This window comes from Phragmites australis, chromosome 8 (genome assembly GCF_958298935.1).
Source record: "Phragmites australis chromosome 8, lpPhrAust1.1, whole genome shotgun sequence".
Lineage (NCBI taxonomy): Eukaryota > Viridiplantae > Streptophyta > Magnoliopsida > Poales > Poaceae > Phragmites > Phragmites australis.
Genome location: NC_084928.1, coordinates 19,110,547 through 19,182,635, shown reverse-complemented (window position 1 = coordinate 19,182,635; position 72,089 = coordinate 19,110,547). Strand labels below are relative to the sequence as shown.

Sequence of the window (72,089 nt, the reverse complement as noted above, 5' to 3'; positions counted from 1 at the left end):
TTTGTTTTGCTTTTCCATTATATGACTATTGTGTTGCCCATTATTCCTTTCAATCTAGAGAAGCAAGCACTTTGGTATAAGAAGATCTTTGATATTATTAAGCAAAACAATATTTTACACTCATGAAGTACCCCATTCGTCCATCAGACCCCTTGGATTTTTTTTGTCCATTCAACCCCTAATTTTCTAATACCTAATCAATTCATCCTATGAGACTAGTCTTCAGAATGGTTTTGCCACCATGGCAGTCCACCTCAGACTTTGACATGTGATGGCAGTCTACGTCGTATTAGGTGGCTGCTAGTTTTGAGAAAGGTATTTTGCACTCGGTCCATATGTGTCATAAAAAAGCTTAATAAAGAAGAAAAACAGCGCACGCGATGTAACTTGGACTGCCATCAATCAAACACAAGGTTATGTGGCTGCAACAATAGCAAAATTACTCTCAAAACAAGCTTTAAAAGGTGAGATAATTGTTATTAGAATTTAAGAGTTAAATGAAAAAATTCAGAGAGTTAAGTAGATATGTGCAATATTTCAAGAGAGTAAAAGAAGGCTTTTTCTCATTTATAGTTACAAATCTATATAGTGCGAAATTACTTTGAATTATTAATTTAATTGTATAATTTTTATACATTAGATATTCTTATTATTTAATTAAATATTAGTCAAAGTATACAGAGTTTGATTTTATAAAAAAATATGCCTACTATTTTTAAATAGAGCAAGTACATGAAGACTACTTACAACTATTGAAGACCAACTTCCGTAATTATTCCACATACAAGGGATTCAGAATTAAACCGAGATGGCACAGACGTAGATTTGCAAGGACGTGGCCCTTGCAATTCAAAATAGCAGTGAACACAATAAACTAGATTAATTTTCAGTGGATAAGAAAGTTAATAAATTTACCAACTTATGTAGATGAAAATAAAGGAAAACAGACTTTTTTTATTGCCATGGCAAGATTAAACGTTGTTGCGAGTTATCATTGCAATACTACACGTACTTCGCAGATTACTTCTAGCTCTATGATAGTGTTTTGCCGTGTATGTTTGCAATCCCCCATCTACGCATACATACACATATATGTGAAAAAGAAAAGAAACAAAAAGAAAAAAAAAAGAGAAAGAGGAGAGGCCCGGCCGGCCTCTCTCTTTTTTTGGGCCGGCCCGGCTCTCTTCCCCTCTCTCCCGTGCGGCCCAATCAAATTGGCCCGGCTCGGGCGCCCCCTCTCCTTATCTCCACGCCCCGCTGCCCTAGGGCGCCCGGCCGGGCGTTGTGCCTCTTCTCCCCCCCCCCCCTTGAGCCGCCTCCCTCTCCCAAGCGCACCGCCGCCTCGCTCTCTCCGCACTGCCCCTCCCCTCGCGCCCCTCTCCTTCCCGCTTCTCTCTCCTCCCCATTTCTCCTCTCTCCTCTTCCCGCTTCCCTCTCTGTCTCCGGGCCCTCGCGTGCTCACCTCGGCTGCGCCGCACCCGAGCCGCGCCGCCGCTCTTTCTGCACGCCATCTTATCTCTTCCCCCCAACTGCCCGATCCGGATTCTCCGCGTGGGGAGCCCCTAGCTGCCGCTATATATTCTGGCTGGGGTGCCCGTGGAGAGGGGGATCGGATCTGCGAGCGAGAGAGAGAGAGAGAGAGAAAGAGAGAGGAAGAAGCTAGAGAGAAAGGAGAGAAGGAGAAATCCACTGTTTGCAGTTGTTTTTTTTTTTTGCCTCGTCAGAGAACCCATGGCCATCGCCGAGGGTGCCTGCTATGGTGGGTTCTCGATCTTTTCTTTTCTCCCCCCTTCCTCCTCTCTAGTGATGTGATGGTTTGCCGGATTTTGTGCATGTGCCATGCATTGAGCTGTGTGATAGCCCGTGCTTTGTCACCGTCGCGATGGTGGTGGTTCGTTGGTGGTGCCCGGCCGGCCTTGTGCCACATCCGTGGGGATGGTGGTGCTGTGTGATCTAATGGAGTCCAGCTATTTTGTTGATTCCGGCTGGCTTCCGTGCCATTGCCGCGAGGTGGTTCGTTGGTGGTGCCCAATCGGCCTTGTGCTGCATCCGTGGGGGATGGTGGTGCTGTGTGATCTAATGGAGTCCGGCTATTTTTTTTATTCCGGCTGGCCTCCGTGCCATTGCCGCGAGGTGGTTCGTTGGTGGTGCCCGACCGGCCTTGTGCTGCATCCGTGGGGGATGGTGGTGATGTGTGATCTGATGGAGTCCGGTTGTTTTGTTGATTCCGGTTGGCCTCTGAGCAGTTTCCACGAGATGGTTTTGGTGGTTCCGTGGGTTCTAATCCCCAGCCGGGTCTTGATACTAGTGATCTGGGTGCTGCTGGTTGGGTGTCAGTGCCGCCACGTTGCTGGAAGGGGGTCTGAGCGCCGCCATCCTTGGGTCCCCCCCCCCCCCCGAGTTGGGTTGATTTGCCGTTTTACTTGGCCGAACTACTTGTCTATTCATGTTGTGGCCATGAGGTGGGCAAATGCCACTTTGGCCAGCCTTCGTGCTATGGTCGTCGAGTTGGATCCCGGCCGGCGCTCACGCCGTGGCCGTGGAGCGCGTGCCGCTACTGTGCAGGCCGCCGCTGGTTCCTTCTGGTTGGGTTCTTCTCCGGCTGTGCACCCCTGTCGCTGTGTTATGCTGCTGAGTTGTGCCTATGCATCTTTTGTTTTAACTAGCTTATGTATTGTGCGTTAAAAGCTAGGTGGGCTGTGCTACCAGTTGGTGAATTACATCACCGATTGGGAGAGCCGTATCGCGATTGCTGAGATGCGTATGTGTTATCTGAATCGCTTGTTCTGATATTTGGGAGAGCATTTGATGTATTGCTCCCTGATCACCTGACGAGAGATGGTACTGATATGATGAGATGATAGCTTATACTTGATAATCTCAGTTCCCTTTTATGAGCTAATAATATAGCTGCAGGGTTTAAACTCTTATGCGTATCAATGGCTTGGCTAGTAAATTGTTGGATGGATGTTTATGAGTTTGAGTATCCTGCTGGTAGATGGTTGGCTTCTGCATTGCTGCCTTGTGGTTGTTAATGGTTACATTTCAGCTACTTGATATCGTATCCATGTGCTACCCTGTTATACTCTTAAGCATGGCCGGTCATCAGTATTTCTGTCCTCCTGATGAGATGGTGGTGGTGTCACTTGGTTAGTTGTGGCCCTGCTGTTATGGCAGTATCATATGGGATCTGTGATGTGAACTTTTGTTAAACTGAGCCCCCCCCCCCCCCTTTTATCATTTTTTAGTTGTCTGATGATTATGATATTAGAAGGCCAATGATGATCAATGAACTCGTTGTTTAAGAGTTTGGCATTATGTCGTGGCCAATGAAGTATAGCGAGGCCCGACAGCACCTTTGCAGTTTGTTATTACCCTTCGCCTTTGTGGTGCTAGTCTTCAGGGCTATGTTACTGTGGGATAGTGATAGAGGTCGTAGTCAAGAGTCTTAGATGCACTGGTTAGTTCGCTGGGCTCCCGTTAGGTTGTAGCTGACGGACTACCGTGTAGCTAGATTATCTCTCCCTCTATCCTCGTATAGCACCTGAGGCTACGGCCGATGATGAGGGGCTGCTATGTCTGAGGCCTGTGTGGCTGATGATAACCCGGGATGTATAAACAGTCCATAAAGCTTACACTAGATTGTTTGTCCTGTCTTTTACTTTTATTGTTTAACACTCACTTTGCTTTGTCTGTGATGCGTGTGACTACAACTTTGTAGAGTCAGAGACAATTTGATAACGATCAGTGCAGTGCAGTTTAATCGGAAGTTGTCCGGGAAGTCGGACGTAATTGACCGGGGGCCCTGCGAGGCCACGGGAACCAGTACGAAGCAATTACCAAAGAAATAGTCAGATAGCGTGTTTGTTTGTACATGTGTATGAGCAAATTGTAAACTATGAAACTGTACTTTATGATTTCGACATTGAATGAATGGAGTTACAGGTTTCAGTTATAGTTTGTCTCTTTTCATATACTTTGAGTAAAATGACATGTCCGCGATACATATACGATTATACAATAAACAGCAGTTCGAACATGAAAGCCCTTGTTTCGAATGAGCGAAACACTAGCATTGCAACTTATGGTATATACCTGTTTGCGTCGGAGCCTGTATTTGATATCTTTAGTCTTGCATATATCTATTTGGGCAACTCTAGTTAAAACATGGAGCAAAACATGAGAGCTAAACATGATACAACTACTTACTATGCCAGAATGGGGCGTATTTGGTTCATGGGCACACTTTATTTGTAGCAAGCACTTGGTTTGCTACTTCACTTTTCTTACACGGCGGAACTTTACGCTAGTACTTCATCTGTCATAGACATACATTTTTGTCAACTTTTGCTTGTGGCGAACGATGGAATTTTTGGTTAAGTGTGTTCCTGTCTTCTTGTGTCTTCTTGGTATATGGTTAAGTGCTTAAAATTCAATTACTAGCTTGAATTATGTCTTTATTGGCTCATCTAGTAACCAGTACCACTATGTGCAAAGCTACAAATTTGCATACTTTCAGTAACTTTTGATGCTGAAATTGAATACAGATGTCAAATTGTTTTATCAAGCCCATCATTCTGTATCGAGAATTTTCATTCTTGTTATATTGTTTTTTCAGCCAAAATAGATGGGAGAAGCATGTCCTCTGTATTCACGACATGAGGATGCCAGGGGATTTGTGAATTTGAAATGAAATAAAACATGGCGTGGAGCGCCTCCCATATCCAATGTTGTGGATATTGGTTGTGTATACCTATAGGAGCAAGAAGTCATAGTAATATATAGTCAGCTTCAAGTCAAATGTTAGTTGATTCTGTAGTAATTTTGAATAATAATGTTCATAAATATAAGGCATATATCATATTCTCGTACAAAATTAGTGTGTTATCCTTATGTACCCTTGTATACACTCGTTCTGGTCAGAAATATAAGGTCATGTAGTCCTCCCACTTCTACAAATATAAGCAGATCAACAATTTCAAGATTTTTATTTTACCTCCTCTTTATCCCTCCTACTTAAATGTGTCTAATCAACAACGCAAGCATGCCAACTACTTAATTACGATAATGATTGATGGTAACAACGTTATTGTACCACTCACCTTTATTCTCTTGTACGAGTCCAAAATGACTGATATTTGGAATCAGATGGAGTATATAAATTTTCCTTTATATTGCTTAAGTATGCATGAAATATATATTGTAATTAGATATAATAATTAGAGGTAGTCTAATAATTTCAAATGTCTCGATAGTCCGTGGAAGAAACAGTATGTCCCATATCTTTCGACAAAGGGAGTAGTATTTTGCTATTCGTCAACGTGCAATTGACGGACAAAGAACAGATAAAACATGGCCCATATAAGACTAATAGCTTTGTTTACATCTGTTCTCTTGTTCTAGTTTACTAGAACGAATATTCAGTTTTACAACAATTTTTTTCCTGTTGCTTAGCTCCAGCATTCCACAGTTGGTTTTTTTTTTTTTTTACGGGATTGCTAAAATTTACCTGGGTGTTTTAGGCCTCTTTATGGGCCCTCTTTTTTAAGGATAGTACCTCCCAAAGATAATCTGGATGCCTAAAAAATATTCCCGAGCAACAGAATCAATCACAATACATTATTATCCCAGCCCAGGCATCAAATGGCAATCAATCAATCGCCCCAAAAATTAGAATGCATCCGCTCAAAGCACTGAATGACATGTTAGCAGGAACTATTTCTTTGAAATGCAGTGACCATTGCAGGCAGAACTAGATCTTCTGCCCTGCTAACATGCATTTGCATACCACTGATACCAGCAGCAACAAAGGTGCTTCACTAGCAACCAGGATTCACAAATTCGTAAAATGTAATTCATGACTTGTGACAATGTGAAATAGCGGATACTATCTTGTCCGCGTTCGTAAGAACAAATTTCCAATGTATCATAAATCGAGGCCTAAGAACAACAATAATCTACTGTTTATGCTGGAGCTCCCACCGTTCACAATATAACGCCTTAGAGTGCAGCTTTCGGCACTAAAGAGGAATTTTTCGTAGGGCTGCCAGCTGCTTGGCCCAGATGAAGTCAATCAGCCTTTCTCTCCTGTGCTCCAACCTCCTGCAGGTAGTGTTCTGCATCCAAAGCAGCCATGCAACCTGCAACATCCAAGTGGTTTTATAGAATTAGAGAATTATTTAGAATCAACATATATTATATGTTATGGGAATAAACTAACTCCCAAGAAACATTGTCAACACGGACTGCCGGGCTGCAATTTTAAACTGACAACCACTTGACCCCAGAAGTCCGAAAACACTTTTAGAGATGCGTAACAGAATGGAGAGAGGATCCAGATATCAAACTAAGTTGAGCATAGCGTAAAATTACAAATAATCAAAACTGATAACACATATTTCGTAACATAAGCATTGCAATGTTTTAGTGCATCAGCTATTAGTTACAAAAGTACAGAGGCAACCTCCGAACTATAGTCCCTCATAGTTGATGCACAGTTGCGCAACTGCCAATGTATGATAATTGCCCTTGGTGCAAGCACTGTTTGCTCTCTAATTTTCCAACTAGATTTTGATTCAAAATCAAGTCATCAGTAATGCTGAACAATCCTGCTTGCATGTGATTACTAATGAACTAGTCATAGGTCTCTAAAATCAAAATGGCTGGCCAATCATTTGGCAAACCTGTTATTGTAAGTTAGGGGCTGCCCAAAATCAGTGTTACCGGGACACGGGTGCGGGTGTCGGAGTCCGACTCAGATGCAGGTGTTCGATTCGGCAAACTCTAGAAAATAGTATTCGGGGATTTGTCTAATTTATATTAATATGATATTAAACATACATTGTGTAGTTAGACAAACTACACTAAAGCTGCTGAAAAATAGAAAAGAAAAGGAGAAAAACAAATCAGCCCAACGCCCCCAACTGCAGCCCACATAGAAGCCCACTAGCCCACTAGGGCTTCTTACCCCCTCCCGATCCTCCTCCTCTCCTCACTTCCCCGCCGCATCCGCCAGGCACCAATTCCCTGCCACCTCTGCCATTTCCCCGCCTCCACCTCCTCTCTCGCACCGCCGCCGCCGCCTCTTCTCTGCTCCCCTACCGCTGCCTCCTCTTCTCCCCCGTCACTGCCTCCTCCTTCCCCGCCGCTCCTCTCCTCCCCCGACGTGGCCGAAGGTGTCGGATCCGCATCGTAATTTTTTCGGATTCACGAGTCTAGGTAACACTGCCCAAAATCATTGCTACCGTGTAACTAAATTCTTCGATTCCTCTAATCTTTGAATTTATTTTCAATTATCATAGAGCAAGAATTTAAATACTTGAACAAGGCGCAAGAGTATGCTCTTAGCTCCTGTATGGAGAGCCTTAGCCCTCCTATAGATCAGTAGGTGGGCTTTCAGTAAAATTTGGGGACGCCACGAGGCTCTGAAAAACTGAAAACTTGGGGACGGATTGTATCTTACGCTTATTTTATAAATTTCAAGTAACCTGCCCCCTCCCCCAACCAACACCCCCACCACCTCTCAAAGAAAAGCTATGCACTAAAACGTATGGTAAAAGAAAAGTTACTAGTAAATTGCATGCACCACCCGGCTGGAATCCTTTAGTCAACTTCAGAAACCTTTTGCACAAAGTAATACTAGAGCAGTCCAAAGGTACCAACTTACATAAATCGCCGAAATGTTGTAACCTCTTAAAATCACAGTAATCACTTATCACAAACTGCAACCAATCTTCTAATTCAACATAGGCACGTGAGCAAACCCAGTAAACCAATTCGGTACCTGCTAAAACACTACACTTGCTTATTATTGAAAGCAACAATTAGTTATTCTTTTCCATTTTTCAGTGAAGATCTTTTACCAAAGTACCAATACCATACATTTTACCAATTCCCAAGGGGGGATCTAGGCCCGATGCTTGGCGGGGCTGAATCACCAGGTTGCTCAAATTATGCCATTGAATACATATGCATTATATGTCAGTTTGGGCCAAATTATCTCATGCAATTGCAGGTAGCAACCCAGCTCAGCAATGGTCCCTAGCTATCTTTGTTCTATATGTGGATGATATGCCCTAAAGGTAATCATAGTGATGATAGTATCACGTCTATGTTTATGTACTTTTGAATAATATGTTATTTAATTTTTACATTGATTAGTAGGTATGTGACTTATTCGTGAAGCTTTTTATTTATATTATGATGTTATTCTAAATGATCATTGATCTATACCGTTACATGTATTGATTAATGATCACATTTCACATATCATTGGTATGGAGATATTAAATCAATAACGTGGACACATGTTAGAACATGGTGTTGGATTGACCTACTCCGAGATACTGTTAGATTGTTATATGATGTGCTATCAGTTGTAATCTCGGATAGTGTACCTACATGATCCTTAGACCTAAGATCGTCAATTATTCCCAGAATATGTAGTAGCACACTTAAGGGTTGTCAAACGCTACTCCGCAGCTGGATAGTTATAAAAGTACTTTTCGAGTATGCTATTAAACATGTCATGAGATATGAGTGATCAAAATAAAATTTGACCCTCCTAGATAATAAGAGAGAAATCTTTGAGCCCCTCGATGTGGTTGGATTAGAAAGGGTATGGTCATGCTAGTGTGATTAAGGAGTTAATCACGAGTTTGGTAATCCACTACAAGATCAAGTGAACGGTCGAGCTATCACATGGATGGCACGCATCTCGCCTTGAGCTTGATTGGTATCGTGAGGCAAAATGATTGACATATGTGTATATCAAGGTTTAGGCAATATAACATTTGTGTCCGAGGGTCAATATGTCCTACTAGATACCGTTATTGACTTGTGGCTTAGAAAGGGGTTCCAGATCGTGTCTGTTTACACATGAACCTAATGGGCCACACATTTAACAGGTTGGAACACTAATTTGGATTGGTTCTGCACGTGGGCTACACGGATACTGATTTGTAAGGGATTAGAGTCCTAATGAGCCTCCAACATGGCAGCCCATTAGCGAGTTCAATATAAGTCGAGGTGTTGGGGTTGTGGCGGGTGAACTCCACCACCCCGAAACCTTGGCCGCCACCTCCACCTGACCTTCCACAAAACCATAGCCAGGCGCGCGGTGCTAGCACACCAACGCACAGCATTCTACCCTTAACCCTATGGATATCATGGAGGCGCCGTTGTTGTTGCTGCAGTATTGATCGGCGATGAGGACACGAGGAGATGTTCGGTTCGTGACGAGATAGACTACTTCTCCTACACCGACGCACGCGATCAACAACGAGGATGCGGGAATTTCAGTTCGTGACGAGATCGATTACTTTCTCTACACCGACACGCATGACGTTGGATTGGATTGCTCCAACTCTTCTTCCGCTGCTTTGCTCGTCTAATGGAGTAAGAATAACGATCCATGATCCTCTGCTCGCATGATTTCCTAGTTGAACGCGGTAAGAAATTTTGATTTATGCTAGCATAGCCTACCTGTTACCCAACACTATAATCGCGGGATTCATTCTAACACCCAACCGATCCTCAATCCAATGTTGCTCCCCTGAAATTGCGATTCAAATTTCAAATCTAAGTTGTATGTGCTTCACCTCTCTATCTAATCATAGCTAAAGTGTATTGTGGGCACCAATTGTTGGCCAGAAATTGATTCATTCCTCATGGTTCACTTCTACAATAGATGTGGCCTGTACTTCTTACGTTATTTGAACACCGAAGACACTTGATGCTATTGTTTGTGTAAACCACACAAATATTACATACTGTACTCTCTAATTGCTGTCATATTTGTTACCTCAACCATTTACACCTTTCTGGACATGTATCACTTGGTAGAAAATTGTGGCACGCAACAAAAAGAGGATCACATCTCCCTCGATTGGGTATTTCTTTAGCTAGATTAGATTGTTATCATGTACTTTTGTTATCACTCAGTTTAGTTGTGAACTAACTATAGTTGAATCTCTAATATATAAAACACGAGTTGGTTCCCATATCACCTCTTCCTCTACTCTTCTCGCATCTAATAAAAACCCCTAAAATTCGAATAATTTATCCACTTTTATCATCCACCCTCGTCTTTCAACCTTTCTGCCTCGTTACTGACAACAAATATGGGACATATTTTACTAATGAAAATAAATGAAGAAATTAGGAGGGAAGTTAGATGATAATCTCCCCTTTATTTTTTGGATTCCATCTAAAATCAAAGAGGAAATTGCCACCATACCATTATGTTGGAGCTAGTTTACCAAAATACCATCCAAAAATACGTTGTTGCCATAATACCACTACTGTTCATTACTGTTACCCAAAATAGCACTCCCGTCCAACTCCGAAAGTTTTTTTCGCCGGGCTCTCTTTTTTTCCACGCTGCAACCGGGGTCTTCGTTGCCAGTCACCGGGGCCTCATCGGGACGGCGATCATGCACTGTCTCCTCTCCCTCGGCTTCACCGACATCGTCATCCGCACCCATACCGAGTTCGACCTCACCTGCCAAGCCGACGTTGAGGCCTTCTTCGCCGTCGAGCGCCCCCGCTACGTGGTCCTAACCACCACCAAGGTCGGCAGCATCCACGCCAACTCCACCTTCCCCGTCGACTTCATTGCCGCCAACTTCCAGATCTAGACCAACGTTGTCGACATGGCGCTCAGGTGCGGCTCCGGTGGCCGGCCGCTGCTTGCCCCCCGCCATCGCACACAGGACGGCGTTGACGGCCAGGTGGTCGACCCTGGGCCATTGCACGGCGGAGGCGAGGCACGACACCATCCTGTTCCCATTCCCGCCACCGGCGATGGCAGCGAAACTGTTGTCGTCCACCGTCGGTGACGCGATAAAGAACTCGAGGCCGAGGGACATGGCGCGCGAGCACCACTCCAGGGAGCGGAGGAAGCATGTCCTCACAGCGGCCGACCCGTTCTGGGAGCGCCCTCTCCCTCTGCGTCGCCGCCCCGTCGTCATAGCCGTCGCGGGACCTGGCATCGTGGTAGAGGTCTAGGGTACCCTCGTACTCCAGCAGGAGGTGGGTAGAGACGGAGAGGTCGAAGGTGGGGAGCCAGCAGATGGGGTCGAGCCGCCGCCAGCGCCGGGAGAGCGCGGACGTGGACAGCACGGCGCACGAGTCGCTGACGTGCTCGAGGATCAAGAGCTCGTCGGGGAGGGTGTTGAGCAGGTCGGTGTCGCTGGGAGGGCGGCACCGTTTGGGATGGGAATCGTCGTTAGCTTCAACTAGCTCATAATGCTATTTTGGAGTAACAGGGATGAACAGTGGTGGTATTTTAGCAATGATACAATTTTGGATGGTATTTTGACAAACTGACTTCAACATAATGGTAGTGGCAATTTCCCCAAAATCAAACTAGGGCATCACTCCAACGCGTATTCATTCGGCTATGCTCCTATAGCATATCCAGGTATCCATATCTTAAGTTTATGCTTGATATTGCAGTGTCTAATGTTTATGTTTTCGTTGGAACTTACGGCACTTACTTAGTGATGCAAGGATGCACCATCAGCAAAAGGAGATATAAGAAAAACAGAAGTGTAAGACTATAAGAATGCTTCCAATGGTTACCTGATCCTGCTGCGGTAATGGCCTGCCGGTACTTCTTGTCCTGGACATCCCCGGCGGCAAAGACCCCCTTCACACTGGTGTGCGTGGTGCCGGGCTTGGTCACCACATACCCATCGGAGTCGAGCTCGAGCTGCCCGCCGAGAAATTTGGTCGCTGGCTCGTGCCCGATGGCAAAGAAGAGCCCAGCCACCTGGAGCTCAGAGACCTCGCCGCTGACGATGTTTTTGACCTTGACGCCGGCCAATGGGCCCCCGTTCGCGCCGCCGTAGGCCTCGACGACCTCGGAGTCCCAGACGACCTGGATCTTGGGGTTGGAGAGCGCCCGTGCCTGCATGATCTTGGACGCTCTGAAGGCGTTGCGGCGGTGGATGATGTAGACTTGAGAGCCGTACTTGGTAAGGAAGTTGGCCTCCTCCATGGCGGAGTCCCCGCCGCCGACGACGGCAATGGGCTTGTTCCGGAAGATGGGCGCGGCCCCGTCGCAGACGGCGCAGGCCGAGATGCCGCGGTTCCAGAACGCATCGGAACCGGCGAAGTGCAGCCTGCGCGCGACGGCACCGGTGGCCACGACGACGGCGTCGGTGTGGACGACGGTGTCGTCGGAGGCGACGCGGAAGGGGTGGACGGAGAAGTCGACGGAGGTGACGGTCTCGGAGAGGATCTTGGTCCCGAACCTCACCGACTGCGCGCGGCAGCGGTCCATGAGCTCGGTGCCAATGATACCCTCGGGGAATCCCGGGAAGTTCTCAACGTCGGTGGTGGTGGTGAGCTGCCCCCCGGCCGCGATGTCATTGGCGAGCCATCCCTCGAAGAGCACGGGCTTGAGCTCGGCGCGCGCCGCGTAGACGGCGGCCGTGTGCGCGGCGGGGCCGCTCCCGATGATGCAGACGCGCGTGCGCAGCGGGCCCGCCGCGGCCACCATCTCCTCCATCCCGTTGGCCGACGCGGTCGCGGAAGCCGTCGCGGCGGCGGCCGTCGTGGTGGTGGTGGCGAGCGCGCGGGACTTGCGGAGCAGCGCGAAGAGCTTGGAGCAGAGGCTCATCAAGGACGGCGTCGGGGCGGGGGCGGGCGCGGCGGACGCGGACGCGGAGTTGGGGGACGGGCGTGCTCTTGCCGGACGCGGGCCGGACCGAGGAAGTAGAGGCTGGGCTCGAACGGGCCGGCGCGGGTTGGTGTGGTGTGAGTGGCCGCCTCGGTGGTGGCTGCGCGAGATTTTATGCGCGGGTGTGTACGTGTGGTCGCGGTCGACTTCTCCAAGGCCGAGACGGAGAGCAAATGTTGTACACGGTTGCGCTACGGTCTACTGGTGTGATGTTGAATTGAGACGACGTGGAATTTCTACTTTTCAGCGCTTCTAGAAAACATTTTTTGCAAATGGACCTTTTAGGAAAAGATTTTCAAAAATGAACCATTTTCACGGCGCCACCATCTGGGGTGCCATTGGCCCATGGCACGATGCCACGATCTCTAACGTCATGTACTGTCACATTAGGGTCTACGTTGGGTGATTGTGGCCTAGCACGGAGCCATGCTCATTGGTGCCATAGTTAAATTGTATGACGCCATGATCTTTGGAGTCGTGCTTTCGTAGAAGTCAGCCTGCTTCTTCCCTGGGCTTCTCCCTCGCTCATGCAGACATGGGCAACAGAAAGTCAACAGAAATCATGTTTCCCCGTCGCCCACTGCTCGTGTGCCTCATACCACCGCCGCCCCTGTGGCCCCATGCCGCCGACGCCCAATGCCTGTGTGCCTATCACCCCTGTGCCCTCGTACCGCCGTCGCCCTGGGTGTCCCCTAGCTGTAGTGTCCCATCCTCCATGAGGTAAGGTGAGCTCTTGATCTGCTACTCTTAATTTTTGAATTGATTTTGCTAAGCCCGTTGGCACATTTTGCTGAATATTTGCACTAACAAAGGTAAAATCATATCTGCTGTCTTCGAACAAAAGTTGGCGCATCGCGGTCCTTACGGAGGACCTTGTAGGACTCAGTCGTTGGATGATTGGATAGAAGCATTAGCCAATCATCTTAGTCCCCACTCTTGTGAACATAAGGATACATGTAGGATTATTTCTTTCATTGAAAGACTGGACCACAAATGGAAACTGTAGTAGCAACAGTTGTGGTTGGTTCTTTTTTTTATGGGAGTTTGAGTTGGTTGTAATTGATTCAGTGTATTGGAATCGTCGTATACAAGTAGAGGTGTCACATAATCCTGTGCTGGTTCCAGTAAGAAGTTATCCCTCTCATGTTCCTACGATTGTGTGTGTGGCCATGTAGTTTCAGGTCTGGACAATTGTTCCTCTGTGTACAAAAATGTTGTTCTTTGTTTCTCTTCCTGTAATTTAATGTCCATGTAATTTCATGCTTGACCTTTGAGTGATTGGTGATCATAAGTTCCATCTGTCGCTCCCGCTGATGCTGTCCAGTGCTTTTTTTTGTGAATGAATGGCGTTTACATTTTATTTGTCAAGGGTTGTATTAGGAATTTCAGGATTAAAGATGTTGCACAGGCTGATGAAATGTATCGCTATTTATTTGCTTGTCAGTGATGGTTAACACCCTGCAGTATGACAACATTGCTTCTTCTTCATCATTTACCAGGACTTTGTCTCATACGATCAAGATCAAATGTATCGACATGATGTCAAGTCTTGATTTCTTCGTCATTACCAGTCTGAAGTCTGTCGTACTAATTGCCAGATATCAAGACTATTATTCTTACTTAGTGGTCACTTTTGGTGTAAGAAGATATCTTGCACGAATAAGTATGATAAGATCTTACTTATAGGAGTGACTTAAGTTTGGAGAAGAAGTGAAGAGAGCGGAACACCAAATATGTTGATAGTAAAAAGGATCAGTAGGCCAAAGGTCTATATTTATAGGGCTATCCAAGGTACATATATATATGTATGCCCTTACAAAGATACAATTATCACAACACGTCATGAGCCTAGAGACGGTTGAATCATACAACACATGTCTAGTCAGGATATTCCATGACATAGCTTCAATCCATATATGAGTCTCTCACTAATAACCGTAAGCGACGATGTCAGGGCCTGATGAAAGCAGCAAGGCTTGGAGGTGTAGATAACGTCAGAGCCAAAGGCCGTTGAGATGCTGGAAAAGACACCATGTTTCGGAGTCTATGCGGAAGCCGGAGTAAACCCTTCAGCTTCTCTGATGATGAGTCTTCTTGCCACTTGAACTGTCATTGCGGGGGTCGTGCGTGGAGGCAAGATATTTTCTTTATCTCAACATAAGTAATGGATGTCGTGGGTAATAGCAGTGCGTCTAATAGTGTCATGCGCAGTCTCGTTTAGGGTCTTGTACCCATGATTCTTGCATGCGCTGAAAGGAGCTTGGTTCATAAATGCGACGAGATAGGTGCGTAGAAAACTAGGGTGCCACCGTAGGATGACACCACATGGACAAGGATTAGCCGGGGTGTGGCCATAGGCCCTTCAGTTAATAGCGGTGCGTCTGACGGGATTATGCACAATTTTGATTGGGGGTCTGGCGCCCCTACCCCTTGCATGCTCCAAAAAGGGGTTTGGTTTATGAATTTGATGGGGCGTGTGCGCAAAAAACTCGGGTGCTACTATAAGATGATGCCACATGGACGAGATCAGCCGGGGCGTGGCCACGAGCCCCCCGGGGAAGTAATTGGATCCGCTGCAAAATGATGCCCATAGCGATTTTGTTTCCTTCCCTAGGGGTGTGCAACGATTCAACCTGGCTATAAAAATTGGGGTTCACCCAACTGATACTTCCTTGGCCTTTTTCACACGCTGTGGTTATGTTGGCAGCGGGAGCAGCGAGCCCTCTCTTCTATTCGAAGCTGGTACAGACTCCACTCTAAATTTGTTCCAAATTTCCGATTCAAGGATCCATCTAGAGCCCGGTGGTGATCGCTGAGGTTAGAGCTGTCGAGAGGGCTGAGGGAGGCTGTTCGCGACCCCCTCGGCCTTCAGCCGTGACGAGGCTCTAGAGGCGAGGCCACCCGGAGTCCCCTGGTGGTAGCCGGAGGTGAAGCCAATGATCGGGTCGAGAGAGGCAGTCCAGGACCCCCTGGGCCTTTAGCCGCGACAAGGCTCTGGAGGTAAGGTCACCAAGAGTCCCGCGGTGCTTGCCGGACGTGAAGCCGATGAGTGGGCCGTAGATGAGGTGGTCCGCGACTTGCTTGGCCTTTAGCCACAACGAGGCTCTGAAGGCAAGGCCATCTGGAGTCCCGCAGCGATTGCCAGAGGTGAAGCCTATGATACGGCCAAGGGAGGTGGTCTGTGACCCCTTGGCCTTTAGCCGTAGCGAGGCTTTGGAGGCCAGGCCACGCGGGGTCCTATGGCAATTGCCGAAGGTGGAGCCGATGATCGGGAAGAGGGAGATGGTCCACAACCCGCTTGGCCTTTAGCCACAGCGAGGCTTCGGAGGCACGGCCTCTTGGAATCCTGTGGTGGTTACTGGAGGTGGAGCCAACGATCGAGCCGAGGGAGGTAGTCCACGACCCACTTGGCCTTTAGCTACGGTGAGGCTCCAGAGGTAAGGCCATCTGGAGTTTCGCGGTTGTTGTTGGAGGTGAAGCTGACGATGGGGTCGAGGGAGGTGGTCCACCACTCCCTTGGCCTTTAGCTGCGGTGAGGCTCCGGAGTTAAGGCGACCCGAAGTCCCGCGACGGTTACCAGAGGTGGAGCCGACAATCAGTCCGAGGGAGGTGGTCGATGACTTGCTTGGCCTTTAGCTGTGGCAAGGCTCCGGAGGTAAGGCCATCCGGAGTCCCACGATGGTTGCCGCAGGTGAAGCCGATGATGGTGCTGAGGGAGGCGGTCCATGACCCCCTTGACCTTTAGTCGCGGCGAGGCTTCGGAGGCAAGGCCATTCGGATTCCCATGACGGTTGCTGGAGGTGAAGCCGACGATGGGGCCAAGGAGGTGGTCCGTGACCAACTAGGCCTCTGGTCGTGACAAGGCTCTGGAGGCAAGGCCACCTGAAGTCCCACAACAGTTGCCAGAGATGAAGCCATTGATTGGGCCAAGGGAGGAGGTCCGTGACCCCCTTAGCCTTTAGGCGTGGTAAGGCTCTGGAGGCTAGGCCACATGGAGTCCCGCGACAGTTACTGCAGATAGAGCCGATGATGGGGGCCAAGGGACGCGGTCCGTGACCTCCTTGGCCTTTAGCCACAGCAAGGCTCTGGAGGCAAGGCCATCTAGAGCCTCGCAGTGGTTGCTGAAGGTGTAGCCGACGATGGGGCCGAAGGAGGCGATCCACGACCCCTTGGCCACTAGTCACAGTGAGGCTCCGGAGGTAAGGCTACCCAGAGTCCCATAACGCTTGCCAGAGGTGGAGCCAAAGATGGGACCGAGGGAGGCGGTCCGCGACCAGCTTGGCATTTAGTTGCAGCGAGGCTCCAGAGGCAAGGCCACCTGGAGTTCCACAGTGCTTGCTGGAGGTAAAGCCAATGATAGGGTAGAGGGAGGTGGTCCGTGACCCCCTAGGCCTTTAGCCATGGCGAGGCTTAGAGGCAAGGCCATCCGAAGACCCATGGCGCTTACCAGAGGAGAAGTTGACGACGGAGCTGAGGGAGGCGGTCTGCGACCGGCTTGGCCTTTAGCCGCGGCGAGGCTCCAGAGGAAAGTTCAACTGGAGTCCTGCAACAATTTCCGAAAGTGAAGCCAACGATGGGGCTGAGGGAGGTGGTCTGTGACTCCCTTAGCCTTTAGCTGCGGTGAGGCTCCGGAGGCAAGGCCAACCAGAGTCCCATGACGGTTGCCAGAGGTGAAGCCAATGATGGGGCAAAAGGAGGCGATCTATGACCCACTGGGCCTCTAGCCGCGACGAGGCTCTTGAGGCAAGGAGTCCCACATTGGTTGCCGAAGGTGAAGCTGACGATGGGGTCGAGGGAGGCGGTCTGCGAACCCCTTGGTCTTTAGCCACGGTGAGGCTCTAGAGGCAAGGCCATCTAGAGTCCCGCGGCGGTTACCGGAGGTGAAGCCGATGGTGGGGTCGGGGAGGCAGTTCGTGATCCCTTAGGCCTCTGGTCGTGGCGAGGCTCCAGAGGAAAGGCCACCCGGAGTCCCGTGGTGGTTGTCAGAGATGGAGCCAATGATCAGGGCGAGTGAGGCAGTCTGCGACCCCCTTGGCCATTAGCTGCGGTGAGGCTCTAGAGGCAAGGACACCCGGAGTCCCAGGATGCTTGCCAGAGGTGGAGTCGACGATGGGTCGAGGAAGGCAGTCCATGACCCGCTTGGTCTTTAGCCGCAACGAGACTTTGAAGGCAAGGCCACCCAGAGTACCAGGACGCTTGCCAGAGGTGGAGTCGATGATGGGCCGAGGGAGGCGGTCCGTGACCCACTTGGTCTTTAGTCGCAGCGAGGCTCCGAAGGCAAGGCCACCCAGAGTCCCAGGACGCTTGCCAGAGGTGGATTCGATGGTGGGGGCCGAGGGAGGCGGTTCGTGACCTGCTTGGTCTTTAGCCGCGGCGAGGCTCTGAAGGCAAGGCCACCCAGTGTCTCGCTGCAGTTGTCAGAGGTGCAGTCGATGATGGTACCGAGGGAGACGGTCCGTGACCCCCTCGGCTTCTAGTCGTGGTGAGGCTCCATAGGCAAGGCCATCCAGACTCCCACGTCTTCAGGTGTAGAGATATATTTAAATTCTACTGTCTACTATTTTAATAGAGGTGTAACCCAAGCTAGGTCTCGTACCTTACCATTTTTCGGTAACTAGCTAATTGGCAGTATAAGTTGCGACTAGGTCAAACGACTATTCTTTAGCACATGCCGGACTCAGTCATGGCTTAGGTTCTAGTACCTATTGTTGGGCCGAGATATAACCTTAGACTTAAGTTTTTGTACCTCCAGCATCAAGCTTACACCATCGACTTGCTGGTGGGGTCTTGCCTACCGCATGTTGGATGGTATTTTCAGGCAAGGGTGCAACTTTTAAGCTAAGTTTCATATTTTATTATTGAACAGTGATAAAGATCAAGTAAAGCTATCTAATGCTAGGCAGAGGCGCGACCTAGGTTTTATAGTACCCTGCTGCTGCCTATTAGTTATCTATTGCAAAGACTTCCTAATAGCTAGGCTAGCTATTTCCAGGGTGTGCTGACTTTTTCTATATAAATATAAACTAGCTAGATAAGCTATTGCTAGGTGGTTGTAGATGGGCGTACCTTTGAAAAAATAGAGCCTTTGCCACAAGGTCGGGGGCCAGGGAGCCTTCGCAGCTTAAAGGCGCTAGAAGGGTTGGCTCCCCTGGTCGAGGTTGTCTGCTGAAAGGTCTAGCCTACACAGGAGTCCAAAGTATTTGGAGTCCCATTGCCGGAGCTCGTTACTCATTTGGTATAGCCAACCTCTCAAACGTTGAACCCATCTCGGGAGGCCAGTGGGGGATCCCACCCATCCGGAGGCCCATGTGGGGCTTCTTGTGCATCTTAGTCCCCATCATTAGGGAATTACACCGTTGGTGGTGGAGTCGGAGGTGACCCTACGGGCCGAGTGAGGCTTGGTAAGATCCGGCCTCTTGCCTGATGGCCCGCTACAGCCTCACGACCACCGGGTTGCCTGTTGCTAGCTTTTCCTCCCGTCGGGCGTCCCGTCCTCCTCCCGAGGTATTCCTCCTGTGAGGTTACGAAGGTCCGATAGTGACTGGTATTGTGGTCACATCCAGCTCCGTGCAAGATGCAATGGTATTCTTTTGGTAGTATCAGAGCCTGTGGTCAGCGCCCTCGGTGCTGACGGGATCGGCACGTATCGTAGCTTGTGGTCCCCTAGAAACTTCCTTCCACCCACCAGGGCGAGGAGGTTGCCGGGTGACCAAGCTCTCAGAGGACATTGGCTCGATGGAGGTGGCGGAGATGTCACCGTCAGAAGCATCTAGGGGCTGGTCCCAGGCATGGGTACCCTTAGGCTCAAGCGCCTAGAACAATTGGAGGGCGTCCTCTCTTGCAGTGGCCTCGGCAGCAACCTCCTAGGGTGTGGCGATGTCCTCACCGCGCCACTGCTAGAAAGCTTCTGCTTCGGTTCGGGCGTCCGTGCCAACCCAGGCTATCGGGTCGATGTTAGTTGGAGGGCTGCCACTCTGCCTAGCTGTGAAACAGGCGGGGGCGCATAGGGTGCCCAGTCACAGCTACCATGCGTAGCTGCATGTGTGTGGCGATGGAAATGGCTGCTTGCACCAGTGCCTTGGTGGTCTTTGATGGTGTCCTACCTCCCCTTGTACTTCTATGTTCAGATCCCCATGGACGGCACGCTGTTGGCGCAATAAAGATATATTGCATGAACAAGTACGACGATGGCTCTCTCAGGCTCTCTCATAGGAGTGGATCAAGCTTAGAGAAGAAGTGGAGAGGGAGAAACACCAAATATGTTGATGGTAAAAAGATCAGTCCCTTGGCCTAATGTCCACGGGTCTGTATTTATAGGGCTATCTAGGGTATAGATATATAGGTATACCTTTACAACACGTCATGAGCCTAGAGCTGGTTGAATCACACATCATACGTCTAGGAGGGATACCTTTGCCCCAAACTTAGAATATATTATCTATTATGGTGATACAGTGATGCAAGTGGCCCTAAAGGCGTGGTATTCTATCAGTCGCCTATTGCGGCGCCGCACTACTAAGATATCAGGATGGCCTCCACTTGCATCGAATTAAATGTATGCCACCTCCTTGCAGGTGGCGGACGACTAGTGGGCCCGCTCTGGTTGATCTTTTTCAAGGTCTGAAAGCTCCTTCCTATAAGCTCTGGGGAGCCCACCCAGACTTTAGGAGACGGGGGCCTTCGGGAGGTTGGGGCTCCAGGAGGCCAGGGCTCTAGGAGGCTGTGGCTCCCGGAGACTAAGGCTCTAGGAGGTTAGGGATCCGAGAGGCTGTGGCTTCGGGAGGCCAACAAGACTGAGGCGTCGGGGGTCTTTAGAGACGATGCCCAATCTTCCCCGAAGGATGGCTTCTTCTCTTGTCTTGAGGGACAGTAGCCGGAGGAGCCTACGGTCTCCAAAAGCTAAACTTCCTCCTTTGGATCTGGAGTCTAAGGGCTCCAAAAGAGCTTGGTGGTAACCTTTTTAGCAATATCTGTGAGCTGGAGTATTTCTCCCAACAGACACCAAGCTAGCATATATAACTCTTTTTATAGGAATTGTTGCATCCAAAATTATCTAGTTGGAGAGGTAATACACCCTATGGGCACCTAGAATCACCAAGAATTAATCCTCTTACCGGTGAGCTTCTAGAAGTGACGCGACTCCATCTCCTGTCACCAGCGAGCCGTGTTGTCATAACACGTAGGATGTGCGCCGGAGGACATGGCGCCATACTTAATCGACACGGGGCCAGGTCTTTTGGCCAGACAGCGCTGCTGCGCGGTGCTCCGGGTGCTCTCGCTAGACAGAACAAGCAAGAACGTTCCCAACAGAAATGTCGGAAGGCTTTGCACAAGGTACACGATATGTGAATTGCACGGAGTAGGAAAGAACACCAAGTTCGAATGGGGTTGCACTTTCCAGCGGCAACAGGTTGCGAGTTTGATCCTCTGGTGCATTTGTAAGGACATCGAAATCACTGCAGTGACAACATACACATACTATCCGGCTACAAACAAAATATATGTATGGCATTACCACTGCAACTGTATTTACATCAGTTTATTCCACGACTCCCGTGATAGAGTACCCAAAAACTCGAAAAACACAGTTCGTCAGTTTCATCATGCTGCCACAAGCCAATTTGTTTTTTTTTATTTCATGATATTATCCTTTTTCTTTTCGTCTCCTAGGAGTACATAAAACCTCAAAATTACAGCAATGACAAACTGATTGTGACAACTCCCAAAAGGAACAAAGACATAAGCTCAACTTTGCCAACTAAGATCTTAGCATGTAAATCATCTCATGCTACACTTTCAGTTATATGGTAGCGTCATATGGGGTGGATGGCTTGACCTACAAAAAGAAATAAACCCAAGTGTAAGTGCTTCCAAATTTCCCTTTGGATATGGTCTGTCAAGAACTTTAAGAATTTTAATATGATCGGAATAGTAAATGATGACATATAGGCAAACTAGCAAAAGAGCGTACAGCGAGATATCGCGCTAGCAAACTTATGTGGCACTATCCAGATGATGGCTCAAAACAACTGAACCTTTGAATAAAATGAAAATATAGGGGCAAAATACAGAACATCATGTGCATACCTTGCCTAGCTCCACTCCCCACTGATCAAATGAGTTATTCCCCATATGAAACCCGGTGCTCATAGATGGCTAAAAGCTGAAAATATAGACATCATTAATAGAATTGAGAAAAAAAAATCAAAAGTGATGCAAGAATATGAAGTACACCAAAGAATCTTGCAAAGGACAAAGAATGAAAAGTTATGTATACATAGGGACATAATTGCTGATCCTAATCATACACAATAATTTAAGTATAAACTATGCATGCTATACGGTTGCACGAAGGCAAATAACAGATCCTGTCAAATCTCATATGCAGATAGTGAAGGAAGCAACAAACTTAGTGATGGTTGGTTGCCCTGAAAAATCTGTTAAAAAGGAGAGGCGAGAATGCCCAATCAGAAAAACTACATCTATATCTGTAAGCATAATGGCTAACTATCATCACCTTATGATGGATAAGATTTTCCGGAACTTCCTCGCTGTGCAATTGTTCAGGGGTCTGAAAAGGAGCAATCAATTTCAGTAAGAAAAACAAACACTTTGTGAAAACGTGCGTATGCCGAAAATATATCTAGCCGTTCAGTATTTACCTTTCCATAAGCAAGTGCATCAGGCCGTGGGCAAAGAAATTGGACATCAGTTCATCATGATTACTCACAGTTTCCCCTATAAAAGATGTATAATGTAAGAGTTTGAAAAGGCATTTGAAGAATCACGATGTCAACAAGAGCATCAAAAGTTATTCCAACAGATGTGTCAGGCAATACCTTTCAAGTAAAAAGGCTGCTGACTTCTTCCTATGCCAAAAAAATCGCAAGGGATCACCCGTCCCGGATGTTGCGGTACAACCATGGTCAGCAAATATACATATTCACAATAAATGCAAAGACTAATCCTCTATTCTCCACTTCGTGCTAGGAATTCTCACGTTGCTGACCATCACTCCACAGCTGGGTAGCACCCTAGCTCATGCATCTCCTTCAGCAAGTCCTTTGCCTTGTCGGGTTGGCCAATCAAACCCAGCCCACCAATCAAGAATGTGTAAGTGATCACATCAGGAGAAATGTCCTTCTCCCGCATTTCGTCGAAAAGCTTGTATGCCTTGTCCACGTCCAGTCCATCATACACAAATATAAGACACAGTAAATGATATAACCTAGATCACAAATCTCAGACTTTTTTAGTTCATCAATCCATACAAAAATTGATTACTCTACACTGCGAGATAACTCCAGATATAACAACAATGAACCAACTGAATTAACTCACAACCTGCACACATACTAAGTTACAACCAAAAACAGATAAGAATCCGTCCATCGTTGATGTGCTTATGCTGATACCCACAACCAAAAACTAGCCCAATATGGATAAGTCCTATGGCAAACACCTCTTTAAGCCTCTTCCACATCGGATAATTGGATAATCTTATGTTGATACCCACAAGGCCACAACCAAAAACCTAGGTCTGTCGCACTGGCCCAGATACACTACTACAGAACGATACTGTACAGGCGGGTGGAAACGCCTTTTCACAGGCGTTTGGCGCACCCGCCTGTGACAGAAGGCCAACGATTTCCACAGGCGCAAAAGTGACCGCCTGTGGAAATGGATTTCCACAGGCGGTTGTCTTAACGAACCGCCTGTGGAAATCGATTTCAACCGGGCGGTTCCTAATGTCAACCGCCTGTGGAAATCGATTTCCACAGGCGGTTCGTTAAGACAACCGCCTGTGGAAATCCATTTCCACAAGCGGGGTCCATATTAGCTGCCGCCTGTGATATAAAGATTTTCACAGGCGGTTCCGTATGAGAACCGCCTGTGGTATGTATTTATTTCAAAAAAAATAAATAGAATATATTTCATTCCATCCAGATTTCACACAGTTTCAATAACAATATGAATAACATCATATATTTCAACATTTTACACAAGTACAGCAATATTTACAAAACAATATTTACAACATCACAAGCCTATATAGCTAAGAGTCGCTGTCCCACAACAAAGTCTCGGATGGCTAGCTAATTCGCCTCCGCGATCAAAGAATCTACCGTTCTTGTGGATGACTTCGTGCATAATAAACCAGCACATGTCACGTTGGACGTTTTGGATTTCTTTATCGGTGAGAACTTGGTTGGCACATTGGATCATCCTTGCCTGGTTTGAAAACACACTAAAAGAGTTAAAACACTACTGACAACGGAAACATAACCAAATAAGAATGTGCAGGCGCAATGATGACTTACGTCCTCAGGGTTTGTTGTGTACCTCCCCTTTATCCTAAGAAATTCGCAAACATAGTATCCACAAAGAACGGTATTGAAACCTTGCTTGTGGCACTTAAAAAAACGCAATGTATTCGTTAGTTCAATAAAACTATTCGTCATTAATAGTGGAATACAAGAATTAGAAGTTGTGTTAGTACCGGAAAATATGTACGGACTGTCATTGCATCCGGCCTGTCCGTATCGTGTATCCCACCTTTCATTACGTACCACTTGTAGACCCTATTCGAATACCAACAAGTAATTATCAATTCATAAATAATGTATAAGAATTTTAAGTATGGGAGATTTCCTTTACCTCTGTATAACATCAATGAAATCTTGGTAGGATTTTTGTTGGAAATCGGCAGAGTCAAGGACCACGAGTCTGCTCGACTTCGGCATCAGCATTATACAAATATAGTGATCGCTACATGAATACTTCTGTTAGATTCTTGATCGATCAACCAAGTTGAACACTTATGTTAGATTCATAACGTATCACACTTACTTAAAGTTGTAGGGAGCGAAGATGCAGTCCTTGTCCTGCATTTCAAGCATAGCCCTTCCTACGTAGGTTGACATTTTGAGCCTTTTTGTTTTGGTTGCTTCTTTTATGACCCGTGCTTTATCCTTTTTACTCTTCCCCTTAATCCTAGGGTCATCAGTCCTTACATTCACGATCATGTTTGGCTGGGAAATTCGTTGCGGATCAAGGAATCCGACAGGCCTCTTTAACTTATCTGCATCGTTAAATTGCATCCTACAGAACAAATCAATAGTCATTAGCTTCTATAACATATATTGGTACATATATGAACGTAGAGGTAGATTGTTGGCACTTACAGGCACCACACGCTTATGAGATTGACATCAAGTTTGTCAAGGCGGAACACAACGTGCATGTCCTTGAAATCCAACATGAGGTAGCTGTCTCCGCTTAGATAAATGTTAGCGGGGACAGAAGCAGTGATTATAGAGAGGCACGCGCGACATGCCCTCATGTACCATTCGTGGAATTTTCTCATTTCCCACGGACCTTCCTGGAGTTGAAATGATGGCAGAAATGGCTTGCCATGCTCATATTTTTCGGGAACATCCAGGGTAGGCACGAAATCTATCTGTGAGGTACTTAATGCTTTGACGATCTCTTTCGTGAGATTGCCCTTCGCTGGAGATTCCTGAGCGGATGATGCCTTTGATTTTGATGAGGACAGAAGCCACCTCTTCATCGGATCAGGTAGATCAATCTTCTCATATGGGGTAATCATTGTAGGAACTCTTTGATGCTTAGGTGATGGATGTGCCGGAGGCGGAGACGCCGGAGTCAGAGACGCTGGAGGCGGAGGTGCCTGAGTTGTAGACGGTGAAGCACGATGCGATGTTGCCTGCGGTGGAGATACCGGGCGTGGGGGCGACGGTGCTTGAGGCGGAGAGGGTTGGCGCGGGGGCTGAGGTGCCTGAGGTGGAGTGGGTTGGCTCTGGGGCTGAGGTGCCTGAGGCGGAGTGGGTTGGCTCTGGGGCAGAAGTGCCTGAGGCAGAGATGCTGGGTGCTGGGACAGGCGTGACGCTGGCGATTGTGACTTCTGACATGTGAATATGATATCCCGTCTGGGCCACAGAATGAAGTTTCCAACAGTCTCATCGAGAATCTCAATACCCTCAAGTGTGTTGATTTTCAAGCTTGTACTTCATGAAAACCGGTTGCACCGAGTCCACTTATACCTTGGCGTAACCGGCCGGAATATCTTGACTGTGAAACACACGGCCTGGAATGGCCTGGCCAGTGGCAGCCTCGACAGTGAAGTCTCCCTTGCCAACCGGAACATGAAGAATGCAAGGGGTAGCCTCTGTGATTTCATCCACAGGATATTTCTGGCTATCAAAATGTGTGGACCTGACGCTGCTCCGAAATCCTGGGCTGGTTGGTTGCTCTATCAGCATTAATGCCGCCCTTTCCTTCTCCTTTTCATTCCACATCTTCATAAATTCGACCTTAACCTATTCTTGTATCTGTTCCTCTAGGGTCTTCTTATATCTATTACGGGTCTTGTACTGGCCCGCAGTGTCTGGGAACCCATGCTTCCAGCCCACTTTTGATCCGATGTCTCGAGTGCGGGTAAGCAGGTCATTCTCCCTGTCGGGCTCTAGAGACCCTTCCTTAGCAAGCCCTTGGATGGTCTGGGTCACCTCCACGGTCTCGAGGCTATTGAAGGCTAAGTCCCCAGACTCGGTTCGTTGTGACCGAGCGTAGATCCAGTTCCTGCTTCGCTCGTCACAATTTTCTAAAGGGTTGGGTTTCCCAGCTCGAGGAGCCTCTTCTTCTTGCCTCCTCCACTCAGGAATTTTGGGGGCGTACCCAGATGAGTTCAGGTGATGGTGGTCCTTGTTCTTCTTCGCAAGGTGCTTGAACGATTCACCTAGTTTGATGGTATCAGGTGTGGTCTTCTGCCTAACAAACTCTGTCCATTACTCTGGCGTAATCTTTCCGTATTTATTAAAGGGTACCACATTCTTCTTCACGAATTCCTTATTGAGCTCACTCTTCCAGCCCCGGAAGCTTTTTCCCATAGTTTTCAATGCATTCTGTTTGGCTGCTTCCTCTGTTCCCGAGGGGAATTGGATGGTTCTCTGCAATGTTGCCTACAGGAACTCCTTCGTCTCATCCGACACCAACCGCCAATCAGTTATAGTGATTAGGACGTACTCCTTGACAAGGAATCCACAACTGTTGCGGAATTTGGCGCAGGCCTCACGAGGTGCAACAGGCTCCCCTTCAACACCGACCTGTGGTATTGTATAAATGCCGAACGACAACTTGTTTCTGCTACGCTCGCCCCTTCTTCGTTTCAACGTCGGCCCAGAGGGACCTGAAGTTTCGGGCACAGATGTAGCGGTGGGTTGTGGCGCAGAATGTTGTGGCGCAGATGATCGACACGAAGAACTTTGCACCCTCACCCTCTAGAGAGAAAAAAAGGAGAGTTGACATGAACAGAAGATATTCCTCCATTTAAGAAGTATAAAATGCATTGACTCAACTAAATACATCTTCGGTGGGATCGTACTCGTTGTCACTTTCCCGACGTCGGATCTCCCGATCGCACGGAACAGGGCTCGGGCTGTGATACGAGCCCGAGCTTTTGCTGTTGTCGGAGGAGGATGGCTGGTGAGGGCTTGGGCCCTTATCCGACCTCCTGCTTCCATCCTCTTTTGCAAGCGACCTCTATGCCGGGGAGGCCTCTATTGCGAGCGTCCTCTGTGCCGGGGAGGCCTCTATTGCAACATCCGACATCTTGCTTACTTTTGATTTCTTAGAGGTTACTGTCCTCTTCTGCCCCATGGTACTTAATCGACCGCTGATTATTGTTATCTAAAAAAAACTAACAAGTATGCAATGGTACATCAATGAAATTGTGGCATCGTACGGGCATTCTGCTAGTATGAAAAAAGAGGGAGCGCTAGTTCTAGTCGAGGTTTTGCCATTTATATACATAAATTATAAATAGTTAAACACTGGAAGTGTGTTTAATTTTGAACTCTGGAACTTCACAGAAACAATTCATTTTGGGCAAGAACTACATAAAAATTACATGTTCCTAAACGGCGTGGAAAGAAGTTCACAGCATGGTTTTGAACTGAAATATACAAACAACTACACTTAGCAACTTATAGGATCATACTGTTTACGAATGTACTATATGTTCAGCTGCAGTTTGGCACATAAATCTTATTTATCTTAATGAAAAGGTGTTTCCCTCAAGAAATGAGACACGAATGATGTCGAAGTACGTACAGTCTTGGAGTAGAAAACAACTTATAGCAGAAGTCCTTTCTAAGCAGCAGGCAGCGTCAAGGGCCAGTGGCCAAAGCCACAAAAAATGATTTAGGAATGATTCAGTATATCTGAATTGTTCATACCAATCCAAGGACATCCTGTGATTAGCCAGGTGTTTGAGAATCAATTTACTTGCTCAGATGGGTCGGTCAGAGTACAAGGTATCAGTCATCACCCTCATGTGCGGATGTGCCCAGGCTGCAACCAACTTCCATTAGAATTTTAGATTATGGTATGCGGTATATGTCTGCACATAGTGAATCAACCTAAGTTCCTTCTCTAATATTTTATGTCTGAATTTCTGTCTATGTCTATTGTGGCCAGGAACTTTTTCAGAGGAACATGTTTCTACCACTAGAGCTACAGCTGGGAGTACTAAAGATGTTACAGGCAATGCTTGCAGTGATATGTGTGTTGGACTTTGGGTTGTTAGAGAGGCATGCAAGTAAGATCTCATTACATTCTTCACACTATGGGGGATAGAATGTTGATTTGTTTTTTCAGTGAATTTTGCATTAGACCTTCTTGAGGCCATGGTATATATATCTGGAAAGTGCGGCACAGATTTAAATGTTTTGTCATTTGTACAGAGATTTTCTAAGCGTCTTGTACAGAGATTGGGTTTGGGGCATCAGAATGCCCTCATGATTCATGAAATCCAATATACACTTTATATTATACATGGCCTGATTTCTGCTTGTTGCACTGGTCCATTGGATCCCTATGAAAAGCTTGATAAAAGCACACACAAAATCCAAAAAAGAATAATAAGAATAAAAATATAATAAAAGGGCATCAGAAAAATAAAAGGGCATCTACAATTCCAATGGAAGGAACATGCATAACACTTGTCCATATCTTCTGGGGGTTGCCAGGAAGAGAAGGTGAACTGAGGCCACCACTTCCACACAAGATCAGGTCAGGTCAACATCTTCCTTCACAACATATTCGAAATTTTAACTTTGATGCTCACATTTTATTATGTCTTTGTAGGTGCCACACTACCAGGAAGGATCTGCTAAGGTCAAGGGTCAGAATGGAGCACAAGAGAGGAAAGCAAACTAAAGATGTTCTGTGTGGCAATTGCTATGCAAGGCATTAAACATTAATGCCATTTTTTGGTTTTAAGTTAGGAAGAAAGTGAAGCCAAAGCTGAACTTATTTTGTAAGAACTTACAATATACTGATTATAGTACTATTTACATTGGAATGGCTGTATGTTCACACATGGACAAACCAGAAAAATAAGAATCTTATTCTATTTGCATCTACAATGTTCATGTACAACACAAAGGATACAAAATCATCATATGATTCTATCTGAAATTCTCATAAAAACCCAACACGTGCTGCTGCTGCTCTAATATGCAGCTTGGCCCATTCATGCATCCCTTTTGTCTATGACAAAATGAACGCAGGGGGGAGAATCCCACTACTAGCGCCAAAAATGCATGCCCAAATAACTTCCCTCCTCTTCCCGTGTCCACGCTGGCATCCTTAGTGGAAAAACCAAGGACAAACGGTGCCAACAGTGCAAAACCACCTCTTAAAACAGCTTAGGGGGTGATTTGGATGGGGTAATGAAGTTTAGAGGGTTGGATTCATGGTTTGTTAGTCCAGAGGGTCAAAGGACTTAGGGCCAAAGTTCGGAGGGTTATTTGGACTTCTTCCTTTTCTATTTCATTGTCTGTTTGATAATTTGCACTATAATCTTTGCACTTTTAGCATGAAATAATTTAAAGGTCCCTGTTAGCTCTATAGCCGCTCACAGCTTGTGACTACAGTCTATATATGACATCATATCTTTAGTATCTGAAACTGAAGCAGTTCCCTCAGCTAGAATTACACTTTAGTCAATCGATGGGCATAATAATAAATTACTTAAAGCTGTGAAGATAAGATCTTATTCTGGCACTAAAGAAGTTTTCAACACCAGAAGGGCTTATCTTTGCAATTTGCAACACGTAGGATGTCTTGCCACAAACATGACTGAAGAAGGGAGCAATCATTTTTTCATATTGAATAGATGCATCTAGTAACGTTTGAACTAACATCTACTACTAGATGACATTGTTTATGATATATAAGAAGTTCATCTTAATAGCAATAATCAATGCAAATGAACAAGCAGGAAAAGAATACAGGTGAGGAGGTGCTTTCACGAAATGGGTACACATGTACACAGCTGAAGGTGACAATGTTAGAGATAATGTCTGGCGCCATTAACTACGAAGCTGCAAGAACCATAAGGAAGATTAAGAATGTAGATTCTATGACGGATGCTCCAGAATCGCTAATGAGAACAGCCACTTCCATCATGCTTCGATCCGTTACTGACAGAGTATTAGCTAGCTAGCCATTGCTATTATTTTCTGATAGAGTATTGCGCGGTTCAAATTTCAATCCAGCCATGTGGAGGATGGATGGATTTGGAGGGGCATGGGTCGCACATGGGTTGATGCTATTGAGTCCACATGGGCCGATGCCTTCAGTCTCACAGAGGATGTTAGGAGAATTGGAAGAACGAGACGAGGCAAGATTACCAGGGGCTGTAGACATGTGCGAGGTAGCACCCATGTCGAAGAACCAGTCATTGATGAGGATGGAAGGACTCAAAGCAGCGGTGTTCTGTGCGAGGAGAGGATAGAGCCGAAACTTGGGGTTGAGGCCTCGGAAGAGGTTGAGCACCTGGTTGTCTTCGCAGACCTCTTGCCTGAGGTCGCGCAACTATCAACGATTGACTTGAGCTTGGTGCGGTACTGCATGATCGACATCTCACCTTGACAGAGATTGCGGAGCTTGAACTCGATGTAGACAGCGCGGGTGAGGTGGTTGTCGCGGAAGATCCCTTCAATGGCTTGCCACACGAAGAGGGTGGTGTCGTCAGGGTTCATGATGGTGGCGAGCATCTGCGGTGAGATGGTGGTGTAGAGCTAGTTCATGATGCACTCATCGATCATCACCCACTCAGGATCGTCGTGATGGTGGAGGCCGTTAGGGTTAACATGACCATGCAAAGCAAATTTGCCAAACACGGTGGTGAAAAGGCGCCTCCATGAGGAGTAGTTGGAGGCATCAAGCTCCAGTACGATGGGAACATGAGTTTTGATGTTAACCATCAGGATCTAGGCAGCAGAGATTGTAGGAGGAGGAGGTGGTGGTGGGTTGGCATGCCGCAGTATGGCAGAGAGTTGATTTGTGCTCGAGCTGTCAGCAAAGGGAGAAGTGAAGGAGAATTGCAAAGCATTGGAATCCATGGAGCCCATAGCAGTGGAAGCAGGAGAGGACCAATGCGCAAATGGATTCATCAGTGATGACCGTACGGGCTCTGATACCATGAAGGAGAGGAGAGCCAACACTTGAGTTGTCTATTGATCAGTTGGGTATATATTACATGTGTGAGCCTAACTAATATGCCTAGTCTCTAGGATCTGGCCTATAGAATAGGAGACGTGGGAGAGATGATGAAAGTAAATGGTCATAGCTAATATCTCGCTAACACAGCCAAATCAAGTGCGCAATGGGGAGAAAGCCTTGTTCCATTATCCTATGGACTTGAAATCGCTTTTTGGGAGAGTAAGACGACAAAGGCACTCATTCAGTCGATCTCCACACAGAACCCCAAGGTCCTGGTGACTGGGATCACGAAACAAATCGTAGTTTCTTAACATCCTGGCTATGTGGAAGTTGCTCGAAAGGTGATGGTGTAGGATAGGGAGCAAGGATGCGGGGCTTATCGTGGTGGCGTAGGAGGTCAGGGCCTCGACACATGGCGTGGAGGATCAACACAAGGGGGCTTCCATGGTAATGTTGACCATGGGACGAGGGCACCAAGAGTTACTTCAACCAGTTCAGCTTCAACAATGGTGGCTACAATGGCTACTACGTAGGCGCCTTGGGTTTCCACCGAGGGTTCGGCGAGGGTTTTGGCCATGCTTACGGCAGTTTCAGCTACCGGCATCCATGGTCCAGACTGGCATGCCCCGGTCGACCTTCAATGACAGCCAGGGTTCAGTACCCGTCGCCTTGGTAATGGAGGCCAGCACATGTGGGTTGCGGCTCGTGTGCCGCCGGAGAAAGGCGCATAGGACACAACTGTGGCTGAACCAATGGTGCATGCGGTGGCGCTTGTGGCAACGCATGCGGCCAACTCTCTACCGTTGCCCGAGGTGTAGAGGATGGAGACGGATACGGAGCGAGTGGCCAAACAAGAAAGTTGAGTGTTGCAAATTATTCCGGCTGGGGCTTTCACCCTAGGAAAAGAGGTGAGAATTAATGATGCTGGTGCAAGTTTGTCAAAGGAGGAAAAGGAGAAAAGTGGTACGGTCACAAAATAGAAATTTTGTTTTTGGTGTTACCACAAAGGTCATGCTACAGGGAAATGCACAGCTACTTTGTTATGTGAAGTATGTGAGAGCAATGAACATGTTACACATAGGTGTCTGAAAGTGCATCTAGCCCCCCTAAGTGGGTTTTGGCTTATTGATGACAAAACGATTAAGGAACTAATATGTTTATCTAAGTTATGAACATGTTTAAGTATTAGTTGAAAAGAGAAGTGACATTTGACGCCCGTCGAAACAAATGGAGAATCAATGAAGAGTACTCAATAGGATTTAAATTCTTTTATTTTTGAAATTGAGTCTAGGATAGCCGCTCTATTAAGAGGGTTGCATTTGATTGCTTGGTTAGTGTCTCAATGCTCAAACTATTCCTTAGAACCAACTAGTTGAGAGACACAATCACCCACGGACACCGAGTTTGTTCTACAAAAATTCACTGAGTCCGAATACTCCGGTGTTCACCGGATACTCCGGTACTCAGTATTTAGTCCGGAGTCTCCGAGAGAGACTCCGGCAGAGAGTCTCGGTTACGGTTTATTTTTATTGGAAAAACACCGGAGTCTCCGGTGTTCACCGGATACTCCGGTAATTTATGGGTTAACAGACCGGAGTCTCCGAGGGAGACTCCGCCAGAGAGTCTCGGTTAGGTCTTTATTTTAATTGAAAAAGACCGAAGTTTCCGGTGTTCACCAGATACTTCGATAAGAGATTAAGTTTTAACCGGAGTCTCCGAGAGAGACTCCGAGAGAGACTCCGGCAGAGAGTCTCGGTTAGCTTTTAATCTTTTTGATAAAAGACCGAAGTCTCTGGTGTTCACCGGATACTCCGGTACTTGGAGAGGCCGGAGGGTCCGGCTAGTCTCCAGACTTAGTGTTTTTGGAAGCCCTTCAGGACCGGAGACTCCGTTGTTCACCAGAGACTCCAGTAACTTAACAAAACTGTAACAGCTAGTTCTGACACGTTCTATGACCGTTCTGATGCCGTTTTTGGATTTAGGGACGGATACTCCGGTGTTCACCGGATACTCTGGTCAGTTCTGACAAAACAGTAACGGCTAGTTTTTGAGAGAGGGCTATAAATGCTCCCACACCCCATGGCATTTAGTGCTTGCTGTTGCTAGTGAACTTTAGACCTCTTGAGCACTTTAAGAGCATTCAAAGACCCTCCAACCACCTCTAGTACAAAGTTTGCAAAAATTTAGAGAGTTTGTGTTTGGAGAGGGTTTAAGCCAATTGAGCATTGAGTTCTTCATCGAGCATTCGCTGCGATTATTTCTCTTGAAGCTTCATGCTTCTAGACGGCAAGGCGTCGCCCGTAGAGCACCCAAATTTGTGGAGTGCCACGGGAAGTTTGTAAACATTTTCGAATTGAGTAAGAATTTCTAGCTTGATCTTGGTGGTCGCTAGAAGAGGATAGCGTTGGAAAAGACCCGGCTCTTTGTGAGCTCCTCAACGGAGACGTAGGCACTTCTTTGTGAGGTGGCCAAACTCCGAGATAATCTCTTGTGTTTGTATTCGTGCAATTTGTTTTATCGTGTGAAATTTGTGATTCTTCATACAAATTGCTCTAGTGATCATCTTGCTAGTGTTAAGTGTTATTTTAGCTCTGTGATATCCAGTAGACCTAGCTTCAACCTTAGATTCTAGCTACTTGCTTTAATTCATAGTTGTTCTAGAATTCCTGTATAGATCAGAGACTCTGGACTAGACCGGATACTCTAGACCAGACCGGAGTATCCGGCCTTCACCGGAGTATCCGACAGATTTAATCCGTTGTTTTAGTTTTAATTTTCAGAAATGCCTATTCACCCCCCTCTAGGCACTTTCAATTGGTATCAGAGCCTAACCTCCTACAAGGCTTCACCGCTTGGAGGAAATTATTATGTCGACATCCGAAAGTCCGAGGGGTTTTAAAGATGATCCATCAAGGAGTGACGACGGTAATGGTAAAGGAAAGGGAAGTGAAATTCCTTTCAATTATGATCGTGTGAATTCTTCAAGCAACTATATTTCCGTGCCTTCCGGGTGTGCACCATTCTTCGATGGTACACATTATGCCGCTTCGAGGCACAAAATGAAAATGTATTTAATCTCTCTTCATCCAAGTATTTGGAAGATTGTTTACACAGGTTTTGAGTTGCCGGAGGAAGATCAAGAGCTCACCTCAAGTGAAGAACAAAATATGCATCGTAATGCTCAAGCCACAAGTGTGTTTCTTAGTGCTTTGAGTCCGGAACAATTCAATAAAGTGGATGGACTTGAAGAAGCCAAGCAAATTTGGGATACACTTCAAGTTGCTCATGAAGGGACTACAAGTGTGAGAGAATCCAAAATAGAGCTGCTCGAGGGAAAGCTAGGAAGATTTGTGATGGAAGATCATGAAACTCCTCAAGCAATGTATGATCGGATGATGGTACCTGTGAACAAGCTAAGAGGGCTCGGAAGCGAGGACATTGATGATCACAAAGTGGTGAAGAGATTGCTTAGAGCATTTGCTCCTAGAAATCCCACTTTGGTGACGCTCCTCCGAGAGAGAAGGGACTACAAGAGGCTTACACCAAGCGATGTGCTTGGAAGAATCCTTGCTCATGAGCTCATGGAAGAAGAAGCAAATGAAGTGAAGATTCATGCAAAACAAAGTTCAACCTCAAAGAACAAGGTGGTTGCATTCAAGGCAAGCAAAAGCAAGCAAGTCCAAGAATCAAGTACAAGTGAAGATAAAAGCTCCGAAGATGAAGAAATGACCTTCTTTGTGAAAAGGTTCAAAAAATTCATGAGAAAGGGAGGCTATTCAAAATACAAGAGAGACATGCCCAAGAAGAAAACATCAAGGAGGGCATGCTATGAATGTGGCGAAGTTGGTTACTTCATAGCCGGTTGTCCGAACAAGAAGAAAGAAAAGGACAAAGAAGACAACAAAATCAAGCCATACAAGAAGGACAAGAACAAGATGTACAAGAAAAAGTATTCGGGCCAAGCACACATTGGAGAAGAGTGGGATTCAAACTCTGACTCCGACTCCGATGATGAAGGAGTCGCCACCATTGCCATTCATGAGCCTACACCAAGAAAATCACTCTTAATGAGTGATGATGATGACGTCTCCCCGAAGTGCTTCATGGCTAAAAGCCACAAGGTAAAATCTCTATCCAAGCTTTTAGATAGTGATAGTGATTGTGATAACTTGTTCAAAGGTTCGAATAAAAATGTTATGGCCAAAATAAAGGAGCTAATGGATACAATAGATAGTCATGAAGAGACCCTCGAGAGACAAGAGGACTTGCTCATCCTTGAAAAGGAGAGAAACCTTGAACTCGAGGAGCTCTTTGCTAAAGAGAAAGAAAAAGTTGAGAAATTGTCTAAAGATTATGATTTAGCCAATTCCTCAATTGCCGACCTTAAGAGTAACAATTTCTTGCTTCAAGAGAAATTATCTTGTTTAGATGAAAATTATGAAACTCTTGAAATACAAATTGATAATCTTAAGAAAGGCTCATCCGACTCTAGTGAAGCAAAGTTACTATCTAGTGCATCTACTAGCAATGGATGCTCTCGTTGTTCCAACTTTGATATAAATGCTTGTACAACTAATGTTGAATCCTTGCAAGCGTTACAAAAGGAGAATGAGAGGCTAAATGCCTTAAATATGGGTGCATCAAAACCTATAAATCAAAAGATGCACTTTACAAGACCATCCAAGCCAAAGACAACAAGCAAAAGAGAGGTCTTGGATTTGACCAATACACGAGCAAGCCAAATAGTCGTGTGCTATTGAATGGAGTGGAGTGCCTCAAGTTTGTCAAAGGAGGCAAATAAGTTAATCACACGTCTCAAACAAGGCAACCAAAGGCTCATGCTCCTCAATGTTCATTCTATGCCTCATATATGCTCAAGAGAGACCACCGTGGTAAAGTGGTTGCTCTTTATGTTGGTCCCCGCACAAGAGATAGAATTGTTAAAAGGAATGTGTGGGTACCAAAAGTGCTTGTGACTAACGCTAAAGGACCCAAACAAATTTGGGTACCTAAATTAAAGGCATAACTTTGTTTTGTAGGTACTCCTCCAGTGGATCAAGTTGGGTCATTGACAGTGGATGTACAAATCACATGACCGGAGAGAAGAGTATGTTTTCCTCTTTTGAAGAAAATAGAGGACCTCATGAAAACATCATTTTTGGCGATAATGGAAAAGGAGAGGTAATAGGCCTAGGTAAAATCGCCATCTCAAATGATCATTCTATTTCAAACGTCTTGTTAGTCAAATCTCTTAATTACAATTTATTATCTGTATCCCAATTATGTGAGATATGTTATAATTGTCTTTTTACAAATGAGGGTGTGATTGTCTCTAGAAGGGAAGACGCCTCAATAGCCTTCACCGGTAAGTTGAAGGGTAAACTTTATCTTTTTGATTTTTCAACGGATGAAGTGAAGCCTAAAACTTGCTTGATGGTTAAGTCTAGCATGGGTTGGCTTTGGCATTGCCGACTCATGTTGGCATGAGGAATTTGTCCAAACTTCAAAAGGGCGAACACATTCTAGGACTAACAAATGTTTCTTTTGAGAAAAATAGAATTTATAGTGCTTGTCAAGCGAGAAAACAAGTTGGAGCATCTCATCCTGATGAGTAATGTTGGCCTGATCTTCCGATAGGTAGCGATAAGTCGGTGGGTGGAGAACTTGACGTTGATGATCCAAAGGCTTCGACCCGAACAGATCGTCTCCCTTGCAATCACTACACCACAGCTCCGATGGTTATCAACCGTGTCGCGCGGTTGATCTCGCCAAGAAGGCTTAATCCCTGCAAGCGTACCGAGAACACAAGCAAGAACGTAGAAGATGCAATCTGAAATATTGCGAATAGAATTCAAGCACTCGAAGTCGGGGTTCCACAAACACTTGCGGCGGCCTAGTCGGTCCGGAACAAGAGCGAAAATCTCACAACTGTGTGTAGATCAATATCTAAGCAAAACCCAACCCTAATTAGGGCGGCAGCTGCTGTATATAAAAGACTAGGGTCGGCCAAGGACCCCTGGACGTGTCCCTAATGGACTCCAACACGTTACACGGCCCAACGGCCCAAAAGATGGTGGCGCAGCACCTTGATAGATTCTGGACATCGCCTTGTTTTGACAATTTCTGTTGACTCAGAAAGAATTTGGATATGGGACTAGTTCTGTTGGAAAGCTTATCTCCTTAGCTTTCCAACCATGTGTAGAACGTCGAAAACGGAGTCCGTATGTGTCCTGGGCGACGATTTTAGTGCAGACTGGTCCTGGACTCCAAAACGGACTCGAACTGGATTGGACCTCCACCTTGGCTTGGGCGCCCTTGCTGTTCTTCTCCCGTGTTCTTAAGTAACAATACATCACAATTATTCAGTAGCTTCCCATCCTCATCAAAATATAAAGGAACACTAAGGAACGAGCTCACCTCATGATTTAGTTGACGTGCACGAGCTCATGTCAATGGACCTATTGTTGGAGGAATACTCGGTGTGTGTGTATCCGAAAGAGTGATATCCTCATCATCCTCCCCCTCTTGAATTGGAGTCATCCTCGACGCAATGCCATCTTCTTCTCCCAAGTAAGGCTTTAAATCTAAAATGTTAAATGTGGAACTAACCCCATAATCTGCAGGCAACTCAAGCTTATATGCATTATCATTGATCTTTTCCACAATTTTAAAAGGACCATCAGCTCAAGGCAGCAATTTAGACTTTCTCAAATCAGGAAACCTATCTTTGCGCAAATGTAACCACACAAGATCACCAATTTCAAAAGTAATATGTTTCCGACCTTGGCTACCATAAGTTCTATACTTCTCATTCATCTTTTCAATATTTTGCTTAGTCAACTCATGCATTTTCAGAATCAAATCAGCACGTGTCTTAGCATCAAAATTCAATTTCTCGGATGTTGGTAAAGGAAGTAAATCAATAGGGACACGGGGGTTAAAACCATACACTACCTGAAACGGACTTACCTTGGTGGTGGAGTGAACTGATCTGTTGTAAGCGAACTCAATATGTGGTAGACACTCTTCCCACATCCTCAATTTTTTCTTCAAAACAGCCCGCAACATGGTAGATAATGTGCGGTTCACAACCTCCGTTTGTCCGTCGGTTTGAGGGTGACATGTCGTCGAAAACAGCAGCTTTGTCCCAAGTTTATTCCAAAGTGTCCTCCAAAAGTGGCTCAAAAATTTTGCATCACGATCCGAAACAATGGTGTTAGGCACTACATGCAAGCGAATGATTTCCCTGAAAAACAAATCAGCTATGTTTGTAGCATCATCGCTCTTGTGACAAGGTATAAAATGTGCCATTTTTGAAAAACGATCCACAACGACAAATATACTATCCCTCCCCCTCTTGGTCCTAGGCAATCCTAAAACAAAATCCATAGAAATATCCTCTCAAGGCACACTAGGAACAGGAAGAGGCATATAAAGTCCATGTGGGTTCAAGCGAGACTTAGCTTTATTGCAAGTAGTGCAGCGTACCACGTAGCGCTCGACGTCGCGCCTCATCTTAGGCCAAAAGAAGTGAGTAGCCAGTACATCCTCGGTCTTCTTCACTCCAAAATGTCCCATCAAACCACCTCCATACGCTTCCTGCAAGAACAATAGGCGAATAGAGCTAGCTGGGATGCATAGCCTGTTAGCACGGTATAGTAATCCATCATTCAGCACATATTTATTCCAAGTTCTTCTTTCTTTACAATGTTCGAAAGCATCTTTAAAGTCCAAATCAGTAGTATATAATCCTTTAATTGTTTCTAAACCAAAAATCTTATGATCGAGTTGGGACAACATAGTATAACGTCTAGATAACGCATCTGCAATGACATTGTCTTTACCTTTCTTGTGTTTAATGATATAAGGAAAAAACTCTATAAATTCAACCCATTTAGCATGACGTTTGTTCAGTTTGGCTTGGCTTCTAATATGTTTCAAAGCTTCATGATCAGAATGAATAATAAACTCCTTGGGCCAAAGATAATGTTGCCATGTTTCTAAAACTCGCACTAAAGCATACAACTCCTTATCATAAGTCAAATAATTAAGAGATGGCCCATTCAATTTCTCACTAAAATAAGCAACGGGTTTACCTCCTTGTAGTAGCACTCCTCCAATTCCAATGCCACTAGCATCACATTCTAACTCAAAAGTCTTACCAAAGTTCGGAAGTTGGAGTAGAGGTGCATGCGTAAGCTTATCTTTCAGCGTATTAAAAGCTTGTTCTTGTGCTGAACTCCATTGGAACGGAACGCCCTTCTTTGTCAACTCATTGAGTGGGGTAGCAATGGTGCTGAAATCTCTCACAAAACGCTGATAGAACCCTGCAAGGCCATGAAAGCTTCTCACCTGTGTGATAGTCCCAAGGGTCGGCCAGCTCTTGATGGCTTCAATTTTAGCTTCATCCACTTCAATTCCCTGTGGAGTAACAACATAGCCAAGAAAAGCAACTCTATTCGTGCAAAAGGTGCACTTGTCAAGATTAGCAAACAAACGTGCCTCTCTCAAAGCAGTAAAAACAGCACGTAGATGATCAATGTGTTCTTCATGTGACTTGCTATAGATCAAAATATCATCAAAGTACACCACCACAAATCTTCCTATGAAAGCACGTAAAATCTCATTCATCAATCTCATGAAACTGCTAGGTGCATTAGTTAAACCAAAAGGCATCACTAACCACTCATATAGACCGAACTTAGTTTTGAAAGCAGTTTTCCATTCATCTCCTAATTTCATTCTTATTTGGTGGTAACCACTACGCAAGTCAATCTTCGTAAAAATAATAGAACCACTCAACTCATCAAGCATGTCGTCTAGCCTAGGAATAGGGTGATGATACCATATTGTGATATTATTAATGGCTCTACAATCAACACACATGCGCCATGTACCATCTTTCTTAGGAACCAAAAGAACAGGAACAGCACAAGGACTAAGGCTCTCTCGTACGTACCCACGGTCCAAAAGGTCTTGGACTTGTCGCTGAATTTCCTTAGTCTCCTCCGGATTGGTCCTATATGCAGCGCGGTTTGGCAAAGTCGCTCCCGGGATCAAATCTATTTGGTGCTCTATCCCTCTCAATGGTGGTAGCCCCGGGGGTATCTCAGCTGGAAAGACATCCTTATACTCCTGCAAAAGGTTAGTGACAGCAGCAGGCAAAGAGCTAGGTATATCATCAATTGAAAATAAAACCTCTTTGCATACGAAAGCATAGCACAAAGTATCATTATCTTGAATTTCAGCAAGGTCAGATTTAGTAGCAAGCATAACACCACCCTTTAACTTAATGCCTTCGGACCTAGGTGTGTTCTTCTCTTTCTTAGGTGGAAAAACAGATTGAGCTACTTGCTGATTTTCAAATTCCAAAACATGTTCTTTCTTTTCTTTTTCAGCTAAAGCTTTATCACAATGCACAATTTCAGCAGGTGTCAAAGGAAGCAAAGAGATTTTCTTTCCCTTGTGCATGAGAGAGTATTTATTACTTCTACCATGGTGTGTAGCATCGGTATCAAATTCCCAAGGACGTCCAAACAAAAGTGAACATGCTTGCATAGGCACTACATCAAAATCAGCATAATCATGGTAGGAACCAATAGAAAAATGTACTCTCGCAGGTTGTGTTACCTTAATCTTACTGCTGTTATTGAACCACTGAATGTAGTATGGATGAGGATGTGCACGTGTTGGCAAGTAAAGATTCTTCACAAGATCAGAGCTCAAGAGGTTGTTGCAACTCCCGCCATCAATTATGGTACGAACACGTGCATCTTTGACAATGAGGAATGTCTGGAATAGATTATGGCGTTGTAGCTGCTCTGCTTGCCCCATTTGAGAACTCAAAACTCGCTTCACAATGAAGGTGCGTGCTGCATAACTCTCCGTGGCAGCGGTACCACTAATCTCCTCCCTCCCACTATCCATGTCATAATCGGCTACAAGATTAGCTTCAAATGCATATTCTTCCTCGACATCACTATGACTAACATATCCACCATCTGCTGTTGTGGAGTATGCTCGTTGGCTTGGGCAATTCTTCATGACGTGACCAATACCTTGGCAGCGACGGCACACAATACCGTTGTACGACCCGTGGTAGCTGCACCTGAAGAAGAGCATGGCATTGGATCCTGCGAAACAGTAGATTTACTCACCTCACATGATGGTTGTGGTGCTCCTGCTGAACGCGCCCCAGTGTTGGAGGAGGGGGCAGCAGATCGTGTAGATGTAGAAGGGAATGTTGTTTCTTGTCCCGGTGGTACTCGTGAAGTAGATGTACTCCCAAAATTGTTCCGCAACTTCTGCACTTGTTGTCGACCCTGCAGTTCTTTTTCTGCCAAGATAGCAAAATGGAACAACCTATTGGTAGTATTGTAATCTTTATAATCAACAAGGTCCTAAATTTCACGTCTCAAACCAGAGTAAAAACGAATCATGGTATCCTCATCATCCTCTTGTATACTACAACGAAGCATAGCAACTTAAAGCTCTTGATAGTAATCATGCACAGATTTAGAACCTTGATTTAAGCGCTGCAATTTCTTTTTCAATTCACGTGTATAATCAGGAGGAATAAATCTATTGCGCATGGCACGCTTTAGTCTAGGCCATGATTCAGGTTCTAAGCCACTAGAAACTAAACCATTCTACCAAATAATAGCATAATTCGTGAACTCACAAGTGGCTAGTCTAACTCTATGCATTTCAGGAACCATATGAGAACTATACTTTTGATCAACTGTCATTTCCCAATTCAAATAAGCATCAGCATCATATGCACCATCAAAAGGAGGCATTGAAAACTTAATCTTAGAATAAGGATCATCGCAACTGTTGCGATTAACATTATTACCTCCATTACCTTGACGACGTTGTTGTTGGTCACGACGTAATTGTTCAGCACGAGGACGTTGCTCAGCACGCGCATCTTGCCCAACAAAAACCTCACCATCTTCTTGGTCACCATTATTAGTATCATCATCATCATCATCATCATGCGAATGGTCATCATCCTGTGGTGGCTGTCGCAACTCAAGGTTGTTGACTCGCGTGACGAGGTTAGCAATGCTTGTTCGAATGTCTGTCAATAGTCTAGTATGATCCTGCAAGGCTTTGTTGAGTTCTTCCTTGAACACACAATCCTTAAAATCCGACGGAGAGCCATTACCTGACATGGTTAGTAGAAAACAAAGGATAACACAATATTACCCCTATCAACTACTAGGTTGTGGAAGGTGGAATCACACACACTCAAGCGTCTTACCACGCTCTTACAAATGTTCTTACCAACACAGCAAAGAGGAACAACCGGTGACGAGTCTGGAAGCGTGGGATGATTGCAAGAGTGAACCTGTTCGAATCAAAGGAGGTGGAGCTTGGAAGGCACAATATGGTAGCAAGGATTAGCAATAACTGTAATCAGAAGAGCAAAGCTAAATAAGTGTCTAAAGTATGAATCACAATTGCTGGTCTATCACGTGTCCCTAGTCCTAGCACAACAGTTGAAACAAAGCTAAAAAAGGATGATCAGAGAAAGACACAGCAAATAGCACAATGATCTGGGTGTTCTCTATGTGCTCTTTTTTGTCTTTTAGCACTAGTAGGAATCACAAATTTTTTTTCTTCGTATTTTTCTGATATTTTTTTTTCTGAACTAGGAGCACACAAGAAACAACCACAGAAATTTTCAGCTCAAACGAATGCAAGATGTGGCCTATAGAAAATCAAGCACATTCTCTTAAAAGCGTGCGGAAACTTCGTGGCTCGAATACTCAATCTTCCGAGCCGAATTTGGGAAAAAAATTTCGGCGGGGGAGCAACGGATGTAACTTTTTCTGCAGATGTCCGTGAAAAATGTTTTTTGCCTGATTCCGAGTCTGTATGAGAAAGTTATGGCCGTTTTACTGAACCCCTGTCGAGTTAGGGTTTTTTTTCAAGCACCTCTTGCAGAAATTGACCTCTTTAAGGTATTGCAAGCAATAGGATCGCGAGATGAACGAGGATGGCAGCGGTGGCAGGGCAATTGATACAAGGCGGCTTGCGACCTATCTAGGGCTGGCGTGGCGGAAAGTAACACAAGGCGGCTCACGGTGGCAAATCGAGTAATGTGGTGGCTCGACTTGTTGGTGGGGATGATGGCAATGGGATAGCGGCGTGATCAAAACAGCACGGAGCGTTGACTAAAAACCAAGAACACGACTCTAAAACCAGCAACAAGACTCGACCACGGACACAAACTCAACAACGCGCAACTGAAAACAAAAATTGCAAAGGCACAAAGGGTTCTAGGGCAGCGGAAATTGACGGAATTTTTTTGGCTTTTTCTGGACTCTAGGTAATGAAAAACAAACTAATCTAAAGGGGAAAACGAAATTACTTAACGGGCAACCTGAAAATCTGATACCAGTTGATGAGTAATGTTGGCCTGATCTTCCGATAGGTAGCGATAAGTCGGTGGGTGGAGAACTCGACGTTGATGATCTAAAGGCTTCGACCCGAATAGATCGTCTCCCTTGCAATCACTACACCACAGCTCCGATGGTTATCAGCCGTGTCGCGCGGTTGACCTCGCCAAGAAGGCTCAATCCCTGCAAGCGTACCGAGAACACAAGCAAGAACGTAGAAGATGCAATCTGAAATATTGCGAATAGAATTCAAGCACTCGAAGTTGGGGTTCCACAAACACTTGCGGCGGCCTAGTCAGTCCGGAACAAGAGCGAAAATCTCACAATCTGTGTGTAGATCAATATCTAAGCAAAACCCAACCCTAATTAGGGCGGCGGCTACTGTATGTAAAAGACTAGGGTCGGCCAAGGACCCCTGGACGCATCCCTAATGGACTCCAACACGTTACACGGCCCAACGGCCTAAAAGATGGTGGCGCAGCACCCTGACAGATTCTGGATGTCCACTTGTTTCGATGATTCCTGTTGACTCAGAAAGAATTTGGATATGGGACCAGTCCCGTTGGATAGCTTATCTCCTTAGCTTTCCAACCATGTGTAGAACGTCGAAAACGGAGTCCGTATGCGTCCTGGGCGACGATTTTAGTGTGGTCTGGTCCTGGACTCCGAAACGGACTCGAACTTGATTGGACCTCCACCTTGGCTTGGGCGCCCTTGCTGTTCTTCTCCCGTGTTCCTAAGTAACAATACATCACAATTATTTAGTAGCATCCCATCCTTATCAAAATATAAAGGAACACTAAGGAACGAGCTCACCTCATGATTTAGTTGACGTGCACGAGCTCGTGTCAATGGACCTATTGTTGGAGGAATACTCGGTGTGTGTGTATCCGAAAGAGTGATGTCCTCATCAGGTAGATTGCTTAGCCATGCTTTTGGGATACTGGGAAGTGTCATAGTCTTGACTAATGAACATATGCAACAATGGTCGTTAATGTGTTAATGGTCTAGCAACATGGAACCTTAGGACTTGAGCAATGTGGTTTGATGGTTGTCATGGTTATGATGAGTTTAGTGTTTGCTCAAGTAACCTAAGTAAGGACCGGTTCGTGGAGCGACAACCCAAGAAGTAACGTACCAATCACGAGGCTGATATGGGTAAGGCGTGACATACTGATTAGAGTCTATCCAGTGTGTGTTGGGTCAGCACAAAAGGAGGTTTCTGGGTAGGAGTTGAACTCGCGTAAAGCCTGGCGGTGAAACCTAGTGAGCAGACATATATTGGATTAGTCTCTGGTTAGTGGCAAATATCATGCAGTGATTCTTGGCGGCACACCACTGGCGTGTGTTAAGTGTTTCGCGAACACGGCAACATGGAATTCACTGACTCGTGGGGAAAGCTGGACAACCTTTGCAGAGTGTAAAACTGTTATAACAGCCGTGCTTACGGATACGAGAGACTTGGATCCTCACATGATTAGTTGGTTGTGGTTATGAGTTTGGTTGTGGTTATAGTTTTGGTACAGGGAGTACTAGATAGTTGTGGTTATGATTCTGGTATAGGGAGTACTAGATAGTTATGGTTGTGGTTATGGTTCTGGTACAGGGAGTACTAGATTGTTGTGGTTGTGGTTATGGTTCTGGTACAGGGAGTACTAGATGGTTGTGGTTTTGGTTATAGTACAGGGAGTACTAGACGGTTATGGTATGCAAGGTGGAGAGCCTTGTATGCTGCGTGTTGGACTGTATGGGTTACATTCACTTAATAATCGCTTAATGCTTTTGAGTCCAAATATGTTTTCATTACTCGCATTTACGCAAAAATACCATTTGTTAGCCTATTCTTGGTATAAGCCTGCATGTCATTACTTTTCCCCACTTGCTGAATACTCTATGTGCTCACACTTGCTATTTTCCCTATACCATACGACATATATGCTGCTGCTCAGTGAGTGAAGATGTTGAAGACTATCAAGATGAGGTTGTGACGTTCTAGGCGCGTGTCTCCCGGTCAGTTGCCTGCGGTGTTGTTGGGCACCAGTGCTTCTGTTCCGCTGCAGATATCCTCATAGAAGACAATATATGTCAATTGCTGTAAGAGTTTAACGTTTATTTAATAGAAGTATTGCTTTTGTTACTTTACCTGTGACGTCCTTATGTGTGTTGAACATTCTGGGCATACATAAGCCGTATCTGGTTTTGGCCGTTAAAACCGGGTGTGACAGAGGTGGTATCAAAGCCATACTGACCGTAGGATGCAAGCCTAGATAGAATGGTCGTGCCATAAGGTCATATTTTAAAAGTCTATTTTGAAAAACCCATCCCTGTGCTTTTCTGACCTCTCAGTTTCTCTCTCTACTTACCTATTTCACTCTTTTGAGAAAAATGTATTTCCAACACTCATTCTTTCAAACTATTAGTTGTTGAACCATCCCAGTTACTCTAGTTGAGGAGGATGCACTTGAAGATCTCTCTTGGTGCTCCTGCATTGCGTGAAGATTTGTACGATAAAGGTGAAGATCCTACAGTGCAGACATCCTACAGTGCTAATAAATTTTTCAGAAGTAGTCTACTCAAAAGTAGACATTTTAGAAGTAGCCTTTTCAACCCTAGCCTTTTCAGAAGTAGGCTTTTCATAAGTAGTCTTTTCAAAAGTAGCCTTTTTAGACCTATCTATTTTAGAATTAGACTTTCCAAAAGTAGCATTTTCAGAAGTAGCCTTTTCAATTGACATAACAACACCTTATAGCGGAATCAACTGCTTTCCCATGCTCAATTTCCGTGGACTTAGTCTATGCACCGGTATGAAACCGCAATATAAATAGATGATTTCCTAGCCACAAATAGAACCACTAGCCTTAACCTCCACAACTCCTACAATAATGGAGTCCGATCCTTTCCTCAATAAATACTTGCTGGATACTACACTTGCTGAGGTCAAAGTGCTCATCTGTTGACCTAGAGACCTTTGCAGGGTGATGAAGTCCTCTGAGTTCTCTGACACCTATGGAAGGAGGTTGTTCATGTGTCGGAACTACGGGTATGAACCACCCTAGAAAAGAACCAATATTGGTAACCGTCGCCAAGTAAACACTCCTAGCCAAACTACTCTAAATACAACTTGGATTTACCACTGAATATTTTGGTCTGTGTTGCAGTCTTCTACACCACTATGCGACTTCCTATAGTGGTTGGATACTGAGCAGTCACAAGAAGATGTGTTCCTCCAACACACTCATCACTGGACCACTTGGAGACACTTCCATGAAATGGAAGCTAATGAGAGGAGGGAGACTACGAGCGAACGCATTCAGGAGGAGCAGCAGAAGATGAGGGAGGACCATAACCGCATGATGACAGAAGTTCATGAGGCGGAGAGGGAGAGGAAGCGTGAGGGCGCACGTCGGGCGTGTGAGGTAGGATCGAAAGTAGTGAGGAAGGGAAAGTACCCACGTTGCACTTGATAGACTATATGTTATAATCATGTTGTTTATATTTTCTAAGGCATGTTAGGTTTAGAAGCAGTATATGGATATGTTAGAATGATCATGTATCGTACATGCCACCGTGTATGTCCTAGCTTTGATTAAAATCACCAGGTTCCACCCTCCTTTTCCATGAATTTCGCATATCAAAAATATCTCAAAAACATTGAATGGCAATGGACACATCGATAACAAAGAATGGCGATGCACGGACAATGCTTATTTTGCCACAAACCAAAGCGACAGTAGGCCAAAACCCTAATTCAACAAGATGTTGCCCGCTTGTAGGACGATAGCAAGATGTTGTCGATCCAACGAGTGACATCTTGCTAATGCCCTCTGATTGAGTGATATCAAGGTGTTTCCCGCTGGATGAGCGACACCTTCTTCTCTAGGTCAGCGGGTAGCCATGTTAGCCTGCTATGTCAAGGTATCACCTGTTGGATGAGCGTATTAGCCTAGAGCAGAAGGTAGGCATATAATTTTTTGTAATGGGCATATAAAATTGTAAATGCACGGTCGGTGTTGACCACACAATATAAAATTATAAATACATGGGTCGGTTGTAACCCATCTAGGTAAACTTTCACTTCTAACTAAAACAACGTTGAGAGTTGATTGATTTACGTGGACTAAGGATAAAACACACGAAAGAGGCTAAAGTGGTGACCAATTATTATACACTGACTTTCCACTAGTCCAAGTTCACTTGCATGCAACAATCAGCTTAACTAAAAACCTATCTAGTTGTTATTAAGTAGAAGATAACTTTTTTCTATGATCTTGTCACGTCGGCGGCTACTAGAATTATCATCTAGCATTAGCACCATAGCGATGCTGCCAGTAAATATAGAACCAAATACCACGTTTATATCTATCTTACTGAGGAAGACAGTGGGCTACACCATCAAAAATAAGGATACATCAGGCCACGGGTGACCGACTAGGCTTTGGCAACACGGACGAAACTATGAGCAGGAGGGAAAAATCAGCTGATGAAGACAGTTTGATGAGGGCAACCAAGATGGTTGCATGGCGTAACTTGGAAACTACAGCTGATGGTATAGAATCCAACTCGATCATATCCTTTTCTAACAAATCAATATCGTCTAATATTTAAATATTCAAAATATAGCCATTTCTTCTATGGGATAGGGTGTGGATGATATTAATTAGGCTATTAATCAGATTAAGAATATTCAATCGAAAGTATTCAATCCCAACTATAAGTTTAAAAATCTGATTTGTAAGTACTCAATACTCACTTCCCAAGTTTGGAAGTGCTCAATTTAATTTCTAGAAAATGTCAAAAGAAAAGTATATATAGTGTTGTTGTTCGGTTCCTCCTGTCTAAGAGCTCATCTCTGGTAATGTTGTGTCATGTTGTTTTATTGCAACTTTGTTCTATTTACATCCCGATCTACTCGTTGGTTGCAAAATGTAATAATTACTATTTGAACCAATCTGGAAACGTAGCTAAGCTCTACCATCATGGTTTCATCCCTTCCTGTATATGACTAGCCCCAACAGCTTCTCTTCAGAGGTGATATTCTCGTCGTGAAGGGATTTTTTTCTCTTCAGCGTTCCAACGGTTTCCCTTCACGGTTCCCTTCACGACGGAATTCCCAGTGTCATTCTATTCAGGACGGGATTCTCTTTCCTATTCTTTTACGATTCCTCTCAAAAAGAAGTTGTTGGAGATGAGAAAAAATAAAGAAAATGTAAACGGAGATAATCAACTTCATGGAGCCCCAGTGGACAGATGCAAATGGCAGCAGGACTACGAGCACCAATAGCAATGCCCAGGGTTTTCCACTTAGATTACTGCCCGCCGTGTACACCGACTCCTGTCTCGCAACAAGATAAAGCGCTTCGCGCAACGCGACATCTGAAACTACACGGATTTAGTATGCAAATCGAGAACAAGAAGAACCATAATGGATTAAGATAAGCGGCGGGGACGGCAACAGCAGAGCAATTGGTCTGTGCGTACTCTAGGAATGAAGGCCACCGGTCGGCTGAACCTGCCCGCCGATGTTGTTGGAGCCTCGCCGGAGAGACAACGCACACGTTGCCGGCAGGATCACGGCCAACACACACACACGCCCAAGAAACTCACGCGAACACAATGCACACGATCTCGTTTTGGTGCTGCTGAATTAGCAGCGTTTTCTGTGTCTATTCCTTTGCTTAAATAGAACATTACATGGAAAGAAGAAATGGCCTCCAATCAGGCCGATCACACAACGGCTAATTACCTAAACATAGCTAGTAATCTAAGGAAAGTAAATCACTAATATTAGGCAGGCAAGGTTTATTGTCAACAATCTCCTCCTAAGCCTTGCCGTGCTTGCTATCAATATGGATCAGCCGATCTTTGTGCGAAGCTCATGAAATTTGACTCTGCCTAGTGGCTTTGTCAGAATGTCACTCAGTTGCTCTTCACTCCTGATGAACTCCACTTTGATCAGGCCTTATTCAGCGGACTCCCGGACTAGATGATACTTCACCTCGATGTGTTTGCTCTGTCCGTGGAGTACCGGGTTCTTGATTAAAGCAATGGCGGACTTGTTGTCCACCCTCAGCAATGGCATGCTTGGCGCAGACCCCTGCACCTCTGCTAGCACTCGAGCGAGCCATAGTGCCTGACAGGCCGCATTCGCTGCTACGATATACTCCGATTCACAGCTGGATTGAGCCACCACTCTCTGCTTCGTGGACTGCCAGGTAATTGGGCTGCTGGCCAAGAAGAAGATGACCCCGGTTGTGCTTTTCCTTGCATCAACATCTCCTGCAAAATCAGCATCGCTGAATCCTGTCAACAGCGCCTGATCTCCCTTCTTCCTGCCAAACCAGAGCCCCCAATTCTGGGTCCCTGCCACATAGCGCAGGATGTGCTTCACGGCGGCAAGGTGGTCCTCCCGTGGATCTTCCAAGAACCGGCTAACATACCCAACAGCGAAAGCTAGATCAGGGCGGGTGTTAACCAGGTACCTCAGGCTCCCGACGATGCTCCTGTACACCGTCGCGTCGACCGGCGGCTTTGAACTGAGCTTGCTTAGCTTCAGGCGTGCCTCCATGGGCACCTGGCAGGGATTGCACCCGGCCATGCCGCTCCTCTCCAAGATCTTGCCGGTGTAGGCGCCTTGACTCAGCGAGATCCCCCCCGCGCTCTGCTTCACTTCAATGCCGAGGTAGTAGTGAAGCAGGCCGAGGTCACTCATCTTGAACGCGGCCGCCATCTCCTTCTTGAACGCCCTTATGTCGCCAGGGCTTGAGCCGGTGATCACAAGGTTGTCGACATAGACCCCGACCACCAGCTGAGCATTGCCATTCCGCCTGACGTAGATGGCGTGCTCTGTCGGGCTCCTCCTGAAGCCGAGCGACAACAATGTGTCGTCCAGCTTCGCGTTCCAGGCGCGTGGGGCTTGATGCAGGCCGTACAACGCCTTCCGCAGCTTGAGCACCATGTGCTCCTTGCCAGCGATGATGAAGCCCGCCAGCTGCTCGACGTAGACCTCCTCCTGTAGGTCGCCGTTCAGGAACGCCGACTTGGCGTCCATGTGGTGCACCTCCCACCCCTCGTGCGCCGCGAGGGCGATGAGCAGGCGCACTGAGTCGAGCCTGGCCACCGGCGCGAACACCTCGTCGTAGTCGATGCCGTGCCACTGCGCGTAGCCCTTCACCACGAGGCGCGCCTTGTGCTTTGACACCGCCCCGTGCTCGTCCCTCTTCACCTTGAACACCCACTTCACCCCGATCGCCTTGCAGCCAGGTGGGAGGTCGGCGAGGCACCATGTGCCGTTCTCCTCGATGGACTCCATCTCCTCCATCATCGCCTTCCTCCAGCTGGGGCTGCACTATGCCTCGGCGAATGAGGCAGGCTCGTCGCCGCTCACCACGTGCAGCTCCTCCACCATCAACGCGCGCGGCGCTAAGCCATGTGGCGAGGCCGGCCCGATAATGTCGTTGATGCTGCGGAACCGGAGAGGCGCGTCGTCATCGTGATCGGCGTCCAGGTTGTCGTCGTCGATGCCGTCCGGTGAACCAGGTTCCGGTTCGCCACCGCCCACGCCGGGGAGCGGCGACTGCTCTCCCAGCGCACCTCCTCCGGGCGCCTTGACGGCGTCATCGTCCTCTGGCGCGGCCTGGCCTGTGGTCGCGTACTCCACCGTGAAGACGTCATCGCCGCCACTCGGCTCGCTGTCGTCGCCGCCGGTGCCCCAGTCCCACTGGGCTTGCTCGTCGAACACCACGTCACGCATCACGTGGACACGCTTCGTGATGGGGTTGTAGGCGCGGTACGCCTTGGAGCCGCGCTCGTAGCCGATGAAGATCATCTTGCGGCCGCGGTCGTCGAGCTTCTTCAGGTGCGACGTCGTGTTCCGGACGTAGGCGATGCAGCCGAATGTCCTGAGGTGGTGCACCGCCGGCTTCTTCTCGTGCCACGCCTCGAACGGTGTCATCCCGTTCACGCTCTTTGTCGGACACCGGTTCAGCACGTACACGGCGGTGCTCACCGCCTCGCCCCAGAACCAGCCAGGCAGGCCCTTGGCCTTGAGCATACTCCTCGCCATCGCCACCACCGTGCCGTTCTGACGCTCGACGACGCCGTTCTGCTACGGGCTGTAGGGCGCAGTGTGCTGACGATGCACGCCCTCAGCCGCGCAGTACTCCGTGAACTCGGTGGCGGTGAACTCTCCTCCGCGGTCAGTCCGGAGCGCCTTGAGCTTGACGCCGGACTCGCCTTCCGCCCGCGCCTGAATCTCCTTGATGGCAGCCGCGGCACGATCCTTTGAAGGAATCGCGGCTACCCACATGTATCTGCTGAAATCATCCACCATCAGCAGGAAGTACTTGTTACCTCTGGGCGTCACCGGCAAGATGGGGCCGCACAGGTCACCGTGCACCAGCTCGAGACGCTGCCGTGCACGGTACTCCGCCTGCGCCGGGAAGGGGGTCCGCCTCTGCTTGCCGGCCTGGCAAGCCTCGCACAGCTGGTCGACCTGCCCGATCTCCGGCAGGCCGCGCACCAGCTCCTCCTGCGCCAGCTTCCTCAGCGCCGCCATGTTGACGTCGCCGAAGCGCTCGTGCCAGCGCCACGCCGCCTCGTCGCCGCGTCCGCGCACCGCCAGGCACGACGGCGTTGCCATCTTGATGCGGAGCACGTACAACCGATTGGTCGCGCGCGTCACCTTCGCCAGTAACTGGCCGCTGGGCTCCCGGATCCTCATCACCGCGGCGTCGATGTCGACCTTGTAGCCACCCTCGTTGAGCTGGCCGATGCTGACGATGTTCGTCATCAGCCGGGGGATGAAGTAGACCCCGGAGAACGACCGGAGCTCGCCGTTCTTGCACACGAACGCGACGGTGCCCCAGCCCTCGATCCGCGCCACCGAGTCGTCGCCGAAACGCACGGTGCCGAGCACCGCCGTGTCCAGCTTCGAGAAGGTGGCCCTAGATCCGGACATGTGGTTGGTGGCGCCGGTGTCCAGGACCCAGGTTTCCGCCTCCCACTCCTTCTCCTCTCCAAGGTGGGCAAACACCTTCTCCTCCCTGATCTCGATTTGGGCGCGCGATCCCGACGCCGTCGCCCCAGATCCGTCGCCGCCATGCTCCTGGCCTACTCCCTGCAACACCAGATCGACTCTGGGAAGTGGAGCGGCCGTCGATGGGGGAGGTGCCGGCGACCCGGCCGGCGATGTGCTGGTAGATTGCGGCGGCGGTGTTGAGGTTAGGGTTGGGGACGACTTCACAAGCAGGAGTGAGGCCTCCTCTTCATCTTGCGCGACGTGGGCCTACTCCCTTCTGGGCTTCGACCGGCACTCACGGGCCCAGTGGCCCATCTTCCCGCAGCGCCTGCATTCGTCGCCAGTGGGCCGGTTTGAATTTGATGGCCCGCCCGAGCCACCGCGCCCACGACTGCGCCCGCGTCTTCCTCCTCCTCTGCTCGCGCCGCCACCACCTCTGGCGCCGCCGCCGGAGTGGTTCTCCGCCTCGCGCTTCTTCCGCCTCGCGCTTCTTCCGCCGCGCGTCCCATTCCTCCTCCGTGAGGTACAGCTTTCCTCGTAGCGACGCCGGCGCTTCCTCGAACGCCACCTCCGCCTCCTTCAACCGGCCCGTCAGATCGGCGACCGACATCGTCGACACGTCGAGCAGTGTCTTGATGGCGATCTGGATCTGCTTGAAACGGGGCGGCAGGCTGCGGAGTATCTTCGCGACGTTCTCGGCATCTTTCAATTCCTCGCCCAGCGTGGCGAGATGCGCCGCCATGTTGTTCAGGCGCAGCGCATAGTCCTCGATGGTCTCGCCGTCGTCGAACGTGGCGAGATCGAACTTCCGGCGCAGTTGCTGCGTTGTCGATTTCTTCACGCGATCGTCGCCGATCCTCATGGTCGCGATCGCGTCCCAGGCCTCCTTTGTTGTATCCTTCTTGGCGATCATTGGCACCATCTCTGGTGGCACCGCGTCGCAAGGCGTCGAGCGCCATCATCTCCTCTTGCGGATCGGCGCCGCCCTCCTCGATCACGCTCCAGAGAGCCCTGGCCCTCAGCTTGACCTTCATCAGGAGCGCCCAATCGGAGTAATTGGTCTTGGTGAGGACGGGGTAGCTACTCCCGCTGCTCACCTCACGAATCACCCGCTGAATCACAGCGCCGTCCTTCGAGGTGCCGTCGGCGACCTTCTTTCCGTCTCCCATGGTCCCAGGTAGGTACTAGTAGCTCTTGATGCCACTTGTTGGAGCCTCGCCGGAGAGACAACGCACACGTTGCCGGCAGGATCACGGCCAACACACACACACACACGCCCAAGAAACTCACGCGAACACAATGCACACGATCTCGTTTTGGTGCTGCTGAATTGGCAGCGTTTTTTGTGTCTATTCCTTTGCTTAAATAGAACATTACATGGAAAGAAGAAATGGCCTCCAATCAGACCGATCACACAACGGCTAATTACCTAAACATAGCTAGTAATCTAAGGAAAATAAATCACTAATATTAGGCAGGCAAGGTTTATTGTCAACAGACGTCGGTGCCGATCCCTGCACCTGCTGCAACACTAGTCTCTTCACTAATCCACCGTTGCCGTTCTACATTACAAGCTGTAATCACACGCTAAGAGAAAAAAAAGAAGTTGACAGTCCAAGATAAAGAGCTCCTCACTGTTACGGACCCCAGCCAGGCCCAGAGAGAGGAGAGAGCAATCCTCACTTACACCCACACACTCATCGCCTTCGTCTTCAACAATTCCTCCCCAATTCCCCTCTCGTGCGTTCTTCCAGCTCACCGACCGATCTCCTTCCTCATTTGGCCGTTCCCGGTAGGAATGCTAGCGAGCTAGCCACCAACTCCTCGCTGCTCCCCAAGAAACGAGGAGAAAGTGGGCAAGAACCAGTCCGCGACTCCGGCACGTTCTCCTGCTCCACGTCCACTCCGCGCGCTTGACCTGCCACCAGCAGCGAGAAGCGGCGCGGATCAAGAGGCCACGAACCGGATCGGCCGGTCGATGAAGCCCTCCGCGAGGAAAGACCCCGCCGGCGGCGGCGCATTCGGTGTCTCTTGCTTCGACATCAAGTCCTTCGTCGCCTCCCTCGCGCTCCTCACGCTCGTCATGGCGCTCTGGCAGCTCCACCCCTACCAGCCGCTCCTCTCCGCTTCCCGCTCTTCCTCTTCCTGCCCACTCCTCACCCGTTCGCCCACCACGGCATCTTCCCACTCCGCCGCCGCACTCCCATTCACCAACTCCACCTCCGCGGCTGACACTACACCATTGACCATTGCCGCCGCCGCGGCGACGAGGCCGGCCGTGCTGCCGGCGGCCCGGCCTTGGGACCCGAACAAACGGGAGCTCCGGCCGTACGGCAGCGCGGCGGCGCTGTTCGTCCAGATGGGCGCGTACCGGGGCGGCCCGCGCACGTTCGCCGTCGTCGGGCTGGCCTCCAAGCCGGCGCACGTCTTCGGCACCCCCTACTTCAAATGCGAGTGGGTGCCTAACCCGGACCCGGCGAGCCCGTCGGCGCCGCGGCCCGTCCGGACCAAGGCCTACAAGATGCTCCCCGACTGGGGCTACGGCCGCGTCTACACCGTCGTCGTTGTCAACTGCACCTTCCCTACCAACCCCAACGCCGCCAACCGCGGGGGAAAGCTCCTCGTCCACGCCTACTACTCCACCACCTCCCGCCGCTACGAGCGCTTCATAGCGCTCGAGGAGGCGCCGGGGTCCTACGATGAGGCCCGCTTCCGGCTTCCGTTCCCTTACGAGTACCTCTACTGCGGCTCCTCGCTCTACGGCAACATCAGCGCCGCCCGCATGCGGGAGTGGCTCGCCTACCACGCGCACTTCTTCGGACCCAGGTCGCACTTCGTGCTCCACGACGCCGGCGGCGTTAGTCCGGAGGTCAGGGCAGTGCTGGATCCGTGGGTCAGGTCCGGCCGGGTCACCGTCCAGGACATCCGGGCGCAGGCGGAGTACGATGGCTACTACTACAATCAGTTCTTGGTGGTGAATGACTGCCTCCACCGGTACAGACACGCGGCGAATTGGACCTTCTTCTTTGACGTCGACGAGTACATCTACCTTCCGGACGGCCGGACGCTGCAGGAGGTGCTCGGGCAGCTAGAGCAGTACACGCAGTTCACCATTGAGCAGAACCCCATGTCCAGTAAGCTCTGCGTGGAGGATCCGACCAAGGACTACACGAGGTTTGCTTTTCTTACCTAGTTGGTCTTTTTTAGTGTTATAATAATCGTTGCTGCAAATTTTCTTTTATGGCATTGCTGTTTCTGCTGGATTCTTACCTAGATTGGTGCAATATAAAATACTGTAATTGTTATTCCTAGAGAGTCCAATGCATATCCGGTCATTATCAATTTGGTATTTATCAAAGCGACTTGTTTGAATCAGCTAGGACATGAGTCAACATCTACTTGTCTTTGTTTATGCATTAGGTGGATTGGGCTGTGTGACTTTTTTGTTCCCTACAAGGCTTAGGACAGTTTGACCTGGGTCCATTGCTATGAGATGTTTGTTGGGTTCCCTGAACTAAACTTATCCCTATGGCAAATAAATTTCCTTTCTAGCATTCCATCATGGAACTAAATGGTTCATTTTTGTTCTTGCTTTAAGCAAACATATGTTCCAGCAAAGATATTAATGGACTGCACTGAGACTAGAGACATTCTGTATACAAGTAGATGAGCAATTGATTGAGACAGCTATTTGAAGAGGAGACCAGGCACTAGTAAATAACAGCAGAGTATTTCTATTACGAAAACAAGCATTTCCCCAAAATGGGTGTATTGGTTAGAATATTATTTATTGAGAAGGGGTGGTGCACAGTGTGTAGGGAGGGGCTCTATAATAGGACTGATTGTATTGGGATGCTAACTAAGAAATGAGCGGGAAGTGGATTCTGGTGGAAAAAGCGATAATTGTGCAAATTGTGAATTTCTCACCTAGGCACGATCTCAGATGTCTGATTTCACAACCAGATATGACTCCCTTGACCCTTCTTGCCATAACAGATTTCAAAGTAGCAAAATTGGGTTTATGGTGTGTAGTTCCCTATGTAATTATAACTTCTGATCTTGCAATTCAGTTATTCTATTCCTCTGTCCAATTCTCATTCGGAACAGAAATTGATTTTTCTCATCTATGGTGTGGAATTATTTTGGTTTGACTTTGTGACGAATGCTGTATCTTTTCCTTCTCTGAGTAGTTTCTTTCAACAGTTGCATTGTTTCTTCATTGAAACTCGTTTTCTAGTATGCCTGCTACCAATCGAATGAAATGCACTTGCATATCTTTCAGAAATTACAAGTCTGCAGAGTGTCACTGATTGTAAAAACAAAAAAGAATTCATGTTGCAACCATGCTGTGTGAATTGCGCAATGGCAGAGTCTAATGTAGGGGCTGCTGGGGTCTATTACTGAGATACAAATGTTTGTGGGTCTAGATCCTTCAAGTTTTCATTCATTCTAGTGCTTCTTATGTAACCTACATTATGTATAGAGAACTACTCCTGTGGTCCTCTTTTGTGAAATGTTTATGGATCTTAAAGCGGATGATGTTACTTTAGGAGGGGGATATTTGAGAGACTGTGAGAGATTTTTGCATCAGTTAGTTTGGATAATCCGTAGATGATTTCATCTTCCCCAGAAGTTGCATCGGCCACCACTGGCCTGCACAGTTCCATCGCTGGCCTGCCAAAACTTGTGTGAGATGAGATGATCATATAATGGCTGAACCTAGCAGCTCAAATCAGATTGATCGCGAGAGTTCTATGAACCAATATTTTTTACTGGATCTAGATGCATATGCTCCTATCCTCTCTGCTGCATGCTTCCATTTGCATGCCCCTGTTCTATGGGCGCTTGCCTCTCTCAGCTCTTCTTGAGGCGTTAATGCTGAGTTAGTTTAGCACGACCAATGCTCATTTTATTTGCAGGTTCAGGGCTCTTGTATACCATGTGTTTATCCACGTAATGCTAAGATGAGTGTAAGCCGTTGATATTAATTGTCTGCAGTCAATTAAGGATGAAGATGGATTCGGATTGGTTAAGATCGGATAAAATTATTACTTTTCATATTATCTAATGGAAAATTTTGGCTTCAATCTATTTTGTTTGTCAGATTCTTTTTACCATATTTGCCCCCAAGTTAGTTCTCTACTTCACTGCACACATTTGTAAAAGAGGAGCACCGGAGCAGTCCTCTTATGTATGTGCTTTTGCAAAAAGAACACTCTACACCCACTATCTAGCAAGAGTAACATATAACTAATGAAATTGAAGAGAATCATTATTTTGCATGAAGGGTTTAGAAGTTTTTTTTTTTTTTCAGAATATCACTCTCCGTGCTACACTAGTGTAATTACGGTAGTTCTTGGTTCGAGAAGCACAGGCAATACATAAGCTGATCTGAAAAGTGAATATTTGATCTTTCTTTTGCATATTGTACTTAGTAATTTCGGACTCCCAAATGCTTCTTGATAGTTTTAGGATCAGAGAATGTACTACCGTCATTTTCATACTTGTGGTTTGCATTAGATCAGCATAACTTGACTATATCGTTTTCTTTTTCAATTTGTCACAGAGTGCTTATATGCTTTTTTGTTAGCTTTGATCTGCTGTGCTTGAAACATTGTCATGGTTACTATTTTATCATAAGTTACCATTACAATTGGGTGCTAAAGCATTTTTTGCCATTGGTTATTCAGGGAATGGGGTTTTGAGAAACTTGTCTTCCGTAATTCAATCACTGGAGTTAGACGAGACCGCAAATATGCAATCCAAGCTCGGAATGCATACTCCACAGGTGTGCACATGTCGCAGAATTTCTACGGGAGGACAACCCACAAGACGGAAAACTTGATCAGATACTACCATTATCACAACTCGATCAACGCCATGGGGGAGCCCTGCAGGGAATTTGTGCCAAAACCCACCAATGGGAGTAAGGTAATGTTCGAGGGGATACCATATGTGTACGATGACAGCATGAAGCATGTGGCAGGGGAGATCAAACGCTTGGAAGAGGATACAATCAGGGCAACCCATGCATAGCATTGGGGCAAAAGACCACCCGTACATACACAGTTCTATTATTTAGGATCCCTTGTGTCCATCTGTTCTCCATGAATCTCATCTTATGAGCTTCCAGCGACCACTCCAACAAGCAGAGGTGAAGAATCTGTTTTTGGGGTCCAGTTAGTGTAAAGTTTTATTTTGTTTTTCTCAGCGTCCTCCTCTCTATGTAGGGAGCAATGGCTTTATGCTGCATTTTCCTTCCATTTATTTTCCCCTTTTGATGTTGCTTACTATATCTCTTTATAGATTTGTGTAGACTGACTGTCCTGACCTTTATCAGATTCCTCTCATCTCTTGGGGCAGTGTAAAGTATCAGATTATTTAACTTAACCTCTGTTCTTACTGGAATGAATCTGTATGCAGCTTTCAACTTTGTTTCTGTACAATATTCCCTATTCCAGTAGCTTTTGCAAGGTTTGAAATGTCTTCCATATGGTTGGTTCCAATGGATCTTCTCTGTCATGTCGGAAAAGTGTGGTCAGTAATGATGCAGCACAGCACTGAGCCACCAGTACAAAAGCAAGAAGGCTGCATCATAGAATTCAATGCGAGATCTGGTCTGATGCGTGGGCGATATGGGATGGGTTAGGCATAGGGTTGCCTTGTTTGTTACGGCGTCAGGCTGCTGTTGCAGGCTTGCAGCTGCGAGGTTGATGGTGAGAGAGCACAACAGAATAGAAGGATGATGGGACTTCGTCTGGAGCATGGGAATGGGTGGAGAGAGCTTCATGTGTCCAAAGTTTATTTGACGGTGGATGGAGCTTCATGCGTCCAAAGTTTATTTGACGCACGAAAACCGGGGTCGAGCGGTATAAAAAAATCATGATTACCGTGATAACTGTTTGAAATTCGATGAAAATTCGTATAAATTTAGTTGGTCAAATTTGCAAATCGATGTCAAAACCTATCGGTTACCGAACGAATTGGACCGATGCGATTTATAAAATAACTTTTACTATAACCAATCGGTTCATGTGCCCCTACAAATCCACAATGATTCGGATCGGGCAGAAGTTGTAAGCCACATGATGCTAAGAGTTCTATTTGAGTAAAATGACAAACTGCATGGAGTGTTGCATTATTTTTTCTTTTTTGATAGGTGTGTAATTTGGTGCAGACGCTGCACGGCGGGCCTACCGGAAGCCATTGAACAGTATACTAAAGTTAAATTATTTTTTCCTTTATTTCTCTGTTGAATTGGACCATCTAGATTACTTAAAAAATTATACCGATTTTTATAGTGATAATATAATTCATAATAAATCTATATTAATTTGTTTGACTCAAAAATACTGAGCCAAATTGTAACTAAAATTATTCAAAGTTGACAGCCTTTAAATATTGCATGCATTCTTTTGAGTTCAATTTCATTAAAAAATATGGAAAAATTCACTAATATTCATATTAACTAATGTAGTAATTTATAAAATTATGTGTAGCCCTAAGTTTTAAGTGAATTTATGAGGTTCTTCATAGTTCATCATTTCTCAATTAATTCATTAATTTGAATTTAAATATTAAATGCATTCAACAATTGAACCTAAAATGTATAGATGATGCTTATGAATGCTCAGTGATATGTAATGCAAAATTGTGGGTTGTGACAGATACTACTACAGAAATAGATTTATATGTCACCTCATCACTGCCGGTTTCTTACGAGCCGATAGTGATGGAATATTACTGCCGATTCGTATCAAGGACTGGCACTAAAACAATATTCGAATAGAATTGGCAGTGAAGCTTGATAAGCACTACCGGCTCTAGCCACCAACTACCGGTTCGTAGCTAGAGTCGACAGTGATAGTCAATGTTTCACTGTCGGCTCTAGCTATGAACCAGTAGTGATACTATCACTGCCAATTTGTGGCTAGAACCGGTAGTTATAGTAGATGACAGTTTATTTTAAAAAAATTATAACTTTTTCAAGCGATGTTGGATATTGACAAACTTTATATCAAAATTGTAGCTCTTGATGAGATCTACAACTTTGTAGTTGAATTTTTTTATTTGATATTATTTAGATATCCAAATAATCGTTTGAAGTTTCAGACATAAGATGTCAAAAATATCGCATATGCTAATGGTATCACTAGTACTTCTGTGGTGGGATAGTAAAGACGTATCACGCGAGCTGAGAGGTTCCGAGTTTGAGTGCCACAAACCGCACCACGAGTATTTCGCATGACTTGCGATGGCGTAGGCATGGGGGTTTCTCAGGTGCAACTTTTTTTTCAATTTTTTCGCCCCAAAAATATCGATCGGCGCTCGACCATCACTACTGGTTGAAACGTTCAACGGGTAGTGATAGTCGACTATCACTGTCGGCTAAAGCCTTTAGCCGTAAGTGATAACCCCTTCACTTCTGGTTCCCGGAATCCGACAGTGATGGTACTTTATGAGTCATCAGTGAAAGGATTTTTGTAAGTAGTAACATGTAAGGGATGCAAGCTGTCCCCAGTGGCAGTGTGGAGCTGAGAAGCGCCTTAATTTTCTGTGTTTATGTTACAGCTCAATCTTGGATAGGAAGTTCAAATTTTATTAGGCATAAGGCTGTTTATATTGGTCGGCGTTATGAATATGTCAGGCTGTTCAGTCAAGGAGTGAACCATCAACCATGAACTAGTAGCCTGTGACGTCTACATGCCTTGATTGGAGAAACAAGGTGCAGCCAAGTGTTAGGTACACTGCCACGGCTAGGCATGCATTTGTTACTGACTACTCCCGTGCCATGCCGTGTATACAAATGTATTGCTATTTTCTACAACATTGAAGTTATAAACTTTGACCACTAATATCAGCAAGTATGCTTTGATCGATGAAATGAATGAAACACTGACTTGTTCGTGATCAGATGAGCCCCTCCAGCAGCAGCCACCCAGCTTTTGAGCTGAAATGGGAGGCTGCCACCGTCTCTTCTGCACCAGCAGCCTCCTGCAGATGAAGCGGGGCCTACAAACAGGCGAATACTTCAGAGCAACACACACAGGTTGCTCATGAAAAACCATGTAAGGGTGTGTTTGGTTGACGTGGCCTGCACAGCCTGCTAAGCCATGCCCGACGGATGCAAAAAAGAGGCCGGAGTTTGGCCTGCTGGGAACGCAAAAAATGGGCGTCTATCTAAAGCCAGGCCTCGTGCATGCGACTCGCCCCCACCCATGGCCCGAGCTGTGCAAGGCGATGCCCCTTCCTCGCACATCCTTAGTTAGGCAAGATGCTAAGGTTACCTTTCGCCCTCATTTGTGCTGCCTAGTTCTCGAGCTCCCCCTCATTCATCGTCTCGTCCTATCCTCCTTGTTCTGCTTGGTGACCATCGGAGGGAGGCTGTGACCGGTGGCCATCGGAGGGGATCTGTTCATCCAAGGCTCGTCTGCGGGAGGTTTAGGTCCAGTGGCCAGTCCGGAGGGGAGTCCTCATGGTTCTGGTAGTGGGGATTTCTCCATTCCCGGCTCATCCTCGTCAGCATCCAGTATATCTTGACATCCTGGTAACCTCAACCTCTTTCTCTTCCCCTCCTTTTGTTCATGCTTTTTGCACGTGTTCAATTCAGTTTCTGCGAGACGCTTCTATCCTGTTCGTTCTTTCATCGTCCTCTTGTTAACTAGCGAAACTAGTTGGAAATCGGATGAGCTTATGACAATTTTTGAGCTTTAGGTCATGGACAATGATGCTTCTATTTTTTGTTGAATGCACATGAATATATTTGTTGCGTATGAATGGCAAACACGTCTGTTAGTGGCAGTGGGAGGCACAAAATTTGGTTGCCGCAACCGTGCTATTTTTTGTGCTTTATTGGAATAATCTAAGCAAAGTTCTTTGTCTATGATGCATCTGTTAAGGGAAGTGGGTGGTGCATTCATAAGGTGTTGTAGCCGTGCTACTGTTTATTTTAATTTATTTAAAATCTGAGTATAGTTCATGGTCTATGATTCCTCTGTTTTTAGCATTGGCAGGCAAATCCTCTAAGTGTCGCAGCAGCCTCAATTTGTTGAAATAGGGAAATAGCATCATCATCACACCAATCCAATGTAACTAATCGATGTCCTATCAAATTGGATAAAAAATGGATGTTGCTACTTGTCGTCACTGTTTGATATTGAGAGGTGCCGCTCTTGTTGTTGTAGTTGTTGCTTGGTTGCATGCAAGATTTAGAAGGCAGATGTAGGCACACCACCGTATTGCTTAAGGACCTATGTTGGAGAGGGATCATGATAGATAGGCTAACTTGCGTTTCATCTATGAGTCAAATGATGTGTAGTGTGTGGAGCTACTTAGGATGGGTAGCGCATCATTTTCCCAATTGTGTAATCTATTCGTAGTAGGGGATTATTGAAGGCTAGCATAAATAGTTTAGTTTATGAGCAATTGACAATGTTTCTTCATGCAATTGCCTCGCTCCACCGGACCTCTCCGCTGCCCAGAGCATCTATGTCACCTCGCCCAAGGCCTCTCGGCCTCCTGGTGCCTCTCTACCGCCTCTCTTGGTGCCTCTTCACCGCCTCTCCACCGGCGCCTCTGTGACTTTGGACGACCACTGCAAGAGGGCGTCGTCACCTGGAGCTCCTCGTCAACTGCCAACCACCATGCGCTCCTCCCCGACAATCGCCGACCACACCGCACACTCCTCCCTACCTACCGTCGACCGCTGCCCACACCGCACGCTCCTCCACAAAGATCGCCGACCGCCACACACTCCTCCCCGCTTCCCTCCCCTTCGCCCTGACTCCGGTAGTAACTTGGTTGTTTGTGTGACATGGATATCAAAGGCTGGGGATGATGGTCAAAATAATTTGTTTTGAATTTTGTTCATTTTGATGCTCAAAAATGGTAACATAAAAAGAAATACAGTTTTAAAATATTCCTCAAAGAAGTTGAGGGTTGAACCTAGAAAGATAGGTTGGGATAGTGATATCGTAGGTGAGGAAGTAGTGCTGGAGTTTGCGTGAGGCCATCAGCAGGGTGTATGTTATTTTTTCGAGCTCGGTGTAGCGCTTCTTGGCCCCGTCTAAGGCCTTTGAGACATAGTATACGGTCTTCTGAGCAGAGTGATTGTAACTCTTTTCCTCCCGTACCAGGGGGCGCTAACGGCAGAGGTAGAGACGGATAGGCATAGGAGCAGTCTTTCGTCGGGGAGGGGCATTGCGAGTGTCTCGAAGCGGGAAAGGTGGGTCTTGAGGGCCTCGAATGCTGCCTGGCACTTTGGAGTCCAGCTGAACGGTTTGTAGCCCCTCAGCATTTTAAGAAGGGGAGGCTATGCTCGGCAGATTTGTCTAGGAAACGGTTGAAGGCTGCAAGGCGGTCGGCCAAGTGTTGTCCTTCTTTTAGATTGGTGGGAGGTGACATCTCTGCGATGGCATAGATCTTGTCGGGGTTGGCCTCGATGCATCTTCGGGAGACGAGATATCCCAACATTTTTCCCGCCTTGGCGCCGAATACACATTTCTCCGGGTTCAGTCGTATGACTGTAGCCCAGAGGCTATCAAACGTTTCTTGCAGGTCAGTGACGTGGTTGGTTTCGAGTCAGCTTTTCACCATGATTTCGTCAACGTAGGCTTCGACATTATGGCCTAGTTGCTGTTGCAATACCTTGTGTACTAGGCGAGAGAAGGTGGCCCCAACATTTCAAAGACTGAAAGGCATCCGGACATAGCAGTATACCCCAAAGGGGGTAATGAAGCTGGTCTCGCTCTCATCCTTTATCGCCATGCACACTTGGTGGTACCCGGAGTAGGCGTCTAGGAAGCTCAGCAGTTCGCAGCCAGCGGTGGAATCTACTAGCTGATCGATGCGAGGAAGGGGGTATGGGTCCCGTGGGCACACCTTGTTTAGCAATGTGAAATTGATACACATATGCCACTTTTCGCTGTGTTTCTTTACCAAGACGGTGTTGGAGAGCCAGTCAGAGTGGATTGCCTCTCGGATAACACTGACCTTCAGGAGCTTCTGGACCTCCTCTTTTGCTGCCCCTGCCCACTCTAGGGAGAGTTTGCGAAGCCCCTGGCGTACGGGACGGGCCTTCGGGTTGACCTGGAGAGAGTGTTCAATAATGCAGCGGTTGACTCCTGGGAGGTCCTATGGTGACCATGCGAACGTGTCTCGTATAGGACAGCTAGGAGCTGGGCTCTACCCCTATTTGGAAGGCCCGGTAGGGTTGATCTTTGTGTATGGGGACACGTTTTATGTGTCCCTCTGGTTGTGGCCTCGGAGGTCTGTGGTGCCCGGGATATGCCGACGGAGGGTCCTTGGAGCCCTCTTGGGTTACTGCATGGATGTGCCTCTGTGCTGAAGGGATAAGACCCTCTGGCATCTTGAAGGCACTGCCTCCATGCTAAAGGGCTAAGATTCTCCGACATCTTGAAGGCACTGCCTCCATGCTGAAGGGGTAAGACCCTCTGGTATCTTGAAGGCACTGCCTCCATGCCAAGAGAACTAAATACCTCCGGCATCTTGAAAGCAGTGCCTCCGTGCCGGAGAAGTATATCCCTTCACCATCTTTAAGGACTAGCTAGCCTACATGGCGAAGAGGCAAAGACCACTCCATCATCTTGAAGGCTTAAGCCTCCATGCTAGACAGGTATTTATCCCTTTGCCATCTTTAAGGTCTAGCTAACCTACGTGACGGAGAGGCAAAGATTGCTCCGGCATCTTGAAGGCATTGCCTCCGTGCCGGACAGGCATAAGACCCTCCGTCATCTTTAAGGCCTAGCTAATCTACGTGGCGAAGGGATAACCTCCCTGGTATCTTGAATGCCTAGCCTCCGTGCCAAAAAGGATTCATACAAAGTATTGATCCTCCGGCACCTTGAAGACTAAAAGTCTCCATGCCAAAATCATCTCACCCCTACGATATCTTTCTCGCTCACACCTAATGCTACGCTGTACCCCGCGACCACTAACAAGCCACAAAATGTGAAGGGGTTGGGATAGGGTGCGAAGGCAAAACGCCGATACAATATCAAAGTATTGATGTGATAAAATTATAAAAACAAAACTAACACAACACAAGTTTATTCATACACGGCATACAAAGAGTCTGCACTCAACTAACCACTGTACATCGAATCTATGCCTAGCAAACTCGCTAACCTATTACACCTCCCCAGAACACTACGGGAGGACAAGGGTGCTCGACCACCACGCCTCCTAGAAACACCACGGGACCTAGAGGATGGAGCCCGGTAACTGCGCACAGGGGGTTGATGCGAATCCGATCCACGGAGGGAACCACTGCCTAAAGCAGAGCCCCCTTGGCCTCGGGAAGATGAAGGGCCCGCTAGGAAGAGATATGAGTCGAAGGCTGAGAAATCCAGCTCATCATCCTCCTGCTCTTCCGGCGGGGACTCCGCAGCCTGCACCTCCTCCACCTTCACCTCGGCCAGGATAGGCTCAAGAATTTCCAAAGGCACCCTTCCATTAGGATCCCGAGGGAGGACAAGGCATTGGAAGAAGCGTGAACCGGCAACCTCCCGGGCTGTTCGAGCTGCACACCAGTCGTCCTTTACAACAAAACATAGATCCGGGCTAGATACAAGGGGGTCCTCTGGCTTGACCTTGACCAATACATCGGCGGCCACCTTTGGATCCACACACCCCTCGGAATCACGGGGCATAAAAAAGCGACTCCACCGTCGGACAGACGGAGTGGCCCGGACGCTGCGGACACACTTGATCCCTCCTAGAGGCACCATCCCGCATCCGAGCGAGGCCGCCTCCGGCTTCAAGCCACCGCACTTATAGACACATATCGGACTTCTGTTAGCCTCGAAGGCACAAACACTCCAGAGCAACATAGGCGAACCACAAGAAGGTTGACATGTCTCCATTTATATAAGAAAAAAAAACACAAATACATAAAGAAGAAGTGGGTAGTCAACATACTAAGACCTTGCCCCCCTCAGAAAGAAAGAATGCAAAAAAAAAGATGGCCTGCAATAGAGCAACACCTCTGGGGCATCCACACACGAAGACTGCTCCTGCGGGGCAATGACGTGAAGCGAAGGGCCTCCAGACGGCCGCGGCGCACCTACAGGCTCCGGATGAGGGGCCGGATCCCCTGATGAAGAACCCGGATGAAGACCTTCCGGGGCACCTGGAGTCACCTGACCTGCCATGTAGTGTAGCGTAACGCCCCGGCCTTGCCTTACCCACAAGTTATGCCAGAAGTTCTCCAGAGTCACGCGGATCTCCACCGGAGGTGCCTCGGGCCGAAAACCCTCGATCATGGAGTCTGGCACCAGCTGCTCTAGTACTTCGAGAGGACCAACCCCGGCTTGGTGCAGCAGGGTCAGCTGGAGCATCGCGGCCACGTATGCGCTAGACCTCGCGTATGCCTCCATCGCCCTAACCATTACCTTTGTGGCAGACCGAAGCCAGAAGAGCGGCATCGCCGACACCTCCGAGTAGGAAGGGAGTGGTAGACACGTGCCCCAAGGCCGCTCAAGGCATTGGAGGTGATCCGGGCAACCTCCAACGCAAGTGCAGCTAACCGCTGGTACTCCAAGCGCAGTGCTCCCTCCGATGCCTGAGCCTCCTCCTCCAGCTCTCACTGCACCTCTCCCACCATAGCCCGAAGGGTCTCAGCATCATCTTCAGCCAACACCCGGGCCGCATTGGCCGCATCGGTGAACTCCCTGGCCTCCCGAAGGTCTTCGGCAGCCTTTCGCACGTTAGCCTCCGCTCGCTCCTGCTTCAAAGCCTCCTCCTGTCAGAGACCCTCCTCACCCTCATGGAGCGCCATCTCCTCTCAAAGACGACCCTTCGAAGACTGCACCCACTTCTGGGCCTCCTCTAAGGCTTGAGGAAGGCCGTCAACCTCGTCAGGGGCCATGGCAAAGGTCTGGCGTCCCCCGTCTCCTAGTGCCCTCGTCAAAATTATTTGCTACAAGGCACAACAGAAGAAGGAAAAGGACCAAATAAGCTACTCAAAATCAGGCACCGGACCCGGTAAATCACGACTAAACCACTAAACCTGTAGGGCCACCACTACCAGACGCACCTACACTTCCTCCAAAGGGCGTTGGCCAAGGATTGCTCAACCTCTCCACTCCGGAGAAGAGAGCAGGCCACAACAAAGGCCCTTGACGCCTCTAGACGCAGCGCGAAATCATCCAAAGTCAGTACCCCAAAGCCGGGCCCCCCCTCGGCCATCATGGAGGGAGCCCCAGCGGAGGGCAAGGTGCCCCCAGCACCGATCGCCTGGGCCAAGTCACCAGCTGGCTCGGGGTTCCGCGAAGATGAGGCCACGTAGCCCAAGACGGCCTTCGGGGACACCTCCGGAGAAGTCCTCGACCCCTGCTAGAGCTCCCTAGCCTCCGAGGGGGGAGCCGAAGACACATACACCTCGGCAGTCACTGTGAAACACCATGAAACACAAGGTCAAGATCTCAGTGGACGAACCAAATAGAATATAGCTAACGAAGCAACAACACCTCACCATGTCCTCTAAGCCCTCTCATAGAAGGTTCTGTGACGTCATCGACGTCTGAACCGGCGAACCCAAAATCGTATTCCATGGAGGCCATGCCTCCTCTCTAGCTCTAGCCATGGCCGGCAATGTCCGGAGAGGCCAGTCCCTTCCTCCGATCACCACCACCGAGTTGACCCTCACCTCCAGGCAGGTCGGCCGCGCTCCCGGCCCACCTCTCATGCTTCCTGCAAAGAAGCGGCACCTCGAACGGCTCAACCGTTGAGCCAGTCTGTGAACCTCCAAAAATAGAAGGCCGTTGGGCCAGGAGCAGCTTCGCACAGATTGTAGGAGTGGTACGCGGTCGTTTCCCGGCAGCCTTAGGCTCTGGCAAATCCCGCCACGCCGGAGTCTCCACTTTGAGATAAAGCACACGCAGTTGTACTGCTCCTAGCTCTGCGTCAGAGCCACCCACCGCTCCCGCTCCGATTTGCCACCAAAGTTGTAGGTCTCATCAAGAGCTTCGATTTGAACATATGGAAGTCCTCTTTTGGATAAAGGAGCTAGGAGTTATGGCCCCCTAAATCAGTGCTGCGCAGATAAGTTTGAGTTCAAACAGTTTATCTTGTGGTGAATTTTTAGAAATCAAGATAGCGTTTTCAGAAGTTCCAATGACTACCAAAGTTGTAGATGTTTTTGAGGACTACAATTTAGTCATCGCTGTTTTGCCGCTACCTCGGATGACCCCTTCCAAAACCAACCATACTGTTGAGTTAGTCTTTCCGCGTTCTACGCTATGCTTCCCTTGTTTACTGAAACACCATTGAAGCCGACATCGATGTTTGTGGCTACACGCCCGATCACTGTCTTCGACGAAACTTGAACCACCACTGCTACATAGAGTCACCAGTAGTATCCTTAACCTAGAAGTGCAACCTTCGGCCTTTTTGATCCATCATAGGTGGTCGATACTAGATCTCAGTGTATCTCTTCTTTAATCTAAGATGTTACTTGCATAGTATGTCAAGTCAGCGCCACATCATTCTCCTTACCCTAGTCAGTGAAGTATAGTCTTCCCTACACTTCTTGAATCTTGCGTAATAATGTTGTAAAATCTGACACAATGATTGTCAATAAAGCCTTTCCCATAGGAAGAGAGTTCTAGAAAATCAGCATTTTCTTTTCAGTCTAATCCATCTCTCGAAAGCTATTATCTTTTTATCTTAACTCTGATTTAGATGATTCTTGTGTCTAAATATTTCTAAATTCATCCCTATCCAGCCATAGTGTTTTTAAAGTGTTTTGATGATATTTTTTATGTTGTTCTTAGTGTTTTCCTTTGTGTTGTTTGTCGGTAGTTCTCACGATTAGTCGATAATGTTCCGGAGCAGTTCGAGAGACTTTAAGACCAAGATTTCGATAACACTTAGCAGCATTGGGAAAAAGGCAAGTGTCCTTAATCATTTTGAACCTATATTTTTAAATGTTTTGTTTTACAAAATTGCATCCAGTGTCTGTCAATATGATGGGTAGTTACCTATGTTAAGGTTTTCCTTGGAACCTGGATGGTTTATGGTTAGGTATCTTTTATGGGTAGATTACTTAGTCATGCTTTTTGGGATACTGGGAAGTGTCATAATCTTGACTAATGAACATAGGCAATATTGATGGTTAATTTGTTAATGGTCTAGCAACATGGAACCTTAGGCCTTGAGCAAAGTGATTTTGATGGTTGTCATGGTTATGGTTTTGGTTTAGTGTTTGCTCAAGTAACCTAAGTAAGGATCGGTTTGTGGAGCGACAATCCAAGAAGTAACATACCAACCACGAGACTGATATGGGTAAGGCATGACATACTGATTAGAGTCTATCCAGTGTGTGTTGTGTCAGCACAAAAGGGTGCTTCTAGGTAGGATATGAACTCGCATAAAGCCTGGCGGTGAAACCTAGTGGGCAGACACATACTGGGTTAGTCTCTGGTTGGTGGCAAATGTCATGCAATGATTCTTGGTGGCACACCACTGGCGTGTGTTAAGTGTTTGCGCAACATGGCAACATGGAATTCACTGACTCGTGGGAAAAGCTGGACAACCTCTGCAGAGTGTAAAACTGTTATAACAGTCGTGCTCACGGTTATGAGAGACTTGGATCCTCACATGATTAGTGGGTTGTGGTTATGAGTTTGGTTGTGGTTATGGTTCTAGTACAGGGAGTACTAGATGGTTGTGGTTATGGTTCTGGTACAGGGAGTGCTAGAGGATTGTGGTTATGGTTCTGGTACAGGGAGTACTAGATGGTTATAGTTTTGGTTATAGTACAGGGAGTACTAGATGGTTATGGTGTGCAAGATGGGGAGCCTTGTACGCTGGGTGTTGAGCTGTATGGGTTACATTCACTTAATAATGGTTTAATGTTTTGAGTCCAAATATGTTTTCATTACTTGCATTTACACAAATATACCATGTGTTAGCCTATTCTTGATATAAGCATGCATATCATTATTTTTCCCACACTTGCTGAGTACTCTTTGTGCTCACACTTGCTATTTTTCCTACACCATGCGACATGAGTGCTGCTGCTCAGTGAGTGAAGATGTTGAAGACTATTAAGATGAGGTTTTGACGTTCTAGGCGCGTGTCTCCTGGTTGGTTGCCTGCGATGTTATTGGGCACCTGATGGAGTCTTGGTCCCGATCTTCACGACGTAGGATCCCGGTCTTGATAACTAGCCGAAGAATGGCCGATAACTTGCTGCAAGCAGCGATAACTAGTGCAACCTGACGACGTGCACAAGGAGCCAACCACCGTCTCTATACGGCAGCCTGAACCAAGGATTCGCCCAACCACACTCTCAAAGAAACCAACCTACGCAACCTGGAATCGATGGACCAGGAGCACGGATTGGGTGCCGATGACGCGGCCGCTTCTGTAATCTCCGCGAAGGAAAACACAAGAGCTAAGGGGTAGAGATCTCTCTCTGGATTTGTTAGCACACAGCTGAACAAAGGGGTTTGTATTTCGATTATCAAAAGTCTATCATTGTTATGAAGCAATGGAGTATTTATACAAGGAACAACCCTCCTTGATAAGTGAAAACACGAAATGGAAATGAAAAGATAGACTATGTGAAAGGGTCTCTACGAAATCAGCTTCTGGAGAGTTTCCGCGTAGCTGTTGGTCTTCGGCGCAGTCTTCAGTGTTTAGGCAATAACTCCACCTTGGAAGCTTCAAATGACGTGCGGCTGGATGCGTTGGAAAGCTAACTTGATAAGATTTCACACCATGTATAGTATGCATCTCGGAACTTTGTAGAATGATACAGTTTTACACGGCAACTTTAGCTTCATGCAGACTGTTGAGCTTCTGACCAGTATGCACTAAAACTGGTCGGGCGCCATAACGGTTTCTCCAAACTGGTCGGGGTTGGTGTCATTGGAAACTAGACTTCAAGAGCTTTCCAACAAGTACCCATTGGCCTTCATAGCTTTTGGGAATCAAAAGTTATGATTATTTCTTTCAGACTGTTCTGCAGGACTGGACGAATTCGAACGTGGTTCTTCTTTGTATTCATCGCCTTGTGTGTTCTTGTCATCCTCCTTGGTAAACCTGAGTAATAGCAATGTACTCGACTTAGGCAGTATATAATTCTCATTAATATTTAAATGAGCTTCACAAAGTAGCGCGTTCACCTCTTGTTGTAGTTCCTTTGCCTGACTACGTGTAATTGGTCCTTTAAAGACTTGGGCTGGTGTAGTTGTGCTCGGCATGGTCGGTGTGGAGGTCGGCGATGTCGGAGTAGAGGTCGGTGAGGTCTGCGAGGAGGTCGCCGAGGTCTGCATGGTTGGGATGTCCTCATCAGCACCAGTGCTTCTGTTCCGCTGCAGATATCTTCATAGAAGATAATATATGTCAATTGCTGTAAGAGTTTAACGTTATTTAATAAAAGTATTGCTTTTGTTACTTCACTTGTAATGTCCTTATGTGTGTT

The 72,089-nt window shown here is 47.1% G+C and overlaps 2 protein-coding genes across 2 annotated transcripts; one reads left to right on the top strand and one right to left on the bottom strand.

The window, feature by feature from the left end:
• Positions 1-5,794: 5,794 nt before the first annotated feature.
• Positions 5,795-12,784, bottom strand: LOC133926733 (thioredoxin reductase NTRA-like). Its single transcript, XM_062372787.1, has 2 exons — positions 11,584-12,784; positions 5,795-6,140 (listed from the first exon to the last, which is right to left on the bottom strand). Exons 1-2 carry the CDS (start codon positions 12,623-12,625, stop codon positions 6,070-6,072), a joined length of 1,113 nt encoding a protein of 370 aa, XP_062228771.1. The 5' UTR covers positions 12,626-12,784; the 3' UTR covers positions 5,795-6,069.
• Positions 12,785-54,149: 41,365 nt separating this feature from the next.
• On the top strand, positions 54,150-59,085 carry LOC133926732 (galactan beta-1,4-galactosyltransferase GALS1-like). The gene is made up of 2 exons (XM_062372785.1): positions 54,150-55,813; positions 58,330-59,085. The coding sequence occupies exons 1-2, from the start codon at positions 54,618-54,620 to the stop codon at positions 58,673-58,675; spliced, it is 1,542 nt and encodes a 513-aa protein (XP_062228769.1). The 5' UTR covers positions 54,150-54,617; the 3' UTR covers positions 58,676-59,085.
• The last annotated feature ends 13,004 nt before the right edge of the window (positions 59,086-72,089 follow it).

Bases quoted from the DNA above. Each gene is read 5' to 3' on its own strand.
- LOC133926733 (XM_062372787.1), bottom strand. From the start codon at position 12,625: ATGAGCCTCTGCTCCAAGCTCTTCGCGCTGCTCCGCAAGTCCCGCGCG. The intron at 6,141-11,583 runs GTAACCATTGGA...TGGATGTTGCAG, and splicing joins CATTACCGCAGCAGGATCAG to GTTGCATGGCTGCTTTGGAT.
- LOC133926732 (XM_062372785.1), top strand. From the start codon at position 54,618: ATGAAGCCCTCCGCGAGGAAAGACCCCGCCGGCGGCGGCGCATTCGGT. The intron at 55,814-58,329 runs GTTTGCTTTTCT...TTGGTTATTCAG, and splicing joins CCGACCAAGGACTACACGAG to GGAATGGGGTTTTGAGAAAC.